We start from the raw sequence: 69,526 nt of genomic DNA, 5'->3' as shown, positions 1-69,526 counted from the left end.
AATATTTGACGAAGAGTTTAATTCTTGAAGCTATATAGGTTAATAATAACGTTAAAATTGTTTAATATTTAGGACTTTAAATTGTTGTAGTTGTTCACAATATTTGTGTCGTATTTAGCAGTACATAATAATTACTGTTAAAGTCATAAGAAACAAGCAATTCCCCCGATATATTTTCCGCATGCAAGGTGACCTCAGTGTGACCAATCTCGTAAAAATCCGGTGACCACAATACGCATGGATGTCCTTAAAATAAACTATTATCTGAATTTACATGTTAAACACGTGCTCAATTTCCATGCTTTTTTGTTTATTTTTCGTCAATTGTTGACAAACAGGTGACAATCGTTAAACTTCGGCTTCAAAACACGAACTTTAATTACCTGCCATATTTTCACAACACTGACCGATTGAAAAAAAAATTGACGATTATACGAAATTTACACGAAAAAAATGATAAATTCGAGCACAGAAGACTAAGTTTATGATGTTTGTATGCATTGGTTTAAGAATTGGAAGAACATTATTTTTCACCGGTCACTCGTTTCTTATGACTTTAAAAGAGCATAAGTCAAGTCGGAGGTAGTGAGTGGAACCATCTCACTTCATGATGATCGAGTAAAACTCAATTGGCATTACCACTTCCTTAATATGAGGACAATCTTTTACAATAAGCGATTTGGACAGCACAAATATTAAAAATATGTATGGTGCGTTGATATTGAACGTTTTTTACAAGCCTTTGAATACACTACAATTGAGTTTGAGAGGGTCACATTTAGTTGATTAAGGAAATGTTGGTATACAGACATGCCCGTTCAGGAACAATTATAGAATAACACCTATTTAGAACTATTTACTTTATAAGTATGAGAAACAAAAGCCGTTCGTGTGACGAAAGACTTAATCTCATTAGTTGTATGTAGCAGTTAAGCTTTTAGATTTGTATTGATATTATCTAGTGTTAATTAAAACTGTGCTAGGTATATTAGTATATGGATTTCATTTGAAAGCAAAGTTTGATTTCGAATAAACAACTTTTGTACTGGACAGGTGTTCATTAGTGTGTTAGTCACTTAGTGATTGAGGTTGATGATCTTATATATATATACGTGTTCATATAGGCTTTATATTTTATTCAATCCCATGTGTTATGCCGCTAATGTAAAGTTCAGAATTCTACATTCTAAGAGGAAGCTCTAGATCTGTCAATATAAAATCATCATAGATACCAGGATTAAAAGTGGTTCATCTTGGAAAAAGTTGAATTTACAGTCTAAGTAACGGCGATACCGTCGTTTCGCGTTGCCTTTGTTTAAATATTTAAACCACAAGAGCAACGAAAGAAAATGTTTTCTTTCGGATGCATCGGCCATTTTAATAAAATACTAATAAAATTTAATGAATTGTGAAAAAATAACAAATGATATGAATTCAATATTTTTCGAATAAATAATATTTTTTTTAAAGTTTAATTCAAAACACAATGATCAATAAATCAGAATGAGTTATCGCTCTTCTCGTGCAATGATTGTATATTAATGTCATTTATCATATATTTAGTACAAAATACAGCTATTTTGTATATCTAATAAAGGTTCGTTTTTCCAGTCTGTATCACCTACCCTGTATCGCATACCCCGTATCGCATAGCTAAACCCGTATCGCATACCCCGTATCGCATGGTAAAACCCGTATCGCATACCTTTTTTTTTTTTTTTTTTACATAAAGTCAGTTTTTTGGTTTTTTTTGCTTGAGAAAAAATTTCCTCAAAATAGGTCAATTTTTTGAAAGACGTCATTGTTTGGTATGTAACGTCACGAACGTCAAGTTTTTTTTATATGTGACGGCACGAACATCAAGTTTTCACAACATATTTTTTGGCACACTAAATGCAACTATAAAAAATACAAAACACTCAAATATATACAATAATAAACAAAATATTTTTAAAACAACAGATTGTTAGGTAACCCAGGTGCTTCGTATAAATAATTGAGCAGTTATTTTAAGGCTTTGAAACAAGACAAAAGCAGAACTGAAGGTAACCCAGTGCTATGGATCAGAAAACAGTTCATATAATATAATACTCTTCTGTTGAAATATATGATAAAGCGTATAATACATGGCAAAATCCGTATCACATGCCGTATCACCCTCGACCAATATCATCCCTCGGGCCTAAAGGCCCTTGGGCTGATATTGATGTCTCGGGATGATACGACATATGATACGGATTTTGCCATCTATTATTCTCTATATAACAAACCACGGATTATGGAAACTTCTGTAAACATCCATCTCGATATAAATGATAATTTCATCAACTCAACGTTTACCTATATAAGATTGTTGCGTTAAGAATTAAGAATGCTCTAACTATATTGCCAAAATTTACACAAGGGAACTCACTTTGAAATATTAATTAACATTAAAAGTAATAATAATAAAAATTTACAACAAAAGTGACGAATTTTTGTTTCCTATCAATTAATGTTCCTTAAGCCTCATATAACCCAATCGTTTATTATATGGACAATGGCAGTTGTAATCATATATTTCGTTTCTATTTGGTTGCATTGTCGTTTTTTGTTGATGCACTTCAGTGTTATGTTGTTTCGTTGTTTTCCTCTTATAAAAAGTGATGTGTTTCCCTAGGTTTTACTTGTAAACGGATTTGTTTTATGTCCATCGATTTATGACTTTCGAACAGCGGTATACTACTGTTGCCTTTAATTATATTCGTGTCTGTAGTGACGTTATAGATTTCAGTGAACGAAGTCCATGAATCACTGATAATTTATACTACACCGGGAATTTTGTTACTAAAAATTACTTAAAACTTCTGATTTTTTTTTTGATAGATACAAAGACTTGAGTTAGAAGTTTTACTGTTCCTGTACTTATTTGGCAACAAACGGGATATAACATTATAATTTTCCAATGATGTTGTTTTTACTGTTTGAGTTTTCATTCCTGTTAAGCATATACTTCTAATTCGTCTTGTTTTTTTTCGCTTTGATGTAATCAAAGTATCCGTTCAAATGAGGCAAAAGGTAAACATAGATGAGTTATGACCATTTATGATATTTCACGAACCTTCGATTGTGAGTACCGGAGTCAAAACATGACAAAGACGCATGCGGGTTTGATGAATTCTGTTTTGACCTTTCCTGTTTACGTTTTACTAATTCTTAGGTATTCAGGCTGTGTCGACCTTGGCTTTTAACTTATACCAAATATACAATGGATAACGACGAAGACCTTTAATTTCTTCAAGCAACTTGCCTTCATGTTTTCCTCTTATAAGATACTTTGCACATTGAAAGCCGAGAGAAATTAAAGCTATAGGTCATCATATAGTATCCTGCATTATAAGGTGAACATACAATTTAAAATCCTTTGACGGAAAATTTCAGGCATTCTATATGTAATTGTGTATTCGCCAGACGCGCGTTTCGTCTACAAAAACAACAAAAAGTATTAAAAGACAAAATAAATTACGAAGGTTAAGAGCATTAAGGACTAAAAATTCCTAAACGTTTTGCCAAATACAGCGAAATAAAGGCAACAGTAGTATACCAATGTTCAAAACTCATAAATCGATAGAAAAAAAAAATCCGGGTCACAAACCAACACCGAGGGAAACGCTTAAAAAATAAGAGGAGAATGACGACACAACATTAAAATGTTACACACACAGAAACAAACTAAGCATTAGACAAAATCCGATGAGAAAAACAAATATAACATCAAAACTAAATACATGAATTTGGGATAGAAAAGTACCGTGACACGTCTTATGATAATGTGAATTCACACTCAAGTATAAGAAGAAACACAACGTAAAAATGTAACACACACAGAAACGAACCATAATATAACAATGACCATATTCGTGACTTGGTACAGGACATTTTGAAAGAAAAAGATGGTGTGTTGAACCTGGTTTTGTGGCATACCAAAACTCTCGCTTAAATGGCCATGTTAAATATAACATTAAAATGACAGCACAACATTCCAGGACTACAATACAAATAAATAGGATAGGAGAACATATTTGACAAAGAAACACACGAGTAATAGCTAACAAAAGGCACCAGGTTTTAAGATTTAATACGCCAGAAGTGCGTTTCGTCCACACAAGACCTACTAGAAACACCTAGATACAAAAGTTGAAAGCAAAAACAAATTATCTATTTATGAGGTAGAAAAACCTTAGTATTTAAAGTAAGTTTTTAATTATGACCATATCAATGATCATTCATGTCAACAAAGAATTCCTATTGTACCGTCAATTCCATTTGTGTCCTTTCAGAGACAATCCGGATTAATTAGACGTAAGCATAAAATTTTTAAAATTAATTGGTGTTATAGCATAAAGCGGCATTAACTCAGTCATCAATACCCTACTTATATATATTATTTCATAGGTACATGACGACATGACGCAAGTTCAATTAGATATATATATATATATATGTGCTCCAATCATTCTGAACACATCATTATAATTTCACGAAATGGTTAACAGAGATATGCTTCCTTTATACCTGTTTATTTTGTTATCTTGTATCAAAGCAGTAAATGGAGTGATATCAGCACCACTAGAAATAAGAGGTATGCAAGTTATTGATAATCTGATGAGTTTAGTTTGTGTTCTCAACAGGCAACAGTAGTTTATTTATGTTCAGATCTCAAAGAAGGTAAATTAAATAAATAAAGAATTTAAATTTGATACTTTACGCTTGAAGATTATTAGTTAATGATCAAAATAAGGTAAACATATTAAAAGGTGATGGAGCTACTTTTCGAGATATCTGGTTTATAAAATATGGCGAGAAAACTCGGACTTTTACCTTTTATTTCAATTGGTACTATTTGGGTCTCAAACCAAAAGATAGAAAATCAAGAATCTGCTTAAATTTGTCAAATGAACTTTTACGAGCTATTAAGTCCTATGTTAAAAGATAAATAGATGTTTTAGTGAAAAATATTTTACCTTGTATCGTATGGAAAACATCAAGGAGTCAAAACATTTGACACTTATTCCAAAACCTCACCTAAGTTCATCCTTAAATTTCACAATCGCGAATAGTACACAATCAGTAAATATGTTAACAGATCAGACGAGTATTTAGGAGTCTATTATAGATTGTTAGTTGTGGAGACAGGGAATTTCTCAGTATGTGATTACTCTCAGTCTAGTCGGCTGTCGTCTACATCTTAAGTTGACACTTGCCGCTTCTAAATGTTCCCGTTATGTGGACTATCGCGATAACAGTCGGAGTGAGTTTTGACGCAGACCATTAGTGATAGTGACCGTAAAATGTATATTTTGATTTTAGGGGTGTCGATCCTCATAATCCTGTTGTATCAGGAGCACTACGATAATAACGAAGTCCACATAACGGGAACATATAGAAGCGGCAAGTGTCAACTTAAGATGTAAACGACAGTCGACTAGGCTGAGAGTAATCACATACTGAGAAATTCCCTGTATCCCCAACTAACAACTGCTACATGTTGTATTGATGAAATAATTTTTAAAACCAGATAAATGATATGAAAATGATTTGTCGTAAGAAATATATATATATAATGAAGCCCAGGTGGTCGTGTGGTCTAGCGGAACGGCTACAGTTCATGCGATTTGGTGTCACGATATCTCAGCAGCACTGGTTTGAATCCCCCCGGCGAGGATAGAACAAAAAAATTGCGAAAGCAAATTTACAGATCTGGCATTGTTGGGTTGATGCTACTGAGATATCGTTATACCAAATCGCCTGCACTGTAGCCGTCCCGCCATACCACACGACCACATAGAATAAATCAAGAATACCGATTGTTTGTATTAATGCATACGGAATAATATCTCAAGATAGTTTTGCATCAAACGCGGGAAAATATGAATGCCTACTCAAATATAATCTATTTGAAAAACACATTATTACAGAAGAGTGTCCACCATGCACTTGTACTGCACTATCAATAGAACAGTTGAATAGAATAATATATAAATGGATGAAAATTATATGAATAACTGTTATACAAATTGCAATATAATATATAACAACAGAAAAGTATACTGATAACAAATGATTTTATTCACTACAATATAATAGGTATTGCGGCAAGTTTGAATTTATTCCCTGTCATTTCTTCATCGACGACACACAAAAATTTAATCTATGTACCTTAACCTAATTTTAAGGTATAGAGACGTGACTTTTTTCTGAGATAAGCGCATGTGACCATCCACTAGAATATGCAGTAATCCGATGTTCAGAACTACAGTGCTTTTGATATATAAGCTTGTACTCAACTGTTCTAATATTAATATTTCATAACATATGTACTTATACTTAAAACTTCCGTCCAAACTAGATTAAGGTGGTATGGGAGTCTAAAATAAAAATGATAGAATTTGTTCATACTTTGTCAAAATGTAGTATCTATTGTTACATGTTCAAAAATGTTATAAAAATGATAGGTCACCGCGCATTTTCTCAAGCTACAGGTTGTGACAAAATGACAAATTTTGTATGGATTAAACAGGAAAAAGCACCATTTTGGGAATAGAAACTAAACAAAATGATAGAATCGTATAATAAATTGGAAAAAGATAGCTTTCAGACAATGCTTTTAGAATATCAAAAGAAAAGATAGGGTCACCGTACGTTTTTTCCGGCTAAAAGACAAAATAGGAAAATTTCATGTAGAGTCCTTCAAAAAATGCACTGTTTTAGAGTTACCTCCCCTTAAAATACCAATTTGAAAATATTCAAAAAACAACCCAAAATAATCTACACTTGTAAAGATTTAATATTTTTAAGTTATATTCTTATAAATTGGTTCTTTTAAATGAAAATTCACATCAAATATTGCATTCCTGCATCAAATTTTGCTAACTTGATGGAAAATATGGACCTTAGATTCTCTGTTTTTTACAATCCAAGATGGCGAAAGACACCCATACCACCTTAAATGGACGTAATAATAAACTCATATCCAGACTATTCTTAATAAAAATATAGATCATTTAATGGTAATATGACATTACTAAGCAGTGTCAAGCAGATTATCATGTAACGGAAACATGCTCCAGAATTAGTCCACAAAATGGCAAAAGTGACATACTGCCATGTTTGTCCATCTGATGAGTTTAGCCTTTTTCAACTGATTTTTATAGTTCGTTCTTATTTTGTACTGTTATACCACTGTCCCAGGTAAGGGGGAGGTTTTGGATCCCGCTAACATGTTTAACCCCGCCACATTATTTATGTATGTGCCTGTGTCAAGTCAGGAGCCTGTAATTCAGTGGTTGTCGTTTGTTTATTTGTTACATATTTGTTTTTTTCTATATTTTTTTTTACATACAGTAAATAAGTTTTCTCGTTTGAATTGTTTTACATTGTCGTATTGGGGCCTTTTATAGCTGACTATGCGTTATGGGCTTTGCTTTATGTTGAAGGCCGTACGGTGACATATAGTTGTTAATGTCTGTGTCATTTGGTCTTTTATGGATAGTTGTCTCATTGGCAATCATATCACATTTTCTTTTTTATACTTACATCATACCCGTTTATTTTAGCACCATATCAAAATACAGTGAACGGAGTGAAATCGGCACCGCTAGGAATGAGAGGTATGAGAGTTCCGGGTATGTTAATCTAAATTACTTTTAGTATTTGTTTCTTGGATACAGCAAAAGTTAACCTGTATTTTTTCGTGGAGACGTCTTTTCTATAGTTTTTTAAATGTCACTTTCCTTAACTCTGATTAACGGTTTGATGATTGTACATTGAGTTCTACAAGTCTTTATATTGGTGTAATACTGTCCCAATGAACTGTATTTTAGTTTAACGTTTCCGTTTTCTGTAATGATATGCTATTGTGTTTGTTTGTGATTATTTTTACAAATGCAGCATTGTCGTTTTTACCCTTTCTGTAATGTAACCAGAATCCGTATCCCCAAATATTGTTGGGATAAGGCTAGATGCTGTTGAATAAGATACGCTTTCCTCCTCCGCACATTTCGTTTGATTTGAAAATTTTTAAATAATTGATAAGTTCTGTTGTATGTTAATAATTAAATATTGAAGATAATACCACTTTGTGTTGATTTTTCCTATAAATAAAACTTTTAGATATAACTTTTTGCCAAGTTATTATTGTTCATGTCCAAATTCAACCTGGGTGCAAAAAGGTTAACACAGAATCAATGTTATCATTTAAAGGTGGCATGGGAATTAAAATCGCAAATTATCATCTGATATGTTTGTTTGTGTCGTCATAAGTTATCTCAGCATTATTTCCTTATTCTCTGCTTTCTATGATATTTGTCATACACAAGTATCTGTATACCTTATATTGTTTCTGTCTATTCGAAATAACAATAAAAATGTAGTGTACACTTTAAAAGAACCCACTACGCGAGTTTTTCAGTGTGCACCACATTTCCTTTGTTATTTCTTTATAGACAGAAAAAATAATACAGTCATTCCTGAATTAAACTACCATTTGATATAAGATTCATTCTTGTACCTGTGAAGTAAAAATCTGGACAGTTATTATTGTTCTAGATAGCAAGTGAAATTAATAAGCATACTAAGCATACTATGTTACAACTGTATAAAATCGTATGATAATAGCAGTAATAGTTGTGCAAGAAAATATTTGTACGAATGTATAAATTTGATATATGTACACGCTAGAGGTTAAGCTAGCTATAAGACCAGCTTTAATCCAAGTTTAATCCACCATTTTCTACATATGAAAATGCCTGTAACAAGTCAGGAATATGACAATTGTTATCCATTCGTTTGATGTGTTACAGAGTAGAGCGTTTGTACCCAAAATATAAAGAATAATTCTATATTGAAACCAACATAACTTAGTTGTTTTTTTTTTATAAACTATGGTAACACAAAAGTGTATTTTTTCCTTACTGTCCACAACCCTTATTTGAAATACCTTCCCATTTTTTTCTGCTTAAAAATCAAAAGGTAAAGTAACTTTCAGTGCTGATTCCAATGGCTTTTAACTTATTTTTAGTGCAAGTATAAGACCATAAAACTGTTTAAAATTATATATTCTTTCATTAATTTCATTTGTTAATGTATGTTTATGTATTTTGATCTAACAGGTCATTTACAGTCCATACCCCATATTGTGTCCAATTTTTATAGTAAACACTGATAGTCTCAACTTTAATATGCCCTTTATTGAATCTAGATGCCAAAATGACAGACACCTCTGAGTTTTGACATACTGTTCCAGGCATTTAAAAATTCACTCAAAATTAAGTTTTGTTTATATTTAAAGAATTGCAAAACTGACCAACTCTGTAAAATTCATGTTTTGTGTGGAGGTAAATAATTGTATCCATTTAGATTTTGTCTTAAATAATCTATCATTGTTATGCCCAATTTGTAATATTCTTGACATATAATATCCCGCTGTATCTTGTCAGGCTTATCAATCCAAACCAATGAATAAATTTGAGTATTCAGGATGTACACCTCTGAGGAGCCAAACAATTAGAATTAAACCAGGTTCAAGTCAGTAATCTGGCAGTTGTTCGTGTTATTAACACATCGTCCGTTTTAATGTATGTTAGCGTTTGTTTTTTTTGCAGTTCAGTATTTCTCTTGCTCTGATTTTTTGTTTTGGTTCATGTTTCTCCTCTCTAAACGTATTTATGACTATTCAACCACTTCAATTTGAACAGTTTCCACGTTCACAAATATTGTGTTCGGTTATCCCAAATAACATCCCCTTAATCAAGAATTATTCGATACATATGAAAAGACTCAAGTGAACATGGCTACAGGCACTTTGACATAATACTAAGCAATAAGATTGGTCTATATTTTTTTTTACCTCATTACAGTTGTTACTTTTAAAACTGGAGATACATTTGCTTTTTTCTATTCTTCAGAAAATATAGCTATATATTTATTGTTTTTGCAGTAAACAGTAAGATACAGTCTAGACTCTAAGTAGGTTGATATTAGAACTTTAATAACTTTTTCAATGCTACATAAGGTTTATGAAACTTTACAGAGCTTTTTTTTTGGTAATAAAGAGAAAATATTGGAAGCAAAATGCGAATGTGATGTCTCTTATTTTACTGATAGAAGGATATAGTTTTTTTGCAATCGACGTTTACCTACATTCGTGGGTTAAAATGTCATTGTAAGCAGAGTAAAGAAAACTAATTGTTTATCGCTGACTAAACATATCACTGGTATGAAATTTTTCATGTTAAATCACATACTGTGATGTTACGTCACACATGTATGCCATTTCTTTTTGTGTTTACACTTTTTTGGTGATAAAAAACTACATTTTTAAAACTTGTCGTACCCATTTATTTGTTTCAGCAATAATACATGGAATACAGATAGTTTCAAAGAGAAACCCTAACCTATATCAGCAGATAGCAGACCAACTGAAATGTCCACAGAATGTTAACATTTCGGATTGCTACAACACTTTGATGTCACCATGGATACGTTACCTGCTATCTCACAGAAGACATAAATGACATATCAATACACTGATACACGTGAAGTTTGATAGTTTGAATTTGTAATATGTTCACCTAAGTTGTGAATAATTGGATTGCACTACTGTCATAGAAATTGACTTTGTTAATTGTTTGGGCGCTGAACATTTTATTATACGTATATATTTGATTTACACACTGCTTTGAATAAGTATGAATATTAAAAGTACTTGCATGCTATATCTTATTTCTATAATAAACTAATTTATACAAAAATCTCAAAAGAATTATGTTATTGGTCAAGATGTAAAGATGATCCTACAAAATACGTAACTAGGACGTTTGAACACGGGTATACTACTGTTGTCATTATCTATCTTTCAGAATATCACAATCGCCTATCGGATGTAATACATTAATGTCAACGTGAAGATCATAACTGCAATTATAATCATTTCAATGTAGCGGACAAAAAATCATGGACATTTTATTAGGCCGATTTCTCCACGCTACTTTCAGATTTGTATTAGGTAAAAAAAACAAAAACAATAAGCATTGCCATCGCATGTGTTTTTCCTTTACGACGAAAAAGTGACCAGAAGAACGAAAATCGAGATACAAAAAATCACGATAATGATCACCACTTGGACTTTTTTTTATAAGGATTATCTTTACTAACGATACACTCTTGTAGATTTTGAAAAAGAGCAGGATAATGACACTACAAGGCAGCACTCGCATCCGCAAAGTTGAAAGGGATTAATATAAGTTGCAAAACTTATTTCCCAATCCACAATAAATAAATATTTTTAAACTAACATTGTGTTTCGTCTTTAAATACACATCCTTTTAAATAAAGGCAACAGTAGTATACCGCTGTTCAAAACTCATAAATCCATGGACAAAAAACAAAATCGGGGCAACAAACCAAAACCGAGGGAAACGCATTAAATATAAGAGGAGAACAACGACACAACACCGAAACGCAACAGACAATACACCACGAGAATAACAAATATAACATCAAAACCAAATACATGAATATGGGATAGACAAGTACCGTGCCACGTCTTATCTCAAAAATAAGAGAAAACAGAAACGACTCAACGTTAAAATGCAACACACACACACAGAAACGAACAATATTATAACAATATTTTAAGCAGTACAATAGATTTTTATTTCTGAAAAGCGTTTTATTTTAAAACTGAACAAAATTAGCCTGTATGACCACCGTAATTTATCCATAAAAAAAGGTATACCGGGAAATTAGCAAGCTTATTCCTATTCGTTTGTTTATGAAAAATTAAGGTAACTTAAAAGATAAAATACTTTTATATGAAGTATAATATTATCCTCATGATACAGTTTAAGATTGCAGGTTAACACATCACTGAATATTTTAGAAATAATTAATGCTAGACATGAGGTTGCATTGTTTTTTTGTGTTTTCCTCTGTTTGAGCTTATTACCTGGTTTTGTATTTTCTTAATCGAACTATGACTATTTTATTAATTAGTCTGTATTTCTTATTAAAATCCTATAAATAATACTAATACTAGTATATATGTGCCTAAAATCAGCATGCACAATCCACATTTATATCAGAACTTTTTTCTAACTTTAAATATTTAAAAGACAACATGCATGTTCATGTATGCACCTAAGGAGATACACTGTTGTTCAGTTGCATAGATTTCAACAAAATTAATTCATTTGTATGTCTTCCTCAGAATTTTTTTTCAAGAAATAAACATACATGCATCAAATGTAAAATCATTACCCTATATCACTATATTTAATACAAACCTTATTTACATTCATATTTTTAATGTTGCACCGCTTTGCTTTGGCAATCTAGTAACATTTGTCTACCATGTCTAGACTACAGTCTTTGCAAATACATGTACCTGGAATTATAAAAGTATCATTTTGAAAACTGTTTTACTTTAACATTTTTATGGTCATATTTGTTTTATAATTATTGTTTAATTATGAATTATTCCAAAATTATATGCTTAATTTAGCATGTCACTAAAATGTATGTGGTTACAACTTGACCAGGTCAGCACAGCATCTAAATTCAAATGTGCAAAAATGAAGCATAACCTATTTGTGTCATTTTGGTCTCTTGTGGACAGTTGTCTCATTGGCAATAATCCACATCTTCTTTTTTTATACAAACATGTACATGTATAAATGTGCTCCATATGTAGACATTTTTTACAATTGCATTCTTGAAAAGTGACGTAAACCCCACTCACAAAGATCCTTATATAATTTTAAACTTGTGGCTGTTAGATATTAGATAAAATGTTCTTTCCTGGCAAGGAACTGTATACAAAGCAAACATGAACTTTGAATAAAATAATTTTGGTCATGGAAATAGATTAAAAGTCACTGTAAAAGTTTGTCATCATTTCCACCTGGAAAAAAAGCTATTTGCAACTTTCTTAGATCATGAGCAAGGCCTATACAATTTGAACAAAGAAATCTATCTATCTATATTCATATTTCAATAACATGCAAAGAAATGGGACCGCCCCCTTATGCCTAAAGGAACACATGTCTTTGCAAAAAATAGAAATTTATAATTTAGTTAAAAATATGCTTACCTGTTTCAAGTTGAAGGAATAATCCATGAAGTGTATTTATAGTTTCCACATTAGACACTGACAGTCATTATTTTAGCAGCAGCCTGTTCAGGTCACAGGTGTTGATCAAAACGGAACTTCACATTAGTTTCCCCCTTTTTTCTTTTTTCATTGGGTCCAAGTACATTGAACAATGGCTTGAACATATTTGTAAATTTCATGAAGGTGGCGGTAGCAAATCAGTCTGTACAAACAGCATCTTGTTCTTCATGGTCTTCATCAAGATTTTCACAATGTTCTCTCAAGTTTGTTATGACTTTTATGACCTCTGAACATACATTGTCATAGTAATTGCTTATCATTGTTATAAAATTGACCAGCCATTATGAGGAATGTATTCAGATATATTTATATTAGATGTAAAGTGTAAAATATGTTGATGTTGAAATATGTTGGTGAGTTCTAAAATGGGAAATGACTCTTGTAGATTTCAGGCAATTTTCGGCATTTTTATTCAATTTTTATGAAAAAAAATCTAAAGAGCCCCAAAAATGATTTGAAGAAATGAGAAATATGAATCTTTTGGAATAAAAGCTATGTTTTAGTTTATTCAGGAATGGATGCGCTTTTTCATAAATTTGGAGGAAAATTGGTTCATAATTGCATTAGAATATGCCAAAATTAATACTAATAACCTAGATTAAAAATGTCAATTTGAGTTTAATATCAGAAAAAGTGAAAAAAAATGTCCCTGAACAAGTATCTAAAAGAAACTGATATGATATAAACTGCATCAAACATATTATGCTGTATATAAGTCACTGTAAGTCGAGAATAGCAAAAATCAGCTATTTTCAACATTTTAAAGCCTGTTGCCATGGTAACCATACATAATTCAGGGTGGCATGTACAGCCTTTTTTTCATATTTTATATAAATGTTTGTTGTCAGAAAGTTTCAACAAAATCGGTGACCACCCGTGCCCAACTTTGGTTGACGGTTACAGAGAATGGGTGTTAAACATTGGTGAACTGCGAAGGCGGATTATTTTCCATTTAGTTGATCATATAGGTAATCACTGAAGCATGACCAGAGATTCCCCCTCATTTTTATGAAATTTCTGGATCCGCCACATTACTTCTGTCAGGCTATTTATGTATTAAAGGAAAAAAACTGAAATCCTTACACTTACGTATATATGACATGTATTATTGAAGTTGTTTAAGCCAGAAATTTCAATAAATTATCCTTTTTTACCCTTTCAACGGATATGGTTACATAAATAAATGCTAGAGTTTTCAACCTCTCCTTTTTAAATCCTGTATCCGTTAATGAAAACGATAAAAATCCGAATTCACCAAAAATATCAGGTTCTCGAAATGTACTATTGTCTCTACAAAAGTGTTCCACATAATACAGTGGATATAAAACTCGATTGAAAATAATAAACATCTCCTAATTTTTCGCATACAAGACAGCTTTATTGATCAGACATGTATTCGTTGGAACAGACAGCTACGGTCATTGTTGATAAAAATAAAACGGTCATCATCTTGTTGTATTTTGTACCTCGATTTTCATGCCTCTTATTGCTATTCCATCATTTGGAAAAAATCACATTAATTTGCAATGCTTATAAAGATGTTTCTTGACAAAATACAAATCTGAAATCAAGATTTAAATTTGAGAAATCAGCCCTATAAAATTTCTCTGAATGTGTGTCCACCATAATGAGATGAACGTAATTGCAGTTACGATCATCACATTGACACCAGTGATATGAATATGTTACTTTACAGATAAAAATATTTCGTTAGTGTGTTAAAATACCAACTAGTACAAAGTTGAAGAGCATTGAGGACCCAAAATTTGCTTCGATTAACAAAAAAAGGGACAAAAGATACCAGAGCGATATTCAAACTCATAGATCGAAAATAAACTGAGAACGCCATGTTGACAGTGGTATCAATCACAGTTGTTTACATAAGATAAACATCAAGGTGAAAAAGAAACCTGAAACTAATGGAATTGCAAAGGGAGCGAGACTGGTTGCATTAAAAAGGGATAAATGACTCGTGCTACGGAGGCTTCTACTATCATACAAATTCACACTATTATAGTTCATGTGTGTCATTCTGTTTCAGTTTGTAACCTGGATTTGTTTTCTCTCATTGTATGTAGGACTTTTGAACACGGATATACTACTGTTGCCTTTATTGATCATTCAGAATATCACAATCGCCTATCGGATGTTATACACTAATGTCAACGTGATGACCATAACTGCAATTATGATCATCTCTATATAGCGGACAAAAAAACGTAGAAATTTTAAAAGGCCGATTTCTCCACTTTAGCCGCTTATTTTCAGATTTGTAAAAAAAAATAAAAAAAAATAAGCATTGTCATTTAATGTGTGCTTCCTTAATGATGGGAAAGTAAGCAGAAGTCCGAAAATCGAGATACAAACGATCATTGTTGATAAAAAATAAAAATAAAAGTTTTTTGTACCATGATTGTCGTGCTTCTTATTGATTTTCCATCATTTAGGAAAACACATTGAACTGCAATGCTTATAAAAATGTTTCCTGACATATACGAAACTGAAAATAAGCTGTTTCATTTGAGAAATCGGCCCTATAAAATTTCTCTGAATGTGTGTTCACCATAATGAGATGAACGTAATTGAAAATGAGATCATCACATTGACACCAGTGATATAAATAGGTAACTTTACAGATTAAAAAAATTCGTTAGTCTGTTAAAATGCAAACAGATTTTTTCGGTTTACCAATTCGTTCTGGTGATAGTAAAACTTATGCAGTGTCAATTTCAATAATATTTTCCTCATAACTCTGTTGGGTTCAATTTTTGTCATAAGCAAAGCCCTCTTAATAAAATCCGTAAAGTTGAAATTACCACGCCTGCTGCTGTGGTGCATATTTGTTTCACGTTCATTTGTTGTACATTAATTATGCCGTTTGTTTTCTCGTTTGAGTTGTTCAAATAACATTTGTGATTCGGGGCCTTTTCAAGCTGACTATTCAGTATGAACTTTGGTCATTGCTGCAGGCTATACGATGATCTATAGCTGTTAATTGCTGTACCATTTCGTCTTTTGTGAGTAGTTGTCTAATTGGCAATCATACCACATCTTCTTATTTTGTTTAATATGTGTGTCAATATCGAAGAAAAAATTAAGATAATAATTAAAATTTCTGGTTGGTAGTATCCTTGAAAAAAATGAATGTTGTATAAATGCCTATGAGACAACAATCAACTAGAGTTCAAAATAAGTGGTTGTAAGCAATCCATATAGGCCATAGTTTGTTCTTCAACGATGAAAACACTCATAATGTGTAGTCGGCTTCGGAATGGTCTCAACGTGACAAGTGTGAAACAATTGAAACGAGAAAACTAACGGCATAATTCATAACAAAACGGATCAAATTGTAAAAATTCAGTTGAATTTAGCTTGTTTTAACAAGATCTGAATGAGATGCTAACACAACTAGCATGAAAATAAAAGACACCCATAGTGCACAAAATTATTGAAATCTAGATCAAATCCAATTGAAACCAATAAATAAATTGTGTTCTCCCAGACTAAGTTCTAATAAATTCACACGCAAATGAATAGTACTTAAACGTTATAAACAGTCTGAAAAATGCATTACCATTGCAAAGTTCTCATGTAAAGCAATATATATTTTTAGTTGTGTTTATTCTTTAAAACTAAATTTAATGTTAGTACCGTTAAATTGCTACCGTGTTAGTTGACAACCTTTAAGAATAAGTTTATTTAAAGGATCAATGAGTTAACATATATCGTATCTAAATTTACCGACTCTTTAAACAACATTACCGTTTAAGCTAGATTGTCATATTCATTTCTAATAGAATTATACATGTACGTTTACAGTACTTTCTCACTAAATCTTTGTATCTCTAAAAAGCATTTGGTAAAGAACTTAATTAAAATGTTGTCACGATATCCATGATTTTATAATTTACCAGTTATACATAAATCACTTTCATTGAGATCTAAAAAGCACCTACAAGTTTACAGAGATATATTAGATGTAAGAAATAATTGAAAAGTTGGCTTTTCCGTAACATGATGCCAACACTATTATAAAAAATTAATTAGAACCTCAAATTCACTAATAACAGCTATATAGAACACTGTTGAATCAGACATAATATGTATTGATTAGGGGTGCAATCAACAGTTTTTTTCTATGACGTCATATTTTGAGGGACCATCTTTAATTGACCCTTAGTGGTGTTAATATTAATGAAGATACTTGTATAAAACTAGATATCATTAGAATCAGAATTTTCTCTAGTTTATAATGAGATAAAAATAAATTGTACTTTTAATAGTACCAAAAAGTTTTATCCAGAGAAAATGGGAAAAACATTGCCTAATCTATGCATAACAAACATGAAATCAGGCCATGTGCACACCCATGCAGACATGATACATGCACATTTTTCATATTCAAAACTGTATGAATTTCATAGGTTTTTACCTGGTCTTTCTAAAAATTTATGCTTCAGACTACGTTCGCCTGCTCCGAAAAGAGCTACAGTGGGTGCAAATAAGTGTTGCACTTTTCACTGCCAAAAAAACAGGATGTTTACAGTTTGTCTCCTCTTAAAACATGTGTATTTAATCTAATTTTTAAAAATTATTTTAATCATTCAACCTGTTTTAATTGAAGCTATTTAACTTATTTTTACAATCAAATATAAAAAACATGATACTTTTTTACCAATTATGTGATAAAAAGGGACTTCCCTTCAAGTCTATTTTTAGTCGGGGAATAACCCCTAGTTTTTTATACGAAACTGTTTATAGTACCCTAGGGTGTATTGACAGTAAGTAAAGGATATTGACTGCATGACCCGAAAAGCGGTCTTATTCTTGAACTCCTATATAACAAACTATTGACAAAACCAGACGTTTGAGAAAACCAATCTGACAGATGAAAGAGGAAAACCTTTTTTTGTATATAAGTTTCAGATATTTTGATGTTTTCGTTTCAATCAGTTTTTCATTATAACTGAACTAGTATATATTTGTTTAGGGGCCAGCTGAAGGACGCATCCGGGTGCGGGAATTTCTCGTTTCATTGATGACGTGTTGGTGACCTTCTGCTGTTGTTTTTTCTATGGTCGGGTTGTTGTCTCTTGATACATTCCCCATTTACTTTCTCAATTTTATTTCAATTCATGGAGTATTATCATTTCTTATTCATAGGATGAATGTAATTTAAAGACAACATAGAACTGCAGATTTAAATATCAGATATGTCAAAATTAAGTTATGGACATTCAGCTTAACTCTTAACTATCTTCTAAACAATACCTCTTCTCAAATTATATTTTGTGCAAAATGCAAAGTCTAATTTGTCAAAAATGGACAATTAGTAATATTTGAGATAGACACATGAAGACTGTTTGGTTGAACTTTTTTTTGATTGATTGATTCATCGGTTGGTTGATAGTTATTTACACCCAGCAATATGTATTTGACTCACAAGACAACAAAATACAACCATATAAAAAACGACAATATAAAAACAGTATGATATATTGAGCTGCTGGACAATGATCTAGCATACTCCTTATTCTAGTTTATAGTGATACGAAGCAGGAATACTATTTTTTATATGGCAAACTGTAGATAGAATGGTGTTCTTAGACGAATACTTGTTTCCCTTCTACACCAAATCACATTTCAGTCTAATTGGTATATGCATTGGATCGAGTGAATAATAGATGTGTATGAATAGAACTTTCAAATGATAAAGTAAAAATACAATCATTCAATGTTGTAAAACACTTTTGGCTTATATGTTAAATGTTTTTTCAACTTTTATTTTTGTTTTCCTCGACTTTGCTCTTACTGTCCCCGTTAAAAAATCACCCAAACAAAAATTATATTTTAAACATATACAACTCTTCGTACTTTTCATCGGAAGTCCATTTAGAACCTTCCAAAAAAATATTTGAATTCCAAATCCCGCATTTTATAATTTGTTATAACAGATTAAATTTGTTATAACAAAATGATGGACATCTTTAAAAAAGATATTATTATTTTTTATAATTTATTACGAATTAAATTCATTATTCAAATGTTTTGTACTTTATAATAATGGATTAAAATTATATAATGGACTTTGCGGCCGTCGCTGTTCATTACAAAAAATCTTCTTCACTTAACAAATTGGGATAAAGTGAAACACACTTGGCCACAATCAATTTAGTTTTAACGAATTTTATTTTTAAAATAAGTAAAAGGGATCGGACTCAAGCTGAAACAACACTAGTTACGTCTTCTCCATGTACACATATACACAACAAAACACTGTACATAGAAGTTATTGTCGCTTACACCTCACAATGGATATGAAGTTTATTAGCCAGCGACATGTATACACACCAAAGATCTCTAGACAGAAAATGTTTATAATCCGCATATTTCTATCTTTTTATTCCTTATTTTATATTAATAGTCTTTTATATTATTAGTGTGTATCGCGCATGTTTACATTTTACACAGAGACAACAAGAATAGTTACGCCAATAACTCTTCAAATAGAACAAATGAAAAACTTATGTCGTACTTCTGATTTAACGAGACAGAAACGATGGGTGATATCTGGTTAATCAGCTAGCTAAACCTAACACTTGTAGCACAGATGTTTATAATTTTACAATGTTGACAAAATGGACAGCCTTTTATAGCTGACTATGTGGTTTGGGCTTTGCTCAATGTTGAAGGCCAGATGGTGACCTATAGCTGTTTATTTATGAGTTATTTGGTCTCTTTCAAGTTGTGGAAAGTGTACAATCCCCTTCCCTTTCATGAATGTGACCTACCGAATTAGACTATTTACCGGATTTGTTATCACATTAGGAACACGACGGGTGTCACATGTGGAGCAGGATCTGCTTACCCTTCCGGAGCAGCTGAGATCACCCCTAGTTTTTGGTGGGGTTCGTGTTGTTTATTCTTTAGTCTTCTATGTTGTGTCATGTGTAATACAGTTTGTCTTTTTGTCTTTTTCTTTTTTAGCCATGGCGTTGTCAGTTTGTTTTAGATTTAAGAGTTTGACTGTCCCGTTAGTATCTTTCGTCCCTCTTTTGTCTCATTGGCAATCATACCACATCTTCTTTTTTATGTATACAACAATATCTGACATTGAGAGCAAGAAAAAGTAAATTTTAGTTGATAAGATAGGACATTAAAAAAAACATGACATATACATTTTCCCGATAAGATCAAATTAAGTAAATATAAATCTAGAGTGTACAAAATAATAAAAGCAATACTATTCAAACATCCTGTGTCCGAATATCACCTACTAACCCTCATGCATTTGGAACGGCCAAAGAAACCAACAAACATTAAGCTGGATGCATTAATACCGAGCCATATCAAGAGTCATATGACATAAAGGAAACGATCAATACATTTGAATTGTGGGTGGAAATACCTTCAATTGTTCTCTAAATAATTGGTATCTCATCACACTTATAATATGACAATGTCTTTTTATAATTATTTGAATGAGATTTTACAATACTTCAAATGATGCACTAAATAAGCGAATGGTTTTCATATCAAATTTCTTAATTGAAGATCTAAAATTAAAACAGGAGAAACATTGATATTGATTATCTTTAAATTTTCGTTTCCTGAAAATAAACGGACCATTAAAGTTGACTCCTCATCACAAAAAGCTTAAAATTACTTATAAAAAAAAGGTCAATTTTTAATGTGTATATCTTACCAATTCCGATTGAAAAAAAGGTATATATGAATAATCTAAGTTCAAATCAAAGTAATGAATGTAAATTACTAAAAGTAATATTTGGTAAATCACCATGAATATGTGATAAAAATTAAATGTTGGGGACAACAATAAATGTCATGCTGTATAACATGTATAATTTGGTTCCATTACCTTGTAAAGTATCATTGTACTATAAAAACTTGTATTCCTTCGGAGAATTATAGCAAAAAGGAGTTAATGCGAAACAAAACGCAATTCCAATCTTTTATGCACAAGCGTACAATTTAAAAAAGAAAGATCAGCATTATTCTGCTTAAATAACAGATAATTCAAGACAATTGTACAAATTCGAAGTTACGGAGGTAATTAAAATGCACATCTAATTTGATTTCATGTTTGATATTTGCAGATGCATTTGTAACTAGAAATCAATTTGAAAACTTTATTGCCCCCTCGTTTATTACTGTTCATGAGAAAACTCAAATATAAACAACGCATCAGTTTGGTGTTAAAATTAAAAAAAAATCCAACCTTTTGATCATATTAAATTTGAAGTTAAAAAAGATACAAGGATTATAAATTGTTGATGTCAAAAGCACGTTCCATTTATATATGACTCATCAGCGGCGTTTGAATAAAAACAGTTAAAAGGCCGGATAAAACACGAAGTTAAAGAGCATAGAAACCAGCATTGTCGAAAAATTGTACATATACAGGGGTACAGATATCTAGAAAACAGAAAACAAATAAAATACCGTATCATTGGAAGTCTGTCTGTAATATATTGATATTAAGACAATATGAAATAGTATGCAGTTGTATACACTGTGTTAAACATATCAACTTGACATAAATCAAATTCAAATGAAATTTACTAAAATTGAACATTATTGACAAACAAATGAATTTTCAACCTGTTGATAAGCAGTTTTTCATTTGGAACAGCGGTTATATACTTTTTTTAAAAGGACATGCAAACGAGTTAAAAAATTAGTTTCTCACCCTCATTATCTTAAAAGGTAAATTTCCCATGCTTATATTAGCTTCGGGGTACAAATTAATTTACCTTTTCGTAATTATTTTTCTCATAAAACATGGCAAGAAACAGAATAATTTTTGAAGGCCAGGCCAACTTTTTTATCTTTTTTTCTGACTCAGACGTACTTATAGATATAATTATTTTCTGTGACTTTATCTTGCATTTATTTGTAGGATCCTTTACTATAGATAATTGAACTGATCTGTAACAATAACATCACCATGCCTTATATATCATGTACTGTAGTACGCCGCTAGATTAAAACTGACAAGGAAAGGAAACACACGGCCACCGAAAGCTTTATTATGAAGCCCAGGTTGTCGTGTGGTCTAGCCGGACGGTTGCAGTTCAGGAGATTAAATTATAATCCTGGTACCTTTGATAACTATATATATGCGCCAGACGCGCGTTTCGTCTACATAAGACTTATCAGTGACGCTCATTTCAAAATATTTATAAAGCCAAACAAGTACAAAGTTGAAGAGCATTGAGGATCCAAAACTCCAAAAAAGTTGTGCCAAATACTGGGCTGGTGATACCCCCAGGGACAAAACGTCCACAAGCAGTGGCATCGACGTGGTGTAAATCTAATTTCGTGATTTTGCCGTGGTCTGCATACGCGACTCTAGGTAATTGTCATTCGTTGAACTTTTGACCTCGTGGTTTACCTTTAGCCAAGAAATTCTAGAAAAACAGAATCAAACAAATGATAATGAGTAATAAATTTAGTGTGAATGTCATTGATTTGTTTAATTAATGAAGCTTATGCTTTTCACGCCTATTACAAAAACGGTGTTTGCCTATTATAATCTTTATTCAAACTTTCTACATACGTGTGATTTAGTTTTTTGAAATTGTAAATATCAATGCTTGCTGATGAATGAAACACTGGAATAATTTAACAGTACACACTTCCCTTTACCCGGAAGTGACAGTGTTAAAATAAAAACATTAATTGTATTAAGACCATTAGTTATTAGAATAGAAATTGGAGTGGTCAATTAGCTTATTTCTAGTTCTGGAGCGGATGTAAAGGGCGCGAGGTTAATAGTTTAATGAAATTATAAACATATCATCAGAATTATATGACACCGGATGTTAATTATTGGACTAGTCATTTATTACTATTGGTGCATCTACCCTTTTACAGTAGATCATGTGCTTGAAACTATTAAAAGTGTATACATTTCCATATTCAGAAAATTCTATAATAACGTCATATGTAACTTGACTTTTGATGATTTTCCATATTTCTATTATTGAATCATTCATTTACGAAAACTGAGAAGCAGTTAGTAGTTAAAACATTAGGCACAAATGGAAATATCTCATATTGGAACTTACATTAAGCGCATAACTGAGACCTTTCCTTGAAAAGGTAATTTATTAATTCAAAAATAAATTTTTCAATATTTCTATCAATGTTAATTCAGTGATTATACTTGTTGAGTATAATCAAAACATGTAAATATGTTTCTTATCAGTAGGTGTTGGTTTTATCTGTTATTGAAATAGCTTGTTTGACTATTTCAGGGAAGGGAATGGTTTTAAAATAGATGGTCATTTATTGACTAGATAAATGTTTAATACCTTTCTACCTCGAAACTAACCTAAATAAGGGAACTATAGAGCGGACGTAGCTTAGAAAACACACAAAACCTAAACCAGTTTTATTGCGTTTTTTTTTTAATTCATGCGAACTTTCATCGTCTATTTATTCAAGAATCATTTTCTTAATAAATAAAAAAATATAATTATTATTTAAGAACAAATATAAATAATGCAATCTTTTAGCAACAATAAACAAAAGAACTATGTCAATTATACCTGCTTTGATACTATAGCTGCCTTCAAATTTTTACTAGATAACATATTTGTTCGCTTTGGAGATTCCGTATTTCGTCAAGTTATCGGTTTTCTTATTGGAATTACTGTGCACTACCACTTGTTGCGAATCTTTTTTTGTATTGTTATGAGTTAACATTTATCACTAAAATCGGCAAAGAGTCATCCAACAGCATTTCATACAAAACATTAATAATATTTTTAGATGTTAGGATTTATTGGCTCTCAGTAATGACGACTTAAGTATATTCTTTAAAGAGATTTATCCTGATGAACTGACTTTAAATAAAGCTAATATTAGCAATGCACAGTACCCTTTCATGGATCTTGATGTTTATGTCATGAACGGTAAGCTTAATACTAAAGTGTAGAATTAAAGGGATGGTTTTCAATGGTTAATCGTCCAATTTTAGATGGTGATGTTCCCTTGGGACCATCTTATAGTGTTTGTATATCTAAACTTTTTCGATTTGCTCGTGTGTGTTACAACGTATTAGATCTTAACGAAAGAAATCTATGTATAACTGAAATAGTTATCAAAGGTACCAGGATTATAAAAATTAAAAATTATTTCCCAGGGTTTTCGATATCACAAACAAGTCAAAGCATTTCCTAATTTTTATCATCGGTACATGGATGTCATTCGTAAAAATAAATCAGCATGCAGACTTCTCATACGTTCAGGTATTTCGCAATTATCTTGACAAAACCATGCTTTTAAATTTACATAACAATTACATGTTTTTATCGAAATAATGTATTAAATTACAATCACTTTTACAAAGTAATGCATTGTTTAACACATTACATTCTGAAAAACAACATGACGTCACTAAAGACTCTAGCATATACATTAACTGTATTGAATTCTGGCAGACATGTGAAAAGTTTTTTCAATTAGACAATTACATTTGAACATCATAATAGTTTCGAAAACTTTAATCATTCATGCACATTTTTTTTAAAGGTTTCATCCTTTATGTATATTTTATAACACTTTAAAATGATATTTCTGACTACCCGACTGTTTAAAAACAACTATCAAAATTGAATGGTTTTCTCTCTTTGGTTTACAGGCATGTACGTACAATACTTATTTCAAGTTAATTTAATGATCTATGACCTAGTGTCAAAATGGTGAAAAGATTAATTGAAAAACAAACTAATTAGTGTTTTATGACAATGTTAAATTATCTGTTATTTAATCATGACAAGGTATTCATTGATCTTATGACAACACTGGAACACTTTAACAGGAATGCTTTCAAATATTGCTCTTTTTTTGAAAGGAAAATGTATGAAATGTAATAACAAAAAGTACAAAATCTGATATGCAGTGTTGTGCTATTCCATCAAGTAATGTATGTAAAATGTGAAAAAATTAATAGAAAAAAGTACATTAATAATCACATTATGATCAAGAAATCTTCGTTTAGGTTTCAGATAAATATCCAAAATCAGTTAAAAATATATAGTATTTGAAAAAAGTAATGCTTGTAATGCATGAAGTAACACAAGTTTCTTCTAAAGTTAAGCCATTAAATTATAATTACATGTAATTCAAAAATTGCGACATTACACATTACATGCAATTACTTGGAAAAAAGTTATTCATTACCATGCATTACAATAACAAACTTCCATTACCCCATGCCTGTTTCGCGTAATATTTTTTTTACAGTGCACAAAAATGTCAGTATTCACCTCAAAAGCTTACCAAACATTCAAACATACTTATTAAGTAGGGAAATAGTTACGGTACTGTTTTCATGTCATTATAGATCGCATACTTTGGCTTTAATATTGATTCACCTATAAGGTCTTTTTGTCACAGTGGATAAATGGACTAAAATTGATTTTGAGACTTTTCGGACATTTTGTAAAAGATTTTGAAATTTTTAAAATTACAGTTTTGTTATATTTGCAATATTTCACGAAAGGATTTTGTTTATTTTATTGTGCAAGATTTAAGTCCAGTTAAGAAGATTAAGCTAATCTAATTTCATGTTTTAATTTGTTTTTCAATTAGCAACATTTTACTTCAAATGATCTATTATTCGTTTATGACAAGCCAAGAGTTTAATACCCTACATAAGTCTGTATGTTCTATTGTTAATTATTATCTATGTGTTTAAACCCTTAATTGAATTTTCTCACTCATTTAGAGAAATATTTGTCAAGTATATTCAAGTAGTTTTTGGTTTGTTATATAAACTATGTTGTTATTTTGATGTGGCAGATTGGATTTAGTATTACACTGAGCAGTTCCAACTCTGTACATTTTATATTCCATGCTGAACTTATCAAATTATACATCGCGCTAAACAGAATCGTCTTTTGTTTCAAGAGCTAGTCCCAGAGTCAGAGTCCGTGCAGACTTGTCGTACTGTTTATTGTGTGTGTGTGGTTCCAGGCCAACACATTTCCCAGTCACAGATACACCCAGAATCTATTTGTGACATTTTCATCAGAAATAACCACATTTATTCTTAAGCTATTTATTGGCATGAGACGGGTTATGTTCTTCTCATATATCTTATGATGTTATGATACTAAACCCCGAACAGGAGGGATTGTGCTTCAAACGTCGACGACATAATTTTTCAATCAGTTTCATTGAATGAATGAATGAATATATTTTATTGTTGAAGCAAAGATAATGCTATAGCAAATTAACACAGTGGTATATATTATAATTACAATAATGACAGTTAACAAACAGAGAACAATACAATTCGGTCATAATAAGCGCATAATTACAACTGTTATGCAATGATTATTTGTGATCTTAACTTCCAAGCCGCATTAAGAAATTTACACATTTTTTTAGTAAGACCTGCAGCTGTCATATCAGTAAATACTAGTAATCCTTTGTTTATTTATGTATCATTGTCATTTTGATCATATTCTTTTGTTACCTATTCTGACATTGGACTAAATTGAGTTTTATTGTGCGTATTGTTGAGTGCTACTTTTCCAACAGTGGCTACATGTATAGGGAGAGGGTTGAGATCTCACCAAACATGTCAAACCCCGCCGCATTTTGCGCCTGTTCTAAGTAAGCAGCATCTACCCTTTGTTAGTCTTTTTTTAAATTTTAGTTCGTTTTTATTTTTCGATGATGAGTATGACATATTTATCTAAGGTACCAGTTCTATAATTTAATACGCCAGACGCCTGTTTCGTCATCGGTGACACCCAAATCAAAATAGTTATTAAGCCAAACAAGTTCAATGTAGAAGAGCATTGAGGAGCCAAAGTTTTCAAAAAGTTGTTGCAAATACAGCTAGGGTAATCTATTCCTGTAATAAGGAAATCTTTAGTTTTTTTCAAAACATTCATAGTTCTGTAACAGAAAATTTATAAAAAAAATGACCATATATTGACATTCTGTCAAAACCGAAGTGCTGACTACTGGGCTGGTGATACTCTCGGGGACGAAACGTCCTCCAGCTATAGCATCGACCAAGTGATATGAATATCTATCCAAGGTACCAGGATTATAATTAAAAACGCGCGTTTCGTTTTCATTAGACTCATCAGTGACGCTCATGAAAATACGGATTTTTTTGTGTTATTAAAATTTGCTGTTACAAAATATTAGAAATTATTATAAATAAAGGAATATATCTCCCTCATGCAAAGCTATGTTTCCTTTCACGGATTTGGCTATACTTTTTGGACCTTTTGGATTATAGCTCTTCATCTTTTATTAAAGCTTTGGATTTCAAATATTTTGGCCACGAGCATCACTGAAGAGACATGTATTGTCGAAATGCACATCTGGTGCAAGAAAATTGGTACCGTTAATTCTATTACTACCACTGGGTCGATGCCTCTGCTGGTGGACTATTAGTCCCCGAGGGTATCACCAGCCCAGTAGCCAGTACTTCGGTACTGGCATGAAAATACGGATTTTTTTGTGTTATTAAAATTTGCTGTTACAAAATATTAGAAATTATTATAAATTAAGGAATGTATCTCCCTCATACAAAGCTCTGATTCCTTTCACGGATTTGGCTATACTTTTTAGACCTTTTGGATTATAGCTCTTCATCTTTTATTAAAGCTTTGGATTTCAAATATTTCGGCCACGAGCATTACTGAAGAGACATGTATTGTCGAAATGCGCATCTGGTGCAAGAAAATTGGTACCGTTAATTCTATTGAAGTATGTATTTATTGACAAAAATAAAAATGTCATTCTTTAAAGTTCACATGTGTTTTTCAATTTACTCATTTTGTATTTCGACCTCTGATTTAATAAAAAAAAAATCTTCTCGTCATTGAAATTTTTTGAAACATAAAATTAAAGTCGTTGAGATGTAGACACATTAGAAGTAAGCTAAAATCGTGGTACGAGGCATTTTGTAGTTAAACCTGTTTCAGAAAGGTTTTACAAATATCTCAATATTCATGGCAAGCTCTAAATATTTTGACAATATTTTCTCAGTTTAGCATCAAAAGCAAGAGACAAATCTCAACAGCAATTACGTCAAGATTCAAATCTCTGAAACCTCATAGCTGGTAAACCATAGTCGTGTCTACATCTTACGGATGTTATTAAGTAGATATACATGTATCTTTTTACAGTTTATAATCTTAATTGTAGGATACAAAAATTATGAAAATAACACGCTATAAGGTTAATACTCAATCTTAGATTTACCTTCACAAAGAACGCTCAAGTACCAAATCAAGAATAAGGCAGTTGTTACCAAATACTAGTAGTTAGTTTCTATGTATGTTGGTGTTTGTTTTTGTAGCACTTAAGTCTCCAGTTGTTCTTTTGTTTTCCTCTTATAGTTGATGTGTTTCCCCCTGTTTTAGTTTGCAACCGGCATTTGTTTTCTCTCAATCGGTTTATGGCTTTTGAAAACCGGTATACTACTGTTACCTTCTTTTTTTTTAATTCAAAGCCGAATATAAGTATTTGTAAAACAAGGGTGCATAAGAACCGGAACAAGTAGAGAGCTTAGATGATCAAAGAGGACCTAGATTAATTTCGAATTCCATTTAAGGTCAACTTTGCCAATAATTTATAAACAGACTTTTTTGAATGGGTTATTATAAATGATTTCAGGACTGAGGAACAAACACATTTGGCCGGCTTCTGTTTCCATCAATTAGCGGTTTATTTTTTGCATTCGAACTTCCGAGACTTAAGACAATTTGTACATCAAGGTTGTAAACTGTACGAATAGATCATTATTTCTAAGGAAATGTACTTTTTCAGTAGGGACATTAACTTCAGTAACTCTAAATGCTCTAAGGACTGTCGCTTTTTTTTACAAGTTTTGACAGAACGACATATTTTACAGATTATTTCAATAAACTTTAAGCTGAAAAGAGGAAGCCTTTAGCAAAACAAGAAAAAGATAACACATTAATGTTAAATCTAATTATAATTTTGAATTCAAATTGTCAATAGTGTTTCAGTAGGGAAAAATCAACGATTTGTTTCTACACAAATTAATTTTTAAACATCATTAAAATGATATATCTATCTTGGTCATGTAAGATACAACAATGGAGATATTTGGTATCGACGGTATGTAGGTTTTGGTCTCTATATATCCACTACATGTCTAGACTTGGACCGACCTAAAACAGGACATATAATTAAAATTGTTTTGGGGCTTTTGATCTTAATTGTAGGATACAAAAATCATGAAAATAACACGCTATAAGGTTAATACTCAATCTTAGATTTACCTTCACAAAGAACGCTCAAGTACCAAATCAAGAATAAGGCAGTTGTTACCAAATAGTTCGTTTCTATGTATGTTGGTGTTTGTTTTTGTAGCACTTTAGTCTCCAGTTGTTCTTTTGTTTTCCTCTTATAGTTGATGTGTTTCCCCCTGTTTTAGTTTGCAACCGGCATTTGTTTCCTCTCAATCGGTTTATGGCTTTTGAAAACCGGTATACTACTGTTACCTTCTTTTTTTTTTTTTAATTCAAAGCCGAATATAAGTATTTGTAAAACAAGGGTGCATAAGAACCGGAACAAGTAGAGAACTTAGATGATCAAAGAGGACCTAGATTAATTTCGAATTCCATTTAAGGTCAACTTTGCCAATAATTTATAAACAGACTATTTTGAATGGTTTATTATAAATGATTTCAGGACTGAAGAACAAACACATTTGGCCGGCTTCTGTTTCCATCAATTAGCGGTTTATTTTTTGCATTCGAACTTCCGAGACTTAAGACAATTTGTACATCAATGTTGTAAACTGTACGAATAGATCATTATTTCTAAGGAAATGTACTTTTTCAGTAGGGACATTAACTTCAGTAACTCTTAATGCTCTAAGGACTGTTTTGACAGAACGACATATTTTACAGATTGTTTCAATAAACTTTAAGCTGAAAAGAGGAAGCCTTTAGCAAAACAAGAAAAAGATAACACATTAATGTTAAATCTAATTAGAATTTTGAATTCAAATTGTCAATAGTGTTTCAGTAGGGAAAAATCAACGATTTGTTTCTACACAAATTAATTTTTAAACATCATTAAAATGATATATCTATCTTGGTCATGTAAGATACAACAATGGAGATATTTGGTATCGATGGCATGTAGGTTTTGGTCTCTATATATCCACTACATGTCTAGACTTGGACCGACCTAAAACAGGACATATAATTAAAATTGTTTTGGGGCTTTTGATGTTGTCATTTGATTACGGACTTTCCCTTTTGAATTTTCCTCGGAGTTCGGTATTTTTGTTATTTTACTTTTTACAATTTTCTATTCTTAAAGTCCAAATGCGGACTTTGATATGTCTTTGTCTTTTATTTGTTGTGCCTTTACCATGCTGTCTCAAGTTCCTATTCCTCAAGTTTCTATTTTATTCAGACAGCCACGTAACAGCTTCCGCAACTTTTCTTCTACATAAAAAAAAAATCATCATATCAATCTTATCTGCACCAATATGTGTCCTCTGTCGTATGCATTTTCTTACAGTTTCTTTTACGAAAGCATTAGGATAGATTTGGATAAGTTGGGTCAGATTTGTCCTGTAGATGGAGACTTTTAAGGACAACATCTTTAAATGAGACGATATAAAGGGAAGAGCGTTTAATTATAGCAACTAGTTTGTTTTATTTACACCTTCCCTTTATATATTTGCCATTTTAAGGACTTATTTGACATTAGACGGAAGTGGCTACAATTTTAGCTGTCTCGAATTTTATACATCCTTGGCTCTCAATTATCAGCTTTGGGCATTTTTTTTATGAAGGTTGATCAAGAAAAGACATTCATAGACGTGATTTTTTTTTAAAGTGTAATTTGTATTTTTCAGTGCTTAGTCTGGGTCGATACCGTGGCTTGTTGACTTTCTGTCCCCGAAGGTATCAACCGTACAGTAGTCAGTACTTTGGAACTGACATGATTTATAACAAATCTTTTATCAAATTGTCTTTTTTATGAATTTATAGATTATACGAAACTTAAGTTTTATCTCCCTAGGACAAAGTTAACATTTTACAGATATTGCAATTTATTTAATTTCCTTTTTAGTCATATAGTTATTCGACTGTTTCGGGTCGTATACATTAGGACTTTTACATATTTGGCTTTGGGTGTTTTTCTAATGAAAGTTTGTTAAGAAATGGTTTCCACCGCATGAAATTCAAAGAATGTTGTTTTTTTCAATTATTGGAGCATTTCTGTTACAATTTCAGATTTCTAACCTTTTTAAATCAATAGTCTGTTTAGTCTTAATATTATTATTTTTTAAATTTATATTTTGTACGGGTTTTAATGCCATCTTTTTTTTCTATTTAGTACGCGAAATTCCAAATGCATATAAAAGGATATGCAATAAATAGTAAACGGTACTACATTACTCGGCTTCTCTTTTTTTACTTTCTTTTATGATTGAAATAATTTAAAACTTTTTATCTTTTGTTTTTTTACTAACGATATATTTTTTGTTTTAAAATGTTAAGTTATGATAGAAATGATATCCGAAACCCAGTATTTTTAAACATTTGACAGTTGCTATTATAGTCTAGCGATCTGCAGATATTCATCACACTGCAGGTTCAAAGTTTGATTGAGATAACTAAAATTGTTTTTTTTTCTTTTGATATGCAAACCATTCTGGTTTTTCAACCAATATTCTTACCAAGAAAACCCCGATGTTATATATCCAGTACTGGCTAACGGATACAGAAAAAATGAAAGTATTGATACCACAACAAGACACATATCAATAGTTACCAAGGGGACAAAAACAAGAGATGAAGTTTTAATAATTATAGTAACAAATCATTATTTGGTTTAGCAGACTTTAAACGTGTATATTGATAACTCATTACAAAGGTAAATAATTCGACTTTCATAATTATGGAGTTTGTATGTATTTTGAAGGTTTTAAACAATATAAACTGGAAAACAGCATATCATGTGATGTACAGGAGCTTTAAACAGTCTGAATGCAATTATATTTCCTGCAACCCATTCAAAGCCTTCTACTCTAATGATAATGATACATTTGCTAGATAAACTTACTGCAGGTATAATGAGATGATCGAAGCTGTTAATTTTCTCCCGGTAATAATTGTCATTTACTAAATTACGATATTTGAGTTTCACAAACAAAATTTACGAAAAGTGACGATTTTTTTCCCTGTTTGTTTCGTTTAATTTCCTTTGTTGAATGGGGATGTTTATTTGGCACAATCCTATGGTTTGTATATATCAATATTCGTTCACTATGACCGTGTCTGTAGTTTCTTTTTTAATTTCAATGGACGTAATCTGTGTATTACTGGTAAATAATAAAGTCATGGATTTCGTTACCACAAATTATTTAAAACTTTCAGAAAACTCTTCCATAGATATAAATATCTTGTTTTGTAAAAAATCCTCCTACTGAGTGTCTTGTTACAATTCTGAAACTAGTACTGGTGAATAACAACTTCTCTTTCAATAAAAAAAAACACTATCTCCAGATAGACGGTACTAGTATGGGCACAAAAATGTCCCCGTCATATGCCACCATTTTTATGAAAAACGCCTCTTGGCTAGTGCTCCATACCAGCCCTTATCATGGTTCCGATTCCGATTGACGATATTGATTTCAAATGAACAGATTCACAAGAACATCTTGATGAATTTCTAGAACACTGTAACTCTTTCCACCATTCAATAAAATTTACATATGAATCTTCTATGGAGAAAATATCCTTCCTCGATACATTATAACGGACCTTCATACCAAACAAACGGACAAACATCAATTTCTTCCTACTAAAAGTTGCAATCCTAAACACTGCTCCCGTGGTATCCCATTCAGCCAGGCATTGCGAATTTAGAAAATATGCTCTACTGAAAATACGAAAAATTCTAGACTTGGACAACTACGTAAACATCTAGTTGTTCGAGGATTCAATAACAACATCATTGATAGTGCTTTCGAAAGAGCAAACAAAAATAGTCGCCAAGAACTTCTAGAGTACAAAAATAAGAATAAAGCAGTTAACAGAACACCCCTTGTACTCACTTACCATCCTGATTTTAAAAATGTGTTATCGATTGTTCAAAAGCATTGGAAAATTAAAGAAAGTGATTCAAATCTAAAAAACAGTATTTTCATCACCACCAGTCATTGCCTTCAGAAGATCTAAAAACATCCGTGACAAATTAGTGACATCTGTATTAGATAAGCAGCCTACTCCATCTCCCGGTTGCTACAAACAATTTGGTCGCAGGAATCAAGTTGTTTGTGTTGCAAAGCTGTCAATACAAGCAGTTCTTTCATCTGCTCCGTTACTAAACAAAATTATACCATCTACTCAAATTCTAACCGTAAAACGGAGAACTCAATTTATGTCATAAAATGTGACACTTGACATTCAGTATGTGGAAGAAACAATGGACAAATTTAATATTCGACTCAACAACCATCGTTCATGGTACAAAACCAACAAAAACTGTCCTCTCGTGTTTATTAACGAAACATCCTTTTGATAATGTTACTTTCCATATCATAGAAGTCAACACCGAGTGGGATACTTTTGGATCCGCCAAATCCACACTTTAAAACCTGATGGTCTTAACGAAAAAGACGAGAAAAGATACAGCATCGTCCTTTTTATCCAATGATATTGGCCAATGGACGTTGCTAACTTCAACTATCAATTATGTAAAAATCTTGAACTTCATCCAAATTATGTACTGTTTCAAGGCAGCTAAATCCAAGTGCAACATATACATTGAGCTGCAAAAATTTCTTATTTTCAAGACAGCTAAATTCAAGTGCAAAATATACATTGAGCTGAAAAAGTTTCTTTTCATCTACATCCGATTTCACCTGGATTTATGCATGCTTGATAAAGCTAGTTGGTCTAGCGAAATATTGCGTTTATTTTCATCATTTTTTAAATATTTTAACATTTTTATATTTACATACTAAATAATGTGTTAAAATTACATTGTTTTATAGGCATATGTTGAAGCCTAGGTGGTCGAGTGGTCTGGCGGGACGACTAGAGTGCAGGCGAATTTACAGATCTAACATTGTTGGGTTGATGTTTAGACGAGTTGTATATACATTATGTACACAGCCATGTATCACCATCATTGATGGCGATCCGATGGATACATCTGTTGTAGGGTTGTCACTGACTCAGACGTACTTATGAATATAATTATGTTCTGTGACTGTATCTTACATTAATTTGTAGGATCCTTTACTATAGATAATTTAGCTGATCTGTAACAATAACATCTTCATGCCTTATATATCATGTACTGTAGTACGCCGCTAGATTAAAACTGACGTGAAAAAGGTAACATATGGCCACCGAAAGTTCTTTTAATGAGAGCCCAGGTGGTCGTGTGGTCTAGCGGGACGGCTGCAGTGCAGGCGATTTGGTGTCACGATATCACAGTAGCATGGGTTCGAATCCCGGCGAGGGAAGAACCAAAAATTTGCGAAAGCAAATTTACTGATCTAACACTGTTGGGTTGATGTTTAGACGAGTTGTATATACATTATGGACACAGCCATGTATCACCATCATTGATGGCGATCCGATGGATACATCTGTTGTAGGGTTGTCACTGACTCAGACGTACTTATGAATATAAATATAAATCAATTGCTTTAAAAAAGCAATTGTAGGGGGTCTTTCCCTCTTTAAAATTAATTGAATTGGGGGGGGGGGGGGGGGGTTTGTTTGTTTGTTTGTTTGTTTGTTTGTTTGTTTGTTTGTTCGTTTCTGTATGGGGTCTATATTATTGTTACCGGAGAAGTTTCATGTTTAGTTTGGAAAGTTTTTCTTTTATTTTAGATACAGCGCGTGCGCCACATCACGTGACACGGGTTTATAATAACGAAAAGATAGTCTTTTTATTTCTTTTTAGGTGGGGACGTTAAACAGACAACATCTATAGAGATGGAATGTACACAATGTAATTTCTTTTGTCATTGTAGGAAATTGACATTTTGATGACAGTTCACAAGAAGTGCATGTTTTGGATTTAATTGATCCGGTGTAACTTTAAAACACATTTATTGATTATTTTCTGATAATGTACATTTTTCAGCACCTGTTTGTAACACAGATTAGTATTTCAAACTCGGAGCGGACATTTTATTGTAGGTTTTTACTGAGATTTACGGACCTAGCAAGCGATTTTTACGGCATTGCCATTTAATTTCTCTAGGAAAAGCTTTGAGAGATATCTGCACCAAGTTTTTTTATAAACGTTTAGTACATGTATGCCCTGCTGACTGCAAATTTTGAGGTCGATTGTACTTGTAGTTTCAGAGAACATGTGGATTTTTTTTTTCAGAAGTGACGTAAGAACAATATTAAATTTCAATTTTTCTTGAATAATTGAGAGTTTGTTCCTTCAATAAACTGTCATGATTAAACAGTCATACAGATTGATTGATTGATTGATTGATTGATTGATTAGTTGGTTAGTTGGTTGGTTGGTTGGTTGGTTGGTTAAACACGTTGGATAGGGTCAATTGAAACACGGAAAAAGAAACAAAGAAGATCTTGGACCCTATATTAAACACATGAGACGGAAACATAATTGATTGATCATGATCATGATTGATTGATCATGATCATGATTGATTGATCATGATCATGATTGATTGATCATGATCATGATTGATTGATTAATTGATTAGTTGGTTGGTTGGTTGGTTGGTTGCTTGCTTGGTTAAACACGTTGGATAGGGTCAATTGAAACACGGAAAAAGAAACAAAGAAGATCTTGGACCCTATATTAAACACATGAGACGGAAACATGATTGATTGATCATGATCATGATTGATTGATTGATTGATTGATTGATTGATTGATTAGTTGGTTGGTTGGTTGGTTGGTTGGTTGGTTGGTTAAACACGTTGGATAGGGTCAATTGAAACACGGAAAAAGACACAAAGAAGATCTTGGACCCTTTATTAAACACATGAGACGGAAACATGATTGGTTGATCATGATTATGATTGATTGATTGATTGATTGATTGGTTGGTTGGTTGGTTGGTTGAACCCTATAAGAAACACATGAGACGGAAACATGATTGATTGATTGATCATGATCATTATTGGTTGATTGATCATGATCATGATTGATTGATTGATTGATTGGTTGGTTGGTATGTTGGTTGGTTGGTCGGTTGGTTGGTTGGTCGGTTGGTTGGTTGGTTGGTCGGTTGGTTGGTTGGTTGGTTGGTTGGTTGGTTGGTTGGTTGGTTGAAATTCAAACACACATAAAACTGTTTAAATAGTGCCAAAACCACATAATTTGATGACCTTGACCTTTGACCTTGTAACCTTCGTCAAGGTCATTGCTCCACAAGGTCATTGCAAAAGACCCTATGGGTCAAGGACCTTTTGTTTAAGAGTTTTGCCTAAAAATGGCTTTTTAAAAACCATCGATGGGAGTTATGTCCCTTACATGATGGTAAAATCAATATAGTCATAATGTAAAAAAGTTGCCCCTTGAAGTACCAAGCATTTTTCACTGCTTAATTTTTTTGTATCTATAACCGTTCAAGAGTTATAGGGAAATCAAAGACATATGAAAATCTAAAATATGACCTTGACCTTTGACCTTGACCTAATTTTCTAAGTTAGGAATCAGGGGACTCAAATAAAAACATTCCAGGGTTATAAGGTTAACGGTTTATGAGTTAAAAAAACATACCGACAAATTTATTCCGTAAAGGTAGATAACTCCTATAAAATTTCATCGAATCGCTTCGATCCAAATTAGCCAAAAATTCCTGAGGATGTAACGAACAATTTGTAAAAAGAATTTTGTCGCTTTCTTATTTTGTTACGAAGGAGATGCACACACATGACAAACAGTGAATAGGGAGATAACTCTTACAAAGAAAATGGTTCGGCTTAGCAGGGTGAAATTTAAAAGCGCATAAACTATACGATACAATATGAAAAAAATCTAAGCGACATATTGCGAAACAAACATTTATCGCAAGAACAAAATTTGGCGGAAGAAAAAAAAAAAAAAAATAATAATAATAATCAGAACAAATACAATAGGCTTTCCACAGAAAAGTGGAAAGACCTAATTATTTTCTGTGACTGTATCTTACATTAATTTGTAGTATCCTTTACTATAGATAATTTAGCTGATCTGTAACAATAACATCTTCATGCCTTATATATCATGTACTGTAGTACGCCGCTAGATTAAAACTGACGTGAAAAGGTAACATATGGCCACCGAAAGCTCTTTTAATGAGAGCCCAGGTGGTCGTGTGGTCAAGCGGGACGGCTGCAGTGCAGGCGATTTGGTGTCACGATATCACAGTAGCATGGGTTCGAATCCCGGCGAGGGAAGAACCAAAAATTTGCGAAAGCAAATTTACAGATCTAACACTGTTGGGTTGATGTTAAGACGAGTTGTATATACATTATGTACACAGCCATGTATCACCATCATTGATGGCGATCCGATGGATACATCTGTTGTAGGGTTGTCACTGACTCAGACGTACTTATGAATATAATTATTTTCTGTGACTGTATCTTACATTAATTTGTAGTATCCTTTACTATAGATAATTTAGCTGATCTGTAACAATAACATCTTCATGCCTTATATATCATGTACTGTAGTACGCCGCTAGATTAAAACTGACGTGGAAAGGTAACATATGGCCACCGAAAGTTCTTTTAATGAGAGCCCAGGTGGTCGTGTGGTCTAGCGGGACGGCTGCAGTGCAGGCGATTTGGTGTCACGATATCACAGTAGCATGGGTTCGAATCCCGGCGAGGGAAGAACCAAAAATTTGCAAAAGCAAATTTACAGATCTAACATTGTTGGGTTGATGTTTAGACGAGTTGTATATACATTATGTACACAGCCATGTATCACCATCATTGATGGCGATCCGATGGATACATCTGTTGTAGGGATGTCACTGACTCAGACGTACTTATGAATATAATTATTTTCTGTGACTGTATCTTACATTAATTTGTAGGATCCTTTACTATAGATAATTTAGCTGATCTGTAACAATAACATCTTCATGCCTTATATATCATGTACTGTAGTACGCCGCTAGATTAAAACTGACGTGAAAAGGTAACATATGGCCACCGAAAGCTCTTTTAATGAGAGCCCAGGTGGTCGTGTGGTCTAGCGGGACGGCTGCAGTGCAGGCGATTTGGTGTCACGATATCACAGTAGCATGGGTTCGAATCCCGGCGAGGGAAGAACCAAAAATTTGCGAAAGCAAATTTACAGATCTAACACTGTTGGGTTGATGTTTAGACGAGTTGTATATACATTATGTACACAGCCATGTATCACCATCATTGATGGCGATCCGATGGATACATCTGTTGTAGGGTTGTCACTGACTGAGACGTACTTATGAATATAATTATTTTCTGTGACTGTATCTTACATTAATTTGTAGGATCCTTTACTATAGATAATTTAGCTGATCTGTAACAATAACATCTTCATGCCTTATATATCATGTACTGTAGTACGCCGCTAGATTAAAACTGACGTGGAAAGGTAACATATGGCCACCGGAAGCTCTTTTAATGAGAGCCGGTGTGGTCTAGCGGGACGGCTGCAGTGCAGGCGATTTGGTGTCACGATATCACAGTAGCATGGGTTCGAATCCCGGCGAGGGAAGAACCAAAAATTTGTGAAAGCAAATTTACAGATCTAACATTGTTGGGTTGATGTTTAGACGAGTTATATATATTTATATATATATATATATTTGTAGGATCCTTTACAATAGATAATTTAGCTGATCTGTAACAATAACATCTTCATGCCTTATATATCATGTACTGTAGTACGCCGCTAGATTAAAACTGACGTGGAAAGGTAACACATACCCACCGAAAGCTCTTTTTTGAGAGCCCAGGTGGTCGTGTGGTCTAGCGGGACGGCTGCAGTGCAGGCGATTTGGTGTCACGATGCTTTTTTGTTGCTTGTTTTTCTGTTTTGTATCGATCTGATAAGTTAAGTCCTTTTCAACTAATTTTTTATAGTTTTTTTTTTATATCTTGTTCTGTTACACCACTTTCAAATGTAAGGCTATGGTTGGACGTCAGCAAACAAATTTAACTCCGCAACATAATGTATGTACGTGTCCCAAGTCAAGAGCCCATACTGAGATGTATGTGGTCTTCGTTTGTTGCTGTATATCATATTCGTTTTTCTTTTATTGTTTTGTACATAAACTAAGCCGTTATTGGTCTCGTTTAAATTATTTTTACATTTCTTATTTAGGGTCTTTTATAGCTGATTATGAGTTATGGGTTTTGCCCATTGTTGAAGTACATATGATGATCTATAGTTATTAATTTCTATGTCATTTGGTCTCTGGTGGATAGATGTATCATTGGTTACAATACAACATCTCCATTTTTTTATGGATTTTGTTATAAACGGGCCTGATAAATTGCAGTCCGAAATCCGGTCTGTATTTATATTTTGTCATTACACTAATCCATGTTTGGGTTTTTTCCGATTTCTATTGCGTCTTTACAGTAAATTCATTAGATGTGTACTGATTAAAGTCTAGAAAAAACATAGTTTAATTGTTATAGTTGAAATTTTCTATGTATAATTTCCAAGTAACTTCAAGTTAAGTTGAATTGATACCCTGTGTTTTGTATGATCTACAAAAAAAATCGGTGCTTCCTGTTTATCAAAAAAGTTCAGCCCTTTTCAGCTGATTTTTTTTCTAAATTTCTGTTATGTTGTGCTGAAACACCACTCATGTTAAGTGGTAGAAACCTGGCTAACAACCACATTCCTTATGTAGATGTCCAAGATCAGGAGCATGTTATTCAATAAAAGCCGTCTGTTGATCTTTATTTGTGGGTGAAATAAAGATTTGAGCAGACAAATAGAAAATAACTGTTGGTCAATGGTTCCAGTGTACAAACAACTTGACAGTTTACTATTTGATATGGGTTATGTCCATTGTTAAAGTACTTGCGGGATCTAGAAGTGCTAACTTCTACTTCATTTGTGTCTCTGGTTGAGAGTAAAATGAGCTTATTGGTAATCATACCACATCCCCTAATTTTATTGAATTACGTCCCGAACATGCACGTTTTCCACTAGAGGTTAAGCAAAGAATATACAACCAATCTTATTCTATATTTTCAAAAACATTGCATGGTATATCAAGTATATCTTTACTTAACTTTATATTCATACGCGACCTAATACTTTGTTCATTGTTTTCAATATTCCAAAAACATGGTTTCTGAACAAAGAATATGTTCGTTTTGTTATTTTGGTTAATTTCTAGTGACAAGTTGATATCATGATTAGTTTAAACATAATTTATTGCAAAATTAAAGCAAAGTAGATGAGACGCACGTAAATCATACTAGTCTAATGAAGTCTTCTCCGTATATCAACAGTAAACGCAATTATAATTAGTTCTGAAAATACAATTTCAGTTAATGCTTATGAAGCTCACATGTATTTCTAAGTCAAATCGTTGCCAGAGATCTATCTGAAAATGTATTAGCAAGAAACAAATCATATATCACAGCCATGCTTAATTTTTATATAACAATTAACACGTGTGGTCGTATTTTGGTACTTCTCGCTATACACCAGTTGAATAAGTACAGTACTTATGTAAATTGAACTTCTATAAAACTGCTGGAATTCCAAAAATCTCTAAGACAAAGCTGAAAGAATGATTTAATCACTTTGTTTAGCTTGGTTCTAAGCGACAATGTCTTTGTTTGATAATCCTATTTAAGTTCTTTTGTGGTCTTAACTTTCTGGGTGAGTCATAAGCCTACGTATCCAAACAGACATCAGATTTTGCATACTTTCGTAACAGTCATGGTGACTAACACCTTGCGGACATCTAAAAGGGAATTGTGTGCCATGTACTTGTCTTTTATGTAAAGAAATTACATCTGAAATGGAGAAAAATCAGTGTAACTATATACTTAAAAGTTGAAAAAGGCATGACTTTTATCATCATACATGTAAAATAAAAATTCCATGACCGCAATAACAAAAAGCATTTCTAGGTCACTTCATGAATACATGGATGTATGAGGCTTTACTGCAAAAACATATATATGCTATGGCAAAATTTACACCATATATAACATATATGAAACTGTATACAATCTATATTAAAAATGTCCTTGCAGTTTTTATATATTTCTATAATTTGATAGAATTAGAAACTTTTTACCTTTTAAATTAGACAAACTGTCTTATTATTATGAATTAAATATTATCCAAATCACAAAGATGAAAAAATAGAAACTTACTGGACACTTGAGGTAAATACAAAAGTTTATAATATAATCAGAATTTAAATATTCAATCCAAGTTTGGAAGTGAAAATATATAAATTATTTAGAAAAATGTGGAAAATAACAAAAATTGGCAAAAAAAATAGAAAACGAATAAAGCCTAAAAATACCTTTGAAGGAATTCAAACTTTTGATAAGGACAATTTGTATTATCTTTTTTAAGTTTCAATTGTTTTGCTCTGGAAAAAAGAAGATTATCAAAATCAACGATATAACTTATAGATAATTCAGCGTTTCAGACTCAAATAAATGAGACACCACTTGGTTATATTTTTTAGCAATTTGAACCGGGTTTTCTGACGGGAAATCAATTGGGAGGGGGTAAGGGATGGTGGAAGGTGGGCGGCGGTATTTTTTTTCCCGTACAACTTAGGAAACACCGTTTTACCATGGGTTTTTTTTTTAAAGTTTAAGACGATTTTACTTGTGATAAGATGGAGGTGAAGTATGATGTCAGGAGTTATCATGGTCCTTCTTAGACCTTTATTCATTGGGATTTTACCCTTTTCATTACAACTTGCTGTTCAGTGTGAGCCAATGCTAAGGGTTTAAGACCGTACTTTGACCTATTATAGTTTTTCTTTTACAAAGTGCGACTTGAATATATTTTATAATCCTAATAAGGAATTATAAATGTACTAGGTTAACTAGGTGCAACGATAGAGTTTCAAAATGTATTCAATTGTTTCCGTATTCGTGATAGAAGACATCAATGTTTTTTTTTTTTTTACATTAACCATGATTGATATGGTAACAAACAAATTAATATGTAATCAAAATAAGATAGAGTCAGTTAAATATTTCACGACAAAATAGTACATCATTTTTATCTACATAGGATGTGTAATTAAGATAACAAAATTGTTTGATGACAGAAAAAAAAGGATAGTCAATGTAATTTCTTTCATATGAGATTTTAGTTTTAAATAGTTCAATAAAGTATTTTTCTATTTAGAAATTAAAACTAATTATTTAAAAGATGATTCATGAAAAATAATATACATTTGTACTTATTATTATCTGATTAAATACAAATAAATTCAGTGAAATTGAAGTACATTTAAAATACGCACTTTCGACGCCTACAAACTTCGAATTTTTTTTTCTATCTGGAATGCAGTATGTAATTCTTAAATATTACATGGAATAAATGCACAGTGCAGTATTGGAAAATTTAATAATTATTTCATCTTCCTACTCAAACGATCCTTAAGCTGTATCTGTAAAGGTTAACGTATGGTGTAGATTCCCTACCTGTAAAAATACACTTTCACCGGTTTTAAATGAAACTTTTATTTATTCCTTTAGTTTTCGTTGAAAAAAATAACTGTAAAACGAATTGGGACTTTTCATTAATGAATTTATTTTTTGATTTTTGTTTAATTTATAATCTTTTAGTTTTTATTGCTCTATATGTATTCATTTATCGTTGACTTTCTTAATCTTCTGCTTTAAAAGGTGCGCGTAGCGGCCGAGACAAATCTATAATGTTTTGATCAACACCCAATTCTTCCTGTTTTATCAAATTATATTTCAAAGATTAACGACCTGTGAACATCTAGAGGATGTTTTATTTTGTATATATATTTGTTAATTCTAATTTTCGAGTTTAATGTGGCAAAACAGACCTTATCTTCTATTTTAGTCAATACATTATGTGTTGTTTATTTTTTGAACGGTGGTAGGGAAGAACAATTCAACTGATAGTCCATAAAAGTTCCCTAAAATGTTACCAGGTTATCAATTGTAGTAAAGTTAATGTAATTGTAATGTTTTATGGCATGGAAGCCTTAAAAAGTCATAAAACTGACTCAGTAAAAAGCAAGAAAGTATGACGTCCTAATTAATTTTGACAGATGAAGAACTGGGATCAAACAAACCACAAATTGATAATACAAAAATAATTAACCTGTCGGGGAAAGTATAATCGGCTGAGAATTAAGAAAAATACTGTTTGATTAAATCTGTCTATTAAAACAGTTTAGTCTGCATTACTACTATAAAGGAAACAATTGAATCAGATCATTTGAAATACAATCCAAATTCATGTCTTTGATATATAGATTGTAGTTCTATTTAAAGATGTCACTAACTTCCTAGTAGACAGAATTAACTGTTAACCTCCTCTGTAATTATAAGGAGGAAAAGTATTGACGCCTATAATGGAAGAATTATGAAAATGAGACAAATTTTGATCCAAATATAGTTAGAATTTTCATATATTTTAGATGAAATAATTAAATAGTGCCCGTTTCACACTTTGAATGAGAAAATCTGATGATAACCGCATTTTCATATCAGAAGATTATTCTTTTTAATAGCAAACAAATAAGACATTGTGAAAAATTATTAAATTTCATAAATAAATAAAATAAGCGGTAATCTGTATATTATGTCGTAACTGTAATTCATCGATTGTTTGCTGCTGTATATCATATTTGTTTTTGTTTAATGCTTTTTACAAAAATCAGACAGTTCGTTTTCCCTTTCGAATTGTTTTGTATTTGTCTTGTGTGTGATAGATTGCCATGCAATATTTATTTTGCTCATTGCTAAAGGCCGTATGGTGACCTAGCGTTGGAAAACTCTACGTTATTTAGTCATAAATACTAGTAAAAATACTTTGAATGAGAGTATTTGAGTCTACCGGTTTTAGTCTTTCTTAATATATATCATGGCACTTGGCAGAGGAGAACCTAAGAAAAATATGAAAATACTTTTGTCATTACTTATGCTCCGACTACTGTTTTTGAATGATTCCCTCGGGGCTAGTAGTCCACAAGCAGCGGAAAAGGTGACATATTATACCTGACTTTATGTTACAGTGTTGAAGACCGTACCTTGACCTATAATGATTTTTCTTTTACAGTGTTTAAGACCGTATATATACTTTGACCTATAATGGTTTTTGCTTTACAGTGTTGAAGACCGTACTTTGACCTATTATGATTTTTCTGTAAAATTGTGACTTGGATGGAGAGTTGTCTATTTGGCTCTCATATCACATCTTCTTATATCTATAGAGTACCGCGCTTTAATCTATTAAGAAAGTTATGGGTAGTGGCTTACACAATTCGACCGAACTTTAAGTATTTTAACAAATCGTTCCTGAAGTTTAATTCAACTAATCAGAAAATCTTGTGAATGTCTAAAGAAGACAGTTTTTTATAATTTATAAAGCGGTTCCTTTGCATTTTCAAATTTCCAACCTCCCACACGCACATATTTATCTCCTGCAATTTTTTTTTATGTTAAGGGGACTTATCATTTTAAAGTGGCAATAGCTGTCAAAATCATGTTCACCGATGCGACTCAAATATCATATTTGATTTATAATATACTAAAACGAGTACCAAGTTATAAGCAAATCTAAACTAAACAATGTTAATGCATGAGCTCGATTATATGTATTCGAACTTTCGTGTGTATTTAAGTCTATGCGCCATCTAAATAACCATCGAGATGACATCCGAAGTGATATAACCAGATATAAACATAAATGAAAATATAAAAAGAAGCGCGCTCGTGCAATTTGATTTTGAAGGTCAGTTTGATTTCATAGTATAGGCTTAAAATATAGGATGACTAAAGCATGCAAGCAAGTATACAAATAATTTAAAACTAACAAAAATACGACAAAGCTTTTTGATCTGGATAAGGCATACGTTTACAGTATAAAAAGCGAAATAAAAGTCAAAGGACTTCGAAATGTAAGAAACTTAAATATTTTTTAGATTAGAGATACGACTTTAAATAGCTTTTAGATTAGGGATCTAACTATTAAAAGAAGCTCTAAAATAGAATACGAAGAAAAGTAGTAAATAAAAATATTGCAAAAGAGTCAGGTAGTAGAGAGAATTTCAAAAACTCCTACTTTTCATGTTTTATGTTGAATAAGTATAGTTTCTTTTAATACTTAGAATACATGTACTTATATCAAGTTAGAGTAATTGATAAACAATCCCTAAATAAACTAGAAATATATTCGATTGAATATAATTTTATTTTGTAAAGATTAATAAACCCTAATATTTGAAAAGGAAAGCAGAATGAAAAGTCCCTGCAAACTTGAATGGCAAATAAAAAATCTGAAAAAGAGAAACAACAATTGTGCTACGGAAATCTTTGATTCTGATTTCAGTACGTATATCCATTAGACAGGTTCGAGAAATCAAATACATTCAACGCTTTTAGTACAAAAACAAAGATGTTCATAACCAGAGCAGCCAAAACGTCTTCGATTAAAAGCGTATGGAAAAGTTGGAATTTTATTTTAGTATTCTAAGAAAATTAAACAAACTTATTACTTTTTCTTCTGTATGTATTATCCTTCCATTTAGGAACACCAAGAATTTCTTGTAGTACTTTAAACATATATACATTATATACGCAAGTTCTCCATAGGTCCTCTTAGGGAAATATGTACATGTATACACGACCTATACTACTAAAGCTGGTCTCAACACTATAAGTAAAGTTTATAGCAAAAACTAAATTTCTGAGTATTGAAACGAACGTTACATATTTTTATTGAAGATTGAAAGCGAGAATTTTCTGTTCGGCTTGATATCTAGTAACGTATCATCCCGAAACATTTAACCTTCTTTATCGAACCATTCATGATTTTATCCAATACCCTAATAAAAGTTAACTTTTTTTTATCGAATAATTTCAAGAGTATCTAATTACCCAACAAAAGTTGACCATCTTTATCGGACCAATCATGAGTATACAATACCCCTCCAAAAGTTAACAATCTTTATCGGACCATTCATGAGTATACAATACCCCTCCAAAAGTTGACCATCTTTATCGGACCATTCATGAGTATACAATACCCCTCCAAAAGTTAACCATCTTTATCGAATATATTCATGAGTAGATCCTATACCCCGCCAAAAGTTAACCTTTTTCATCGAACCATATAGGAGTATCCAATACCCCTTCCAAAAGATAACCTTATTTATTGAGCATTTCATGAGTATTCAATACCTCGCAAAAGATAACCTTCATCATCGAAAAATTTAAGAGCATCCAATACCCCCATCAAAAGTTAACCTTCTATATCGAACTGTTCATGAGTATCCCAGACCCCAACTTATGTTAACCTTCTTTTCGGACCATTCACGAGTATCCAATACCCTAAAATTTAACCTTCTTTGTAGGATATTTTTATGAGATTGTTTCGCGAGTATCCAGTTTCCCAAAAGATAAACTTAATTGTCGAATAATTCTAAGGTATCAAATATACCAAATGGGAAACCAACTTGATTATTATGTCAACTATTCTGAACCTACAAAAACTTTTATCAAATTCTAAGACTTCAAATGACAGTAACAATATCTGTATTAATCTTACCTGATATATGTCTTCCTTCTACATGCCAGCAAATTAATATTGCCAACATTAATATATGTAGATTTAAAGTTATTTTCCTAGACATTATTCAATTTCAAATTATAAGAAAGTCTTCATGTAGACATAACGAACTTACTATATTATATACATATCATCTATTAAGGTCATACAATTTTTTTTTTACAATGTCAGACATTTATATATGGTTTAGCTGCTCATTCGTCATTAGTTTATATGTTTGTTGCGAAGGCGTTCGTTTCACATCTTAACCATTAATTAGAAAATCCCGTTAATTCCCAATACCACGATTGTTGTTAGAAAACAATTCTGTAAATTGTTACGTATCAAGCAGAGACAAACAAAACAGTATATGGGAGCGTATCCAATGAACATTCCGTATGTTCTTAAAAGGGAAAAAAAGAAACCGCAAATGAAATGACCACACACAATACCGAAAACTATTTTAATTGAATGACTTGTAAAGAAATTAACCTTTCTGACCTTTCTTCAGTAAAATATACGGTACATGATTTTAATGTCGTCATCTACCAATCCTATAAATAAGGAACTTCTAAAAAGATTATGTTATTATATTAATTAAGCTGTTTAACTTTTGTGCAGACTAACACTATTTTATTTCCTTTTAACTTATTAAAGATTATACTTTTCGAACTTTGATAAGTTAATAAACCAGCTGAATAATTATTTAGATACGATCAAAAGGTAAAATAAAATTGAATTAAAAAAAAAAGAATTCCGAGGAAAATTCCACACGGAAAGTCCCTAGACAAATGGCAAAATTAAAAGTTTCAACACATCAAACAAATGGATAACAACTGTCATAATTATTTCAGACTTGGTTCAGGCATTTTCTGATATAGAAAATGGTGGACTGGACATGGTTTTATAGATTTATGCCCTACTTATATGACAGTCACTGAGAACTGGATTTTAATAATTTTAAACACAGTCAAGTGAAAAATTGGAATTATTGAGAAAATTTAAGCCAAAGTTATAATTTTAATAAAAGATAATATGATTTTAAAATTTATAGAATATTTCGTACATGAACAACAAGGCCTCATAAGCCTCTAAAGGTTGTACGATACTAATATACATGACTATATACGTATGTTTAAAATTTATTGTAATGTATTGTATTTCATGTACAGTACCTAGTTGCACTTACTATAAAATGAAAATCCCATGAAATCAGAAATAGAAAAAGTGAATCAATTTATCCAATGAATTTGAAGTAATTTAGAATCATTCATTCTTAAATTAAAAAAAATAGATAAAAGACTTTTTAGAACTTTTTTGTTATTTCATTCTATTTCCAAGTTTTATTTTAACTGCCAAATTAAACGTCGCTATTTTTGTCGTCTGAAGGAAATATTGAGGGGCGATGGTTATAACTACGTGACTTTGAGTTGGAAACTAAATTGAATGCTCGTAATATTTTTATTTACTTACAATTGAGTTGGAAACGAACGCTCGTAATTTATTTTTATTCACTTACCACGTAGTATGGTAGAACTCTTGTGTGCCATATTGTTTCCATATAACTTAATTAAAAATATCTCATTAGAGCCACACAAAAAAAACCCAACATATTATGAATATTGAAGTAGTAAATTTAGGATAAATTGATCAAATTAATTTCAATCCATAGCAGTATTTTTGACAGATAATAATGGATGGATTTTTTTTTCGTACAAGAAAATATTACAATATAAATCGCACAGATCCATGGCTGTTGAAAGGACACATGTATATCAAATACAAAGACGTGGCAAGCTTCTGGTGAAACTTCGAAAAAGGGTAATGGTTCAAATGTTAACATTATATCAGATTTAAAGATATCCTTGCTTTTAAGAAAACTATCGCAAGTCTGATGTATTTTCACTTTGAATATTCAAACAAAACTATAGTTACGACATTTGTAAGAAAAATATATAGATGTCCTCAGAATTGTTCCCTAAACCCTTACCTATACTTTTCAAGCCAGTCTGCATTGGAAGAGATGCAAAAGAGAAAATAACTTTCCCTAATCTTTCCTTTGCCAACAAAGGTCTCGATGGCGTCAATTTAGGCAATATCCTTCATCGTAAATTAGTTCAATCGAAAATACCTCCTTATTTCAAAGACCAGTCTGTACCAATCGTTTCCTATAGCTATACCAAACCTATTGCAACTAAATTTTTCAATTACAAACACGTTTTGCAGGATCTCGATATTGACGACCTCAAGTCTAAACCTCCTGATTGCACTTGTGCTAGTTCCCAATTCACATATAATCCGGCTGGACACGTTATTACTGGTGACCTCAACATTGTTAATAACACTTCTCTACACAATGTGTTATCGAAAGGTCCGAGATATCGTGAGCCTAAATCCATCCATTGGAAATACAACTTTAAAAATGTTGCAAAATTCTTATGTACATCCATGACAAATATGTTGTTGTCCCCGCAGATAAAGCCACACACAACATCGTTTTTGTGTGTAAAACTCATTACATTAACTGTTTGATAAACGAATTAGGTATTGACAATTCACTTGGGAACTCAACGTATACCCTCACGACACTTACCAAAGAGGAAATCCTGTGGATAATCATAGGTCTGTTCTATGTTCCTTTGGAATTTTAACCAAAGATGAAGAACTGGATCTTCCATCATTGTATTGGATACCTAAACTACATGAGTGTCCTTACTAACAACGGTATATTGCTGAATTATTAACATCTATTTTATCAGCAATCAAAGACGGGCTTCAAAGTTATTGTGAATCTGCCTTTTCTAGAAGTGGCGTGAATCAGATGTCGATACTTAAAAATTCCAAAGATCTGTGAGAGTACATACAATCTAACTTTCTTTCATCTTGTTATAGTATTAAAACATTTGACTTTTCTACACTTCACACAAATATTTCACATTTCAAACTAAAAGACAAATTGAAAGAGTATGTATTGCTTTGCTTCATTAAAAAGAATGGCCAACGTAGATACAAGTATCTTGTCTTAGGGAGGGATAAATCCTACTTTGTAAAGGATCACTCTGAATCAAACAAAAAAATCTCTGAAACTGATGTTATCAAGATGCTTGATTTCTTGATTGACAACATATTTGTTACGTTCGGAGGACGTGTTTTCAACAGACTGTCGGCATTCCAATGGGAATTGTACTTGCCGACTTTTTTTTTTATTATTATGAGGCTGACTTCATGCAGGAACTTCTTAGGAAGAAAGATAAGAAGTTAGCGATATCCTTTAAATCTACCTTCCGCTATATAGATGATGTTCTTTCACTAGATAATTCAAAATTTGAACGCATCTATCCCATCGAACTAGAGATAAAGGATACTACAGATAAGTCGGCCTCATATCTTGACTTACATCTAGAAATTGACAATGAGGGTCGATTGAAAACAAAACTTTACGACAAAAGGGATGATTTCAGCTTTCCAATTGTGAACTTTCCATTTCTAAGTAGCAACATTCCAGCAGCACCTGCATACGGGGTATATATCTCTCAATTGATGCGATATTCCCGTGCTTGCATTTCCTATCATGATTTTCTTGATAGAGGGTTGCTGCTCATAAGAAAGCTATTAAACCAAGAGTTCCAACTGGTGAAGTTGAAATCATCCCTTCGTAAGTTTTACGGACGCCAAAGCCCACCACGAGTTGGTTGACCGTTATGGAATAACCCTTTCACAAATGATTTCGGACATGTTACTTACGTCGTAACTACAGTCTCCTTCTCTTTCATAAATGTGACCTACCTAATTAGACTATTTACCGGATTTGTTATCGCATATGGAACACGACGGTGCCACATGTGGAACAGAATCTGATTACCCTTCCGGAGCACCTAAAGTCATCCCTAGTTTTTGGTGGGGTTCGTGTTGTTTATTCTTTAGTTTTCTATGTTGTGTTATGTGTACTTTTATTTGTCTGTTTGTCTTTTTCATTTTTAGCCATGGCGTCGTCAGTTTATTTTCGATTAATGAGTTTGACTGTCCTTTTGTCCCTCTTTTATCGTTGATGTATAATTACATGTGTATTGCTCAGAAAACTTCAAGTCTCATTATGATGAATGACATCTAGAAATTGACAGTAAGGGTCGTTTGAAAACACAACTTTACACCTACGAGATGATTTCAGCTTCCAAATTGCGAACTTTCCATTTCTGTGTAGCAACATTCAAGCAGCGCCTGCATACGGCGAATATATCTACCAAATTGATACGATATTCCCGCGCTTGTATTTCCTATGATGATTTCCTTGATAGATGGTTGCTGCTCACAGGTATTTGATTGAAAAAGTTGGTTGACCATTAAGGAATAACCGTTTGACAGATGATATCGAATATGTTTCTTACGTTGTAACTACAATCCCCTTCCCTTTTCATGAATGTGTCCTACCTGCCTACCAAATTATGTAATTTACCGGGTTTGTCATACATGAGCAACACGACTGGTGACACAAGTGTAGCAGGATCTGTTAACCTTCCGGAGAACCTGAGATCAACCCAGTTTTGTTAGGGTTTAGTGTTGCTAATTCCCTAGCAACTATGTTGTTTCTTGTGTACTTTTATCTGTCTGTTGTTTTTTTCATTTTTAGCCATGACGTTGTCAGTTCGATTTATGAGTTTGACTGTTTCTGTGGTATCTTTCGCCTTTCTTTTAGATTAAGGAAATCTCAAATTAATAAATTACAATTATTTGAGTGTGTTTTATTGGCTTTTGGATATAATCTACATGTGAAAAAAGGCTGAGCAACACAAACCCCGCCCAAAACCTGAATGATCTCAGGAACCCCTGAAGGGTAACCAGATCAGCCTCCACGTTCTACAACTGTCATATTGCTCATGGTAAGTACAAATCGGTGACAACTCTCATTCTATTATTTCATAATCTAGTAAAGATGACAGGATTTCGAGGAATTACGACAATTGGAACACATTCGTTGTCATCTATGACACATATTTTCTATAAGGATCAACCAATTTCTGATTGTGTCCGTAATGATAAGTATTATGTAATATGAAACATTTATTTAGAGGAAATTATTTATACAACAGAACATGTAGTTAATGAATGATACTAGCTACTTTTATTCTTTATAAGAAACTTATGATGTAACTTATATCATTCAAGCAAAGTTTTTATTGTTACCATTAAGACTTTATTGGTCAAACATTGTCTGGTGAGTGAAATAAAACCTTCTAATTAGAGAATTCTAGACATCGGGAAAGTGGATTCTGATGCAATGAAAACAAAGCATTCATATTTTTTTTTATTGAACTAGAAACAGAAATTAATTAAAAGAAGCTTTATAAAACTAATAAAGACATACATACATACCTAGATAAAAAAAAAATGCAATCAGAGTCAACGTGACATGAAAGTAATGGATAAATTTAAGGCTTGAATAGGGAATAAGAGTATACATGTACTATGCAACCGAATGAAGAAGATAGAACTGGTAAAATATAAGGGAGAAACAACAAAATGCTACTCAAGGCTGAACTATATCTACCAGAAATATATTTACAGTAGGAGGTGATTACCATCATCCTCAAAACAAAATGTTTGAAAGGATACGGGTACATCTCTCAAAGGCAACTGTTGTCTATAAAATACTGCCAAAGACATTGTAGCTTACACATTGAACAGACAATATTAACCCGCTTTTGCTGAAAAAGATAACAATAATGTACCAATGCAAATTATGGTCAGCAAAACATGAGATCATAAAATGCATTTTATAAATTTGTATACATATGCAACTCTTGTGAGTGCTGTGATTAAATATCTTCCGATAATTCAGAGGCATTGTGTAGTAGACGGAGCATATTCACCATGCATCGTTTTTAATGGAAACAGGATAATATAACATCTATATATAAAGAATTAGATATAAAGCCAGCATTAAACTACAGACGTTTATCTCTTACATGTTTAAGCTTGAACTTATCGAAAATATCAACGTAGGCAATACCTTGACACATCTAGTCAGATACAAAATACTTGCAAATTGTAAGTGCCGTTTTAAGAGCAAGGCGAAGGTGTAAAACACAATCCATTACGTAATGTCTCGAATTTCAATCAAGTCTAGATATTTGAGATATGTTATATCTCTTTCTGAAGATGATTAATTGTCAAACAAACAAAAAAGGACAGTGCTGGTTTTTTATTCCTTGTTATCGATAATGAAAAATTTCAACACTTGCTAAAAAAGAGGATTGCAGTCTTGCAAACACGACTCGAACATATTTTTTTCGTTTGTGACACAGATATACCCTGTATGAAGGCTCTCCTTGGATGAGGCTAAATAGAAATGTATTGTAATTCGTTTGAAATAGGGTTTTTCCCGTTTGCTATTTGTAGTTTGTAATTTGTATACTCCCTCATGCAAAGCTCTGATTCCTTTCACTGATTTGGCTATACTTCTTGGACCTTTTGGATTATAGCTCTTCATCTTTTATGTAAGCTTTGGATTTCAAATATTTGGTGCTCACTGAATAACCTACATTAAATTCTAAATATCATTTATAGTTGGAGTTTATCATGAAAATCGTCGATGACGTCACGGTCACATGTCAAATTATGTATACGAGCTGACAAACAAAATGTTTTTTTTTTTTTATCAGAAGACGCGTTACATACAAAATTAATTTATCCAAATAACAAAATATACAAATTATAGGAATTGTACTGATATTAATTTAAGCATGGATGCAATGTGAATACTGCTCATCACAGAATCATTTTAATCGTTTGGAGGTCGGTTCGTATCAATGTTTATATGATAAAAATGGTTGAACTGTAAAGTACATAAAGATACACCTACAACATAAACACAATCTTTTATTTGGGTTAAAAATAAATGTAAGTGAAAAAAACCTTTTAACACCTTAAATGTATTATGTGAAAACAATAAAAATAAATACAATCCGTGCTAAACTGCAACGAATTTTGTCAACCAAATATACTTTTTTGAGTCGTGCTTCACTGATGAGTCTTTTGTAGTTAAAACGCGCGTCTTGTGTATGTTCCGGACCATATGAGTATTTGGACCATACGCGTATGGTCATGACCATATGCGTATACTCATATGGTCCGACCATACGCGTATGGTCCGACCGTACGCGTATGGTCGGACCATATGAGTATAATACTCGTCTGGTTATTAACGGGCCGGACCATATGAGTATTTGGACCATATAGGTATATATATTTTTTCAAATTACATTATAAACGTTTCAATAATACAAAAACTTTATCTAAAAAACAGTGATGGTTTAAAACATGACAATTTTTTTTATTTTATAATCCAAAAAACTACGTAAAAATTTAATATTGATGCCATAGTTAGTTTTCATCGCTAGTTACATTCGTGCATATAGGTTTGGATGACACTCACTTCCACACGGTATCACAGCTTTTTTGCACGATCTTTTTCATTTACACATTTTGTTTGCGAGTAAAAAACAAGCCTTTTTGCAGCTGCGTACAGTGATACCGAGGTCTTTGGCAATTCTGATGTCTACGGTGTTTTTAAGACGCTCTATAGCTAGATCTCAAATATCGTAAAATGACTGCAATACACCATCTTCACAACTAATAGTATACTACTTTCCAGTGACTTCTTATGGAACAGTTCATTAAGAAATTTTTGGAATTTAATTTTTTAGTCGACATATTGCCATTTTCTCGAAATAACAAATCGGTAATGACCATCGGTATAAAATGTGTTTACTTTAAATTTGACAATTAAGAAAAATTAACTATGTAAAACTTCTTATTTTTATTTAGCTTATCTTTTTATTATAATATAATGATAAAATTACCTATATGATAGCGTATTTTGAATGAACGGTCATACCATATGAAGAGTTTAGAAGTATTAAAAGTTAACTATAACAGAGTGTTAATTACCCCGACCATACGCGTATGGTCCGACCATACGCGTATGGTCGGACCATATGAGTATATACCCATATGGTCATGACCATACGCGTATGGTCCAAATACTCATATGGTCCGGAACATGTACATAATTTAATTTCTGGTATCTTTGATGAGTTTATATACATAATTATACTTTCAAACGTGAGATGCCATCATCTTTTGGTGAAGCACATGTACATATTTGTTGAAATGCATGATTTTGTTTAAATAACACTCAAATCAATCAAAATATGTTTCAAACAAATAAAAACAAAACGCGCAAAAAAATAAATTAATTAAAAGAATATCAAGGAGTAAGGATATGCATGGGTATATACAATTTGTTACACAACTTTATATTCAGATTATTTAAATAAAAGTACATAAATTAACATTATTCCATATATATTTGGAAATCAAATTGTTTATAAATGCATCCGTTTATATCTACTTTTTATTTAGCAATTTTTTTTTAAAACACACAAAACAATCAGAAAATTATATAAAAAAAAAAAAAAAAAAAAAGCTAACAAAATGATAAGAAAAGAACATAATTGAAAACAGATTTTTACTTTGCATTGTACTTTCTATTTTTTTTTGTCAATGCGTGTCCTATGTTTCTATCTGATTACTTATGATTATTAATGTATTATATGATTATAATTTAGTTGAATTTAAATAAGGGTAAAAGATGCCAGATGGATAGTCAAAGTCGTAGATCGAAAAAAAAAAAAACCAACAACATAAGAACGCTATGAATAAAAAGAAAAAGACAAACTGACAAATACATATAATAGTAATCAAGACACAATATAGAAAACTAAAAACGCAGCAACACGAATCTCGCCAAAAATTTGATAATTGATAATTGATCTAATAAGCAAAATATTTCCATGTACTTATATGTAATTTTTATATTCTTATATTGATGTATATTTTAACGTATTCATGAATATTCAAACCCTTGAAATATATACTAAAAATACCTTTCAAAGAAAAAAAAGAAAAAAAATTGAAGGAAAACATAGATACACAATTGTAACTTAGGTTTTTCTACCTAAGGAAAAGATTACATTAGCTGTATTTGGCAAAACTTTTAGGAATATTTGGTCCTCATTGCTCTTCAACTTTATACTCTATTTGGCCTTTTTAACTTTTTTTTTATTCGAGCATCACTGATGAGTCTTTTTTTTTAAAACGAAACGCGCGTCTGGCGTAAATATAAATTTTTTAATCCTGGTATCCATGATGAGTTTATTTGGGGTTAATTCTATTTCAGCTAATCAGAACATTGTTAATAGGTAATTTTGTAATTTATTATAAACCGATCTTAGATTAGTACTGACAAAATAAATAGTACGATTTCCAAGGGGCTTGCTAGGTTAACAACTAAGACTATGTGTAAACGTTTTAGTATTTGACTTGTTGACCACGATGTAAGGACATGAAAATCGGATTTTTTTTAAATGATTTGTTAAAATTACTACATTTTATATCATACAACTGTACTGCTAAAATAAGTATTTTTATCAGAATAGATGGCAAGTTGTCTAACCAACAATGATACTTTTTATATTTGTCAAAATATGTTGACTTTCACTTATATCATATAATCAAAAGAAATAACGTGTATAGCGGACAAAATGTCTGAATGGGAAAAAAACCACTAAATTAATCCATGCATCCAAAGCGTTTGTTTTTAGTTTACCTTTATCATGAACTTTGAACGACAAGCAAGTGAACGCCAAGAATGTTTATAACCTAAACACATAAAGAGCTATATAACTAAACCCGACCACAATCTAAGATCAATCTTACATGAGGAAGTTGGAACCACTGTATAATAATCATTATTATAATGTACAGATATAAAAACAGGGAATTAACGAAAAGTTTTTTAAAACTTATATTAGGTGAGTACCAAAGTACTGAACAATGATTGTAACTTGTGTAGGAGATCAATATCATCTCCATTAAATCTGCATAGCAGCTTTTATTAGAAAAAATAATATCATTTTCATTTGTACACTTCAGGATATATATAATTGCTTTAATTCCATCTTCATTGATGATGTCAAATGGCTTTATACCTATATGCACTATAAAGAAACAGTCAAAGTGCTCTCATCCGACATAAACAAAATGACGTCATGTCAAATGGAAAGTATTGTTAATGTTATTAATGTTATTTATATATTTTAGTGATCAGGAAAGGACGAACCTACTCCTTTCAGGAAATGTGGATGCATTATTTTCAAGTGATGACAGATTCGAGCATTAACGCTTCAGTAATAAAACGGATATCTGAAAATTGCACGCTATATGATGGCATTCGCAACACTAGAAGTAAAGAGTAAATCCGTGCTTAGATGGAAACATACTGTATAGCTTGTTAAATTGTTCGATTATCATATAAATGGAAGTTCATTCATAATTGGTTGTGAAGAAAAAATATATACTTGAGTTGATAATAAAAAAATTGATTGTAGTTGTATGACACAAAATGTAAAAATTCTTTATTGAAGATGTTTTGTTTAATAATCATGATGTCATGATTTTTACTGAAAAACATCGGGAATCAATATTTTTTTTTCTTTTTGAAGTCAGCAAATCACAATGACAAAATAACTCCAAATAGCTCAAAATTTGCAAAAATCTATTAATATTGAAGTTTCCAACAACTTTTAATGTCTTTTTACAACATATCTATCGACCATCTGTGTGTATCATATCGTAGCAATAAATAAATAAGTTACAGCTGAGTGCGACCGAGCAGATTTTTACCCTAAACTAAAACTTAAGTTAGTCGAAGCAAAGGGTGAAGATACTTTTATGCCCCATTTCTGGGCATTTTGTTTTCTAGTATGTGCGTCCGTTCATTCGTTCGTCCGTCTGTTCGTCTGTCTGGCCCGCTTCAGGTTAACGTTTTTAGTCGAGGTAGTTTTTGATGAAGTTGAAGTCCAATCAACTTGAAACTTAGTACACATATTCCTTATGATATGATCCCTCTAATTTTACTTCCAAATTAAAGATTTTACCCCATTTTTACGGTCCACTGAAAATGGCAAATGATAGTTTGGATGGGGCTTCCATGTACATAGGACACATTCTTGTTTTTCATAGCCATCACCCTCTCTATTACGTGTTATTCAATCAATTTATTATACTGTATGTTCTGTTATTACCGTCTATTAAATAATATAAGAAATTCTATATAAAATTAGCTATGACGTCTTGTTATCAAATATATCTAATAAAGTGCACAATTGATCAATGGTCTCCGTGAAGGGGAATACAGTTTTAACCATTGAACAAGGTTAATTATCTCCCTTTTATCAACCAATAACACTCTTGAGATTAAGCATTGACAAACACAAGTTACATGATTGCAATGCCTCACATTAACCATATGTGGATTTTGAAAAAAGAACTCTAAAGAACTTCTGGACAATTTTAAATCTCGATCTTTTTTTTTAAATTAGTTCTTTTCAACCACATGTGAACTTGATAAATCGTCTTACAGAAATAATCCACAATGCTTTTTTTTTTACATATAAATGGTAGCATACGCCATCTATTTATTACTTTGGGATACCATACGGCATATGCTGTTTATTTTCTATCTATTCACTGTTTAAGTCATGATTCAATGTGATATTTGTCAATAAATCATAATTTGAAATTTAAGCTAAGAAGGGGTCTATTTTAGGACCTTACCGAACCTACTCCTTTGATATTCAGATATATTGGTTATATTCTTTTGATTAACAATCCAAACTTTTCTGGTTGGGTTCCATTTACATATCCCTACAATAAGAAAACAAAGAAACAACACACATAAAATTGAGAATGGAAACGGGGAATTTGCCAAAAAGACAACAACCCGACCATAGAGCAGACAACAGCAGAAGGCCACCAACAGGTCTTCAATGCAACGAGAAATTCCCGCATCCGGAGGCGTCCTTCAGCTGGCCCCTAAACAAATATATACTAGTTCAAAGATAATGAACGCCATACTTAACTCCAAATTGTACACAAGAAACTAAAAATTTAAATAATTAAAGACTAACAAAGGCCAGAGGCTCCTGACTTCGGACAGGCGCAAAAATGCGGCGGGGTTAAACATGTTTGTGAAATCTCAACCCTCCCTCTATACCTCTAGCCAATGCAGAAAAGTAAACGCATAACAATACGCACATTAAAATTCAGTTCAAGAGAAGTCCGAGTCTGATGTCAGAAGATTTGAAAAATTGTGTCTTCATCATATGAATATCAGGCACAATCCTCCCCGTGAGAGGTTTAGTATCATACCATCATAACATATAAGAGAGGAACATAACCCGTATTATGCCAACAACGGGTTTATTAATAATAAATGTGTTTAGCTCCGATGCAAAGACCCTATAAGTGAATCAATATTAACGCCAAAATATGCAATCTTTAATGACCTGACAACAGTATCGTAACTATACCGTATCTTAATAAGTCTATTTAAATGTTTTGTCAGCTTCTGAGGTGAATACTGACATTTTTGTGCTATATAAAGAATATTTCCATAAAATATTGGATGTGAAATACCTGAACGTATAAGAAGTCTGCATGTTGAGCTATACTTACGAATGATGCCCTTATACCGATAATAAAATTAAGTAAATGCTTCTTCTGCCACATTTTTACACTTATAATTCGAATTTGACATAAACGGTCATCTAAGTACCAGAATCTATGACAAAGTAGTCGATTTTAGTTTTGAAATTATTATTCCCCCCACATTAGCAGCAATAAACCAACTTCGTCTCCACATTGAATATTTATTTCCAAACTCATTCGGTATTCAAGAGCTTGCAGTTGCTACTCAAACTTTTTAAAACGTCACAAGTGTCAACGTAGAAAGTCAATGAACAAGTGTATATCTAAAAACGTCCAACTTGGTTTTTCACAAATAAGAAGAGATCTGCAAAGAGAGGGATACAATTCGTACTCATATGAAGGTATGCCGACAATTTGCTGAAAAGGATACATGCGAATTAAATGAATATGTTGCAAATAGAATACTGATCATTTGTTCCCCGCTGTAACAGGTTCTACTTTTTTGCTCACTTTTTACAAAATATGCGGAATGATAACCAAGAGCAATACATTCATAGCGGTTATAACATTTTAAGATTATTTCCCTAAGACGATTTTTCAATTTCACATTGGGAATCGTGGTTTCAACGGTTGAAAATGAAAGGTTTTGATATAATTTACTTTACAGAAAAGTAGAAGTTTAGAATAATCTTTAAGTTCTTTAAAAACTTTTAGAATCCACATATGGTTTATACGACTACGCGAGTAGACAGTTTCACTCTATTTCTGAAGGCCTTTATTCTCTGCAGACAGATTTTTTGTCATTCAAATTATAGTAACCGTTTTTGGCAAATGATAAAGAAAAAATATACACATCTCAAAATTGTTGTTTCCTACATTATCTTATAATATTATTGGCAAAATCCATCCACTTTTAATACAGTATTTATTAGCTCACAATGTGAAAGAACTAAATAATTAAGGTTATTTTTTGTATAATACAGAAATATGAATTTATTGTCATTTTCCGCCATGTGTGTATTTTGTATAATTATTGCATTTACGAATTAATGTAAAAAAAAATGACATACTATAAACTGTATTACTTTTGAATAAAATATCATTATCATATGAGTCTTGTAAGTTTTGGCTTTATTTTTGCCATATCACATTCATATATACATGATGTTTTTTTTAATACGCTTTCGTGAGATGTTACTGATGTTGAATGATTTGCATTATTTCCCTTAGAATGTTAAAAGTCTTTTACCACGGACATTTGTTGCGTTGCTTGTTGCTTTGTATTATAGAGGATATATACATGTTTTGGCTTGCTATCCAATACATTTCAGTTATTTTCTAAATAACATATGTTTAAATAAAACAAAAAATACCTAGTTATTCAAATTTTACTACATCTTTAAAAAAAAACATATGCCGTTGCAATGTGAAATACGAAAAACAATAATTAAAAAAATGTAATGACAATAAGACAATAAACTGAGTCAAAACAAAAAATCAGCACTGTATAAGTATAACATTTTGATTGTAATAGTTTTTTTTTCTCATTTATTATTTCTATCGTCTCCAGAAGCTATCAATCCCCCGTATGATAATCCAATTGGTTTGTTATATCTTCTGTTGATTCCGCCAAACTTTCTCTGAATGTTTGAAACGGTTTTTGAGGACGATCTTCTGACACAGAGTTGGATTCTGGTTTAAGAATGTTGTTGTAGGGATGAAGGTTACTGTCTTCGTCATTGTCTGTATCTTCTTTGTCTGGAGGATTTGATTCTTCTGTTGCAATAAAGGGACCAATTGATTTATTTGTGAAAGTGTTATTCATTAAAGAGTTCCCCTCTGTGCTTAAATAAGTCTTATTTCCATAATTTGTTATTTGACTATGAGGTGAAGTTGTCTCATGTGTAGTCACTTCTCGTCTGGCTTTCTTTTTCTGTAATCTACGACAGACAAAACACGTCCCAACAGTGAAGATAATGCTAGTTGCTACCAGTGAATATATCAGCAAATGATCGTTCGAAAAACCTACCGAAGAATAAACAAAGAAATATGAGAAAACTGAGGTAAAAAATATAACGATCTATATCAAGTTCATTTGTTGTCTATTTGTTTGATGTGTTTTGCCATTAGATTAGGGACTTTCTTTTTGAGTTTTCCTCGGAGATAAGTATTTTTGTGATTTTACTTTTAACTTTTATATCATTTTCTTTATCAAATATTGGTACGTTAACGAGAACAGGAAAATGGGCAGGTCAATCAAGTGTGATTCGAGCCGGAAGCCCCAATTCAGCATCGAAAGAGTTGTATTCAAATCAGAATAAATGATATTATTTTCACATTTTAATTCCCTTTCACATTTGACAGTTTTTGACAAATCCTCATCGAATTTGAATACTTTAAAGTTTTAATAAATATCTTACATGTATCTATATTCCTAAAATAAAATATTATACACTACTTTTGCATTCAGAAGAACTTTTGTTATGGTATTGGACGTTCTTTTAGGGACATTACACGTGTAGCTAAATTTTGTAAAGTTTGATAATGATAATTAATAATGATACAATAAACAGGATGAGTCAAAAACATTGTCCCATGTTCAATCATATAACTGTATTTTATACATTTTTAAAGAATAAACATATCTTACAATTTAAATTTAAAGATAGATAAATATATTTTATCAATGAACATTTTAAAGACATATCCATTAGCCCTTCCTGCATTTCAGATACTAAAAATAAACGCATCATACATACAAGGATTGAAAATGTGTACGCCATCAGTGATGGTAAACAAAAGTTAAAAAGCCAAATACAGTACAAAATTGAAGAAGACTGGGGACCGGAAGGTTTACTAAAATACAGTTATCAATTCAGTAATGGTGATGTATTGCTGAGGTAGAAAATCCTTAAGTTCAATATTTTATTGTTTGTCTGTTCCCTCTTTTAACCATGGCAACCATGTCAATAACACAAAAACTGACTACTGGTCTTGTGATTTACTGCGTTAAATAATGAAACGAGGTTCTACAAGAAAGTGTGAAATTTAATAGCCACTTTTTCAAAGATTCTTATAAAACCACAAAAATAAACAATAAATATGAATTGACCATGGTCAAACGTCTACTTAAATAGACCCATCTAAAAAAGAAACGGTACTCGTGTAATCTATTACTATGACGTGTTGTTTTCATTTTAAACGTACAAAAACGACAAACACAGACAACGTTTTGATCTTAAGAAAAGGACGAATAATATCAAATTATTCCACAGAAAACTAAACATTGAGCACCACGAATCTCACACTTATAGGCGGTTTAAATGATCTGTTCAGATAAAGCAGTTGCTGTCCTACTAGCAGCTGTCCAGTTACTTATGACATAAAAAGTTCGGTACTTGAAGGAGGCGGGTATACCAAAGGAACAATCATCGCATCATCGACAACGAGAAATGCGACAAAGGCATGACAAAAAGAAAAAATGACCAAGAAAATAATAAAGAAAAAAACATCATAGAAATCAAAGATTTGTCAACATAAATCTGCCAAAACCAGGGTGTGATATCAGTTGCTATGAAAAGATAGCATATCCTGCTTCCATGTGGCTTTCGTCGTGTTGCTTATGGTGTGTACAAACTAGGTTCTAAGTCAAATTATGTGAAATTACAATAAAGAAAAATATGAAATGTATCTAATACAAAGGAATACTAACTCGCCATTGACAGCAAGCTTAATTTAATGCAAAAGACAAATAAAGAACGAAGTTATGATTATTGTAGACTCAACATTCCGAACCTTTTTCTAAGTACATCTAAGGTAATATATTCTTGGGGTAAAAACTCCTAAGTCTTGTATACACAATCTCGTTTCTATGATGAGCTTATTCACACATATAGACACCTTTTTAATATATTAAATGGAAAACTTTAAAACATTCTAGACATAAAAAGTATGGAGTGTACAAAAAAAAGATATTTATTTTCAAGATATTATTCGATATCCTACAAAGTGGATGGGTTTTACCTGTTGTCTCCATAGAGTTGTCAATAGATATATCTGTAACATTGTCTGCAAAAAAGTTAACAATATAATCATTCAATCAAAGAGATAAATATAAAATAACATCTGCTTAAATGTAGAAGTCAGCAAAGAGATATTTAGCCACTTTGAATCAACCAACTCGTAATGGCGTCCGTAAAATTTACGAAGGGATGATTTCAACTTTACCATTTGGAACTCTTGATTTAATAGCTTCCTTGTGAGCTATCCTCTATGAAGAAAATCATGATAGGAAATGCTTTCACGGGAATATCGTATCAATTGGGAGTTGTATACCCCGTATGCAAGTGCTGCTCGAATGTTGCTACTTAGAAATGGAAAGTTCACAGTTGGAAAGCTGAAATCATCTCTTTTCTCGTAGTTGTGGATATCCTTTTGCAAAGAATTCTGCTCAACCGGAGTTTGGACTGTCTTAAATTTTGAGTGCGTATTTCAGAAAAGTTAAACTTCTACTATTAAATCCTAATTTCCTATTATAAATAAAAAAAAGTAAATAAATGAAAAAACTCTCCTCATTTATCAAAGTGGTTATTGTATCACATTAATGTTCGATATAGTTTTGTTATTTTAAATCCACTTGTCGTACGTCAAGTTCAAAGTAACACTGATTGACTTATTGCTGCTTTCTTGCTTAATGTCCAACGGCTACTAATTTTACATATTCAAAAATAGAACAAATAAATAATTGAAACAATGAGTAGTTGATGTAAGGAGGTCCACAGGGATGAAAGATGGGAACATTTGAACTGTCACTGGGAAATTTGATGTGGTAGAGAAAAAGCAAATTGAGATAACTAATCATGTGAAATAATAACCATGCCAATACTAATTAAAAATATACTTTTATTAAGTTCAACTATCTTTTTTTGCGGGGAGGGTTGGTTGCGGCTTTTAGATTTAAATATCTTATTATTTTTCATCTTACATTTATTTAGTTTTAAATTAAAATATGAATGTTAATTGCATGCTAAATGCAAACAGAATCGCTATCTTATACTGATTAATTTCTTGTGTAATAATTCTTAAAATGCGACGCAACACAATGACATTGAAAAAAGTACACCAAGAAATATGTACCAACGTTAGTCATCAATATTATTTAATATGCTAATAAATTGCGATTGGTCGCTAATGGTAAAATATTACATTATAAGGCAAAAGTTAAAATTGCATATATGCGCATAAATACCATTGCCAGCTGTGGTATTAAAAGTTCCAAACACTGGTATGCACCCTTTAACATTATCACACCTAAAGAAATAAGATAATAAATCAAGTCACTTTCAAATACATATATATATTACATTTATACAATTGACAGGGTCAGATAACTTGCTGATGAGTTCGTAGAAGAATTGTCATTTTATAAAGTACAAATAAACAGATAAAAATAAACAAGACGATTTTTTTAGCACATTTAACAAAATAAAACCCGGCCCACTATAAAGCAATATGAAATTCAAAAAATAATTATTTGTGTTAGTAAACCTCCAAAAAATAACGATAAAACAAAATGGTGGCAAAAATAAATAGAATAAAATAAAGTTCGTATAAGACATTTCGAAGTTAAAGTCGTAGTAGGAGACTTAATATCATTATGTTGTGATGATTCTGAGAAAGTTTCTTTATGGCAAAAACATAATACCGTAATTAGGGATTTAAGCTGATACAGTATTATAGGGTTATTGCATGAATATTGGGGAATATTGTCCCGAAGAGTAGAATTTTATATTGTACGAGCTTGCAAGTGCAATATATGTTCTACGAGGGATAATATTCCCCAATATTCATGCAATGACCTTTTTATTGTATAGCAATATAATATTTGAAAGTCATAATTGGTTGAAACTAAGATTTTGTTGTTGATGACGTCTTGAATTTAGATTTATTAGAATTTATTGCACAGTTACTTTTTGGTTACTTTCTGTGGGAAATATTGTATTGCTATGCAATAATATATATTACTGTATTGTTAAAAATGGAACTCAACAGTTGAATTAAGAGCCGTTGAACATTTTGTTTCCGAAATGAGGTTACGTTTTTGACGAAGTGCAACTTAGAAAATTTTTGTTGATAAGAGCTTCAATCGGGATTTTTTCGACAATGAATCTTAAGTATTACATGTATTAACCGATGAAACCCATATCGTTCAGAGACCTAATGACGATCTAGGTTGTACATAATACACAACATAATCCATATCTTTCTTTCCATCCATAGTAATATTGATATTCAAACAAAACAGTGAACAACATACCATACATTTTTCGCCTGAGTAAATTGGATATAATGATGCAGTCATTTTTTATATTTTGATCATTCTCTTTTTTTAAATGAGAATGACCTAACTTGTGAAAAGGTTATTTGAATGTAAACAGCAATCATTTATTATCTATTTTTTTTGTGCATCTATAATTAAGAAATATATTCAGTTGGTTTTTTTAAGTACTTACCTTTGCGAACTGACACAATTGCAACGTTTTATGCATCGCTCACCATATCTGTCATTATCACAGGCAATGCAAGATTGGCCTTTAATTGACGTAAAACCAATTTTACATTCTGAAAAATGCTCGACCTTTTAGCGCATACAAAAGAATACCCATGCAATTAAAAGCAAATAAATAAACCATAAAAAAAAAAATTGAGAATGGAAATGGGGAATGTGTCAAAGAGACAACAACCCGACCAAATAAAAAACAACAGCAGAAGGTCACCAACAGGTCTTCAATGTAGCGAGAATTTCCCGTATCCGGAGGCGTCCTTCAGCTGGCCCCTAAACAAATATATACTAGTTCAGTGATAATGAACGCAATACTAATTTCCAAATTGTACACAAGAAACTAATATAAAAATAATACAAGACTAACAAAGGCCAGAGGCTCTTGACTTGGGACAGGCGCAAAAATGCGGCGGGGTTAAACATGTTTGTGAGATCTCAACCCTCCCCATATACCTCTAACCAATGTAGAAAAATAAACGCATAACAATACGCACATTAAAATTCAGTTCAAGAGAAGTCCGAGTCTGATGTCAGAAGATGTAACCAAAGAAAATAAACGAAATGACAATAATACATAAATAACGACAGACTACTAGCATGACATGCCAGCTCCAGACTTTAATTAAACTGACTGAAAGATTATGATTTCATCATATGAACATCAGGCACAATCCTTCCCGTTAGGGGTTTAGTATCATACCATCATAACATATATGAGAAGAACATAACCCGTGTCATGCCAACAACTGTTTTTAGAATAAATGTCTTTAGTTCCGACGCAAAGACCTTATCAGTGACTCAATATTAACGCCAAAATATGCAATCTTTAATGACTTGACAACATTATCGTAATTATATCCCTGCTTAATTAGTCTATTTAAAGGTTTTGTAAGTTTCTGAGGTGAATACTGACACCTTTGTGCTTTATAAAGAATATTTCCATAAAAAATTGGATGTGAAATACCTGAACGTATAAAAAGTCTGCATGTTGAGCTATATTTACGAATGATGTCTTTATACCGAAGATAAAATTTAGTAAAAGTTTTGACTAGTTTGTGATATCGAAAACCCTGGTGTAATAATTTTTCAGTAATACATAAATTTCTCTGGTTAAAATCTAAAACATTGTTACAAACACGAGCGAATCGTACAAGTTGAGATATATAAACACCGTAAGATGGTGAAAAGGGAACGTCACCATCTAAAAACGGATAATTAACGATAGGAAATGAAAAATCATCCCTTTTATCATAAATTTTAGTATTCAGCTTTCCGTTAGTGATACAGATATCAAGATCGAGGAAAGGACAGTGGTCATTATTAGTATTAGCTTTATTTAAAGTAAGTTCAGCAGGATAAATTTCATTAATATACATACTGAAGTCGTCATTATTGAGAGCCAAAATATCATCCAAATATCTAAAAGTATTATTAAATTTGTTTATCAGATGTTGTTTTGATGGGTCTTTGCTTATTTTTGTCATAAATTGTAACTCATAACAATACAAAAAGAGGTCCGCAATAAGTGGTGCACAGTTAGTCCCCATTGGAATTCCGATAATCTGACGATATACGGAATCCCCAAAGCGAACAAAAATGTTATCTAGTAAAAATTCAAGGGCATATATAGTATCAAAGCATGTCCAATTAACATAGTTTTTTTTGTTTATTGTTACTAAAAAATGACCTAAAAGAGTTTGAACATATATATTCACATTCTGATTTTTTGAATGCCCATTTAATTAGGTGTGTGAATTTTTTCTTAATGAGAATGTGAGGCAATGTGGTATACAGGGTAGAAAAATCAAAACTTTGAACAGATTCAAAATCACCAATATGAGCAGGCAATTTATCAAGTACTTCCAACGAGTTCTTGACACTCCAAAAGTAATTTATTCCACTATTTTCGAAGGCCTTATTTGAACAATTTATTATAAGGTTTTTAATTGGACCAAGTGTGCTGGTAAGAAGAATAGACAATTTAGTAGTTGAACAATGGCTTGAAGACGAAATAAATCTATATTTGTAAGGGGTTTTGTGTAGCTTTGGAAGCCAATACATAGTTGGGACTTTCATTGTATTTGGCTCTGCTTGTAAAGCGGTGGCTAAAAGTTTATGTTTGTTACAGATTTCGTTTTCTGAAAATGGAGTCAGTTGGAATGTTGGTGAATTGGGGATTTCCTTTTTTAGAACCTCAATGTAAAATTTACGTCAAACAATAATAATATTATTAGCAGCTTTATCGGCCGGGACAAAAACAAATTCCTTGGCTACTTCTTTTAGTTTATGTTTGATACGAGAAAAAGGTTTATTGTGGTTATTGTTAATAGTAAAATGTTCTTTAAAATGTTGAACACGTATATCAACTATCTTCATTACTGAATTAAAAAAAGAGTCCAAAGATTTTTTGTCAGCTTTTTCCCGTTTTATCCATTTCATACAGTAAGTATGGAGTGAGTCGTGGATGATATTACGACACTCATTCCAATTAATAATTGACGGGGGACGATATTTAGGTCCTTTACTGAGGAATGATTTTAACTCTCGGTCTTGAACGATGTTAAGATCTCCTGTTATAACATGGGAAATGGGTCCATAAATATATGCGGAATTACTGCAATTACATGAAGTAGGTGTATTTATACTGATATTAACATCTTTACACAATTGACCATAATTAAACACAAATTTCCGGGTAGATTTCTTGTAAATATAACAAATAAGAGGTAGCTCAGTATTGTCAAAATAACCAGGAATTTGTTCTTTAACAGAATGGTCGTTAAATATGCCGGCAATATTTACAAAATCAAAGCCTTTATTGACATACTTAATTTTAATAAAATGTTTTTATGATCTTCAGGGCGATCAATTTTGGGAAATAATTTAGAATAACAATATGCCATAATAATTTGAACAATTTCATACTTAGGACTGCTATATGAAATTGTGCTGCAATCCTCCAAAATTTTATTTAACTTATTAACCGGTAACGAACAGAGTTTTGTTAACAGATAGTGTCTGCCGTTGTTTTTTGAAATAGAAATTAGGTCCGAAATATTGGAATGACAAACACATTCCTCAGTCTTGAATAACTAAAAGAGATGACAACAAATCTCCCCCTAAAATAATATTTAAGATAGATCACCAAAATGAAATAGCTAATATATACATATATACATATATTAACGTTCATGTTACTAATTTTAATGAACCAAATTCTCTTTGATGAACACAGATCGGTACTCTGGATTATATTCCAATTTTGTTTTCCCGGGACCTCTTATAGACATTCTCTTCGTTTTGACAGGTCTATGAATCATTCAAATTAAGGTCATCACTCAAGAAATTTTACGGTCGCAATCATGAGCTGATTGGCCATTATGACAAAAGTGTGTCAGAAATCATATCTG

General features: G+C 31.8%; 1 protein-coding gene and 1 long non-coding RNA gene across 2 annotated transcripts; both read right to left on the bottom strand.

Moving 5' to 3' along the window:
• Positions 1 to 40,626: 40,626 nt before the first annotated feature.
• On the bottom strand, positions 40,627 to 47,442 carry LOC134705140 (uncharacterized). Its single transcript, XR_010105492.1, has 2 exons — positions 47,006 to 47,442; positions 40,627 to 41,235 (listed from the first exon to the last, which is right to left on the bottom strand). It is a non-coding gene; the product is annotated as an uncharacterized LOC134705140 (long non-coding RNA).
• Positions 47,443 to 61,096: 13,654 nt separating this feature from the next.
• LOC134705139 (uncharacterized) lies at positions 61,097 to 64,871 on the bottom strand. The gene is made up of 3 exons (XM_063563892.1): positions 64,803 to 64,871; positions 63,578 to 63,622; positions 61,097 to 61,579 (listed from the first exon to the last, which is right to left on the bottom strand). Exons 2-3 carry the CDS (start codon positions 63,588 to 63,590, stop codon positions 61,131 to 61,133), a joined length of 462 nt encoding a protein of 153 aa, XP_063419962.1. The 5' UTR covers positions 63,591 to 63,622; positions 64,803 to 64,871; the 3' UTR covers positions 61,097 to 61,130.
• Between the last annotated feature and the right edge of the window lie 4,655 nt (positions 64,872 to 69,526).

This window comes from Mytilus trossulus, chromosome 2 (assembly GCF_036588685.1).
Source record: "Mytilus trossulus isolate FHL-02 chromosome 2, PNRI_Mtr1.1.1.hap1, whole genome shotgun sequence".
In the NCBI taxonomy this organism is placed as follows: Eukaryota; Metazoa; Mollusca; class Bivalvia; order Mytilida; family Mytilidae; genus Mytilus; species Mytilus trossulus.
The sequence above is the reverse complement of the archived record's forward strand: the minus strand, read 5'-3'. Positions and strand labels throughout refer to the sequence as shown.